This window comes from Vigna unguiculata, chromosome 1 (assembly GCF_004118075.2).
Source record: "Vigna unguiculata cultivar IT97K-499-35 chromosome 1, ASM411807v1, whole genome shotgun sequence".
Taxonomy (NCBI): domain Eukaryota; kingdom Viridiplantae; phylum Streptophyta; class Magnoliopsida; order Fabales; family Fabaceae; genus Vigna; species Vigna unguiculata.
The window spans coordinates 8,311,138-8,365,152 of record NC_040279.1 but is presented as its reverse complement, the minus strand read 5'-3'; the positions used below and the strand labels follow the sequence as shown (position 1 = coordinate 8,365,152).

Genomic DNA, 54,015 nt, shown 5'->3' with positions numbered 1-54,015 from the left:
TAAGAACAAATTTAAGGAATCAATTTCAGCAAAAAATTCAACACATATTGAACACCAGAGATGCAAAAACACAATCAATCAGGAAGAAGACGGAAGGAAATAGTGAAGAAGAAAATGAATAGAGATACTCATCTTTGAAGACCTCTTCGCTCCAAGCTCGAAACCTGGCTCTGATACCACTTGATGAGGCTCCTCCGTCGCGATACTCGCCGAAAAATATCTTCAAATGGCGTTCCACAAATTGAATCTCGTGGAAGGCGACAGAAGACACATCGCAAGACTCAGTTATAGTGTTTATGCTCAGTTCTCTTTGGCTTCTCACTAGCTTGAGAAACCCTAAGAGGTAAAAACCTAATCTAGTGTTAGGGTTTGAGTAGAGATGAAAGGGGAGTGTTCTCAACCATGTTTTAACATTCATCTCAGGTACCATTACAATGAAACGACTTGCCCTTTATAGAAGAGAAGCAACCAGAAAACAAAAAGAAGAAAGGAATGTCATCTAACAAGTTCCTAACGGCGAGAGAGAAGAAAGAGAACCCTAGGCTAAGGTTTTGGTATTGACGGTGTTATAGAACCCTGGCCTAAGCTATGAAACGCGTAATTTGTGATGTAAACGTGGTCGCTAACACTATGCCGTGAAGCTGATGGCATAAACTGCGTCAAGCAAGTAATGGCAAGAAACCCTAGCACAGGTTGGGTTTCAGCAATGAAGGGAAAACATCCCTGGGTTGAACGCGTGTGGTATATGGACTTCAGAATGACCAGGCTAAGTCTTCACTATGAAGGAGATTGGGCTTTTCGGCCCATTAGAGAAATGTTGGAAAGAATAATGGCACATTGCTGAACGAAAGCCAAATTCTGCATTACGCTTGCAACTTTCACTCTCCATGCCACATGGGCTGATGATGGGTTGGTGTGGATAAAATTTGGCCGCAGGCCCAATGTTAATTGGCAGCTTGAAAAATGGCCCTCTGCACCTCTCCCTCTACCTGTCTCCCCCATTCGTCTCCCTCCGCTCGTTTCTGAGTCTTGGGTTCTTTCTTCGCTTTAAATCAATAAGCCATTCATTATTCACGATTTTCTATTCCATATTCCATCTTCCACTCATTCACATTATGTTTTGATTTTGATAGTTGAAGATGGATTCAAGCAATAGTTGTCACAGTTACTCCAAGCACAAGAGGGATGGCGAGGATTGGGTCTTTAACGAGTAGAGGAAGGGTCGGGAAAGTTGGAAAAGAGGTTGAAAGAGAAAAACAAGGAGTGTGCTTTTGATGACAATAGAGATTGTGAGTTACCTAGACATGGTTATGAGAGGATGGACAAAATTCAAGCGTACTTAGTCAATGTTGGTTATATTGTTTGAAGAGAAGTGATAGAGGTCGTACCCCACAAAATTAAAACAGATTAAATGCAGTATGTTAAAGTTGAACCAATTCGTCTCGCAATGACCAATGTTCTTATTCAAAGCTTCAATTTCCAGATTCAAACACAACACTATAACACAAGGGGGGTTGGCAGATTCAATTTCAACACAACACAAAATTTAATTCACAAAATTGCAGAGAAATTTAACAGTGATATGAGAATGCAATGAACCCTAAGTAATTAACATGGATTCATTATGTCATTAAGCACAACAAGTTTCAGGCAGTTAACACCCACAGATTGAAGCAAGTTATGATAGAACCATAAACATTAAGCATGAATACGAGCCATTAATGTGCACACATGAATTTGAGATTAAGCATGCATCAAAAACGTGTTTATCATCAAAACGCAACTTGAAAACATATGCAATTCCGAATACAACCCAAAAATGACCAACAATCCCGTGGTCTCATTTCAATTTTGTCAAGGAATCAATGCAAAAAGCTTAGCTAGACGTGGAAATGGATCACACAAGTCCTTCAAAACGGGATTCACAAAAATAGGGCATCAAACCCTAACTTACAAATTCTGCAAACACGATTTCAACATCAAAAGACAAATTTTAGAGCATCAATTGAATGAAAAACGCTGTTATGCTATAAAAACCGAAAACCCTATCAATGGGTGTTTTTCCAAGTCAATACAATCCACAAAATGAGATGCCTAAGCTACCAAATGAATTCAAAATGTAAATACCACATTGGGTACATAAAGGCTAGTGGAATGAAGGAAAATAATGACTCATCAAGAAGTGAGGCTCCAACACCAAATCTTGCTTACTTTGACTGGACTGGTTAGGGCTTTGACTATCTTCATACTCTAAACTTTCAAATCTCCACAATTTAATTTACTCAAGATGTTGTGTTCATTATAAGTAATGCTATTTCACAATTTTTCATTTCGAAATCCTTGTGATTTTGATAGTATTTTTAGGTTGTGAAAGGGATATTTGATTGAATAGAGAAAATTGTGGAGATAGTAGAATGTAGAAGTTGTAGTTGTAGTAGTGAGTGGTGTGTTAGATGTGGTCTTAGTTCTTGTCATTCATTATTAGTAATGCTATTTCACAATTTTCATTTCGAAGGCCTTGTGATTTTAATAGTATTTTGAGGTTGGGAAAGGGATATTTGATTGAATAGAGAAAATTGTGGAGATAGTAGAATGTGGAAGTTGTAGTTGTAGTAGTGAGTATTGTGTTAGATGTGGTCTTAGTTCTTGTCATTCATTATTAGTAATGCTATTTCACAATTTGTCATTTCGAAGGCCTTGTGATTTTGATAGTATTTTGAGGTTGTGAAAGGGATATTTGATTGAATAGAGAAAATTGTGGAGATAGTAGAATGTGGAAGTTGTAGTTGTAGTAGCGAGTATTGTGTTAGATGTGGTCTTAGTTCTTGTCATTCATTATTTGTAATGCTATTTCACAATTTGTCATTTCGAAGGCCTTGTGATTTTGATAGTATTTTGAGGTTGTGAAAGGGATATTTAATTGAATAGAGAAAATTGTGGAGATAGTAGAATGTAGAAGTTGTAGTTGTAGTAGTGAGTGGTGTGTTAGATGTGGTCTTAGTTCTTGTCATTCATTATTAGTAATGCTATTTCACAATTTTCATTTTGAAGGCCTTGTGATTTTAATAGTATTTTGAGGTTGGGAAAGGGATATTTGATTGAATAGAGAAAATTGTGGAGATAGTAGAATGTGGAAGTTGTAGTTGTAGTAGCGAGTATTGTGTTAGATGTGGTCTTAGTTCTTGTCATTCATTATTAGTAATGCTATTTCACAATTTGTCATTTCGAAGGCCTTGTGATTTTGATAGTATTTTGAGGTTGTGAAAGGATATTTGATTGAATAGAGAAAATTGTGGAGATAGTAGAATGTGGAAGTTGTAGTTGTAGTAGCGAGTGGTGTGTTAGATATGGTCTTAGTTCTTGTCATTCATCAAATGGTAGAGTACATAGGTATTTATAGACCTATAGACTATTCTTGAAAGTGCTAGCCACAACTTGTGTGGAATGTTCTAGATTTTTGCCTATGTAGAATGTTCTTGATATTTTCTTCCTATCTTAGGCTTTTCTACTTTGTTTTAGAACTTTCATTACATTTCAATACTTTTATCTTAGGATTTTCTAGAATTTTCATTACACTTAATAATTGTTGATTGTACTTCTTCGTTTCAATAATTGATCCCAATAGTTGTCTGCAGTATACACTATTAAGGTGCGTAATTTTAAAATACATGTGACTCATTGGTTTAAGTATAATTTAGAATTTTTGTTTTTTTTTTCGTAAAACATTCTTTTACATATTTGCAGGCAAGTTGAAGTTGCATATTTATTACCATTATTTGATTATTCTCTTAGGTGAGGGATAACATGCACATTGTTGAAGTAGTCTTGGTAGAATCAGATAAGCAAGTTGTTGCATTTGCATATGCATATTCTATGGGACCTGATTTTGCTAATGTTTTTCTTTATCAATCTTCTATATCTCTAGGTGTCTTACCGAGTTCATTTTCCATGTAAGCAATATCTCTAGCGTCAGGTTTATTTCTTCTAGATAAACAGGCTTCAACAATTTCTTTTGTTGTTATTTGTGTTATACTTGGCTGGCGATTCTCAATCTTGGCTTTCCCTCAAGTAATAATATATTCTCTGTCTAGAAAATTCAAAGTGGTACTTATTGCCACGACGATCACATCAGTTGTTCTTCTTGTAAGTTGGAATCCTCCCCTAACCTATAAATTTGTTTATACCATATAATGTTGTATAAAATATATAACTTTTCTTACATCATATGAAGTATGAGGTTGTTAAATTTCATATGTCGTGTCCTTCACAATTACAACATATTTTAATTTATTTTTCGTATAGGTATTGTCATTAGTTACAGACTTTTACTACTATGGAAAATGGACTTCATCTGTCTTGAATGTTTTAATATACAACGTAGCTGGAGGTGGTGAAAGCCATTTGTACGGGATTGAATGTAACTTCCCAAATCTTTTTCGTAGAAAATAATACATACCAATGTTTTATAATAGTGACAGTAAGATACCAAATTACTTGAGATGTGGATAGATCTCTATATTTCTGATATGTGAGTAGAAAACATCTTCTGGATTTCTCCTTTGCTAATTGTAGGTTGCCAAAGTTATGAGACCAGTGGCTCTTTGTCTTATACTATATGCCTCCTATGCCCGTACATTTTCTTTGATTCATAGTTACTAATGGCATACCCCCTAGTATGACCAAGAACTTTCATGAAGAGATAGAGTCATCTTTGTAAGGTGAAGCAAAGCTATTTTCTTTCAAGCCACAATGGAGTATCTTTAGTAGATTAGGAATATTGAGGCCTTGTATTAAGGGTCAATTAGTGTAGGGTTTTAAAAACAATCTTGCTTATGTAGGGAGTATCATATGCATCTAGCTTAAGCAATCCTTTGATGTTTAGTTAAGTTAACCCTAGCTTAAGGTAGAGGACGTCCCACACATACCACATTGTAAAACCTTTAATGGAGAGTTCTCTTACATAGGTAGTTAAGAAGTGCCAAAAATCAGTAATTTTCATACGGAATTCTGGCACATCTTCTTGTAATTTGTGTTTATATGATATTTTATTTTCCTTGATCTAGGAAAAATGAACTTCAATCACATGTTTCCAAGTTTCTACTTAAAAAAAATCATTTGATCCCTATTTTGTGTATTTTTCAGGTAAATTAGGGTAGGGGAGGAAAGAACTTAAGAAGAGTAAAGGAGAAATCAAGAAATAGAGAAAAAAGGAAGAACTTGTGCTGTAGTTTGCTCAAGTCAAAGCATTCTCACTCAAGCAAAAGGAATCTCGCTCAAGCTAAAGTAATCTTGCCCAAGCGATACACTTGTTGCCATTCTCGCCTAAGCGATAAGAACTCTCGCCCAAGCGAGAGCTCGAGCATAGGACAGTGAACCTTACCATCATTCTCGCTTAAGCGAGAGTATTTTAGCTTAAGTGAGAATACCTTTATTCCGCATGAAGTACATTCTCCCTCAAATGAGACTCAAGCTTAAGCAAGAGCTCGTGCAATATATATTCCCTGAGTTCAGAAAGTGATGAGGCGGGAATTAAACTCAAATCAAGTTGTGGAGGAGGACGAAAGGCAAAAGATCCACACTTTCTTGGGTTTTCTTCCTAGCTATTAGGATTTTAATGGCTACCATGCGTGGCTAATCTCTTCTCTTGGGATTGAATGTAATTGATTCAAACTTGGATGTAATTTGGTGATATTTGTATATAACATTTCTATTTCTACCCAAATTTGGTATTATATATTGTTATGTTCTTAATGCTTGATTCCATCTGATCAATAGATTCTTGATTGTGATTTTTAGATTTGACTGAAAAGTGTTTTTGAAAATCTGATTTGAACAATGATATTTGATATATTACGATGCTAGGAATAGATTAGAATATATTAATTGCTTATAAAACTTGAACATAATGCTATATAAATTTGTTGAATATGTGTAGAATCAATATTCAGGGGATTAATCTTACGAATTTTATACGTGAAGAATCATCATAAACGATTTTTGGGTTGTACATCAATATTGGTATTTTTAGATGTTATATATTTATACTTATTCAGATTACAGACAAGTTAGAAAGATGAAATTCAATCAAAGTTTCTTTTACTGAACTTTTTCTAAACTTTCTGCTTTTATTGTATTATTTTTACGCAAAATTAGTACAACAATCCATATACTCATCTTTCTACATTCTATGAATTGATAGGAACCACGAGTTTTGAAAAAGGAGATCTTGACCATGTATATATGCGTTTGTTTCCTTTTTCATTGGTAGGAAAAGCGAAGGAATGGCTTAAGCACATCCAAATCAAAGTTTGCACAACTAGAAGATGTAGAGGAGAAAGTCATGAATATATTTTTTCCACCTTCTCATTACATCAAAGCAAAAACTGATATTTCAACTTTTAGGAAAGGACCAAATAAGTCATTCTGTGAAGTTTGGCAACGATTTAATTCTTTATTAAGGATGCCCAAATCATGGATTTGAAGATATTGCTCAATTAAATATTTTATGCATTTATCTGAGGCCTGATACCAAGATGATATTTGATGCAGCAATTGGTGGAATAATGATTAATGTAGATGTAGAGCAGCCAACAAGAATCATTGAGGCATTAACATCTACAAACCATCAAGCTTAACATAATAGGCAAAGTGTCCAGAGGAAAGGAGTGCTTGATCTCAGTACCACAAATGCAATCTTAGCTGACAATAAAATTCTGACTCAACAAATTGAAGCATTAAGCAGATGTCTAAATTACCTAAGCAGTTACAAGTTGTACAATCTTCTCCTAGTCATTAAAATCCCAAGAGATGTGACTTTTGTGGGGGCGATAATCCAAATTGTTATTGTTCTTATCAGAGTAGCTCACAAGCAGAAGTTCAGTACGTAAGTTATCAAGGAAGACCAACTAATTTCTCAAACAATAATAACTTTTTACACGGGTGAAGAAATAAACAAAATCAGAATTTTGGATGGAAACAAGATGATGGTCCTTCAAACAGATAACTTCCTTATCAACAACAACAACAAAATTATCCTTTTGTGCATGACAGAACAATCAAATTGGAGGATACTCTAGAAAAGTTTATGCAAGATACTATGACCAATCAGAAAAATACATAAGCTTTAATTAGAAATCTTGAAACACAAGTGAGACAGTTGGCTACACAACTATCAAATTAGGAGGTAAGTCATTTTTCAGCCAACACTCAGTCTAATCCCAAGAAGCAATGTAAATCAATTACTACCAGGAGTGGTAAAATTGTTGGAAGAGTGATAGGAGACAACCTAGTTGTGGAGGAGGAAGTATTGGTGGAATAGAAAATGAAAGAAAAAAAATGAGTGTGAGGAAGAGGAAGAAAAAAAATTAAAGTGAGTATGTACATAAAACAGTGAAAGAAAAAGGAAAACAAAAATAAGAATGAGGAGAAAAACAAGGAAAAAGGTGAGAAACAGGTACCACAGTTGAAGAACCTATTGTACTCTCATAATTCTTCCTAAAAGGACAAGGAAAGGTAGATTGCAAGGTTCATGGACAATTTCAAGTGATTTTAGATTAATATTCCTTTTTTGGAGGCTGTGGAGCAGATGCTAACTTATGCAAAATTTATCAAAGAGATCCTAATAAAGAAAAAAAAAGATTTTCTGAAGAAATAGTGGAGCTTGAAGCAGGGTATAGTGCTGTAATTCAAAATTCATTACGTTAGAAATCCAAGGACCTTGGGAGCTTCACCATTCCAGTCACAATGGGAACATTGCTAGTGGGTAAATCATTGGTTGACTTGCCTACAAGTATAAATTTGAAGCCTTTCTCTATGCTATGAAGAATAGGAGATCTGCAAGTAAGGTCTACAACGATGACATTATAGTTTGCTGACAAATCTATGAAAATCCATATGGTGTGGCAGAGGATGTATTAGTTAAGGTTGACCAATTCATGTTCCTAGTTGATTTTGTGGTGATGGATATTGAGGAAGATATTGAAGTTCCTCTGATACTGGGGAGACCTTTCATGAAGACAGTTAAGGTCATTATTGACGTTGATAATGGCAAATTAAAGGTCAAAGTGCAAGATGATGAAGTCAACTTTAATGTATTTAAAGCAATGCAACACCCTAAAGACAAGTACGCTCTACTTCAAAATGGATGTGATAGATGAAATTTTTCTATCAGTGAGGAAGGAATTGACAAAGGCTAGCCCATTGGAAAAATCCTTAATTGTTGTATGTGATGATTTGGAGGAAGAAGATGAAAGGAAAGTTAATGAATACTTAAAAAATCTGAACTCAATAAAAGAAATTGCATAAAATGAAATAGAAAATGAGAAGTTGCAGTAAGAGAATAAAATTGAAAGTCAGAAGCTAGAGTTAAAGGTGTTGCCTCCTCATTTAAAATATGTTTTTCTTGCAAATGGAGGTAACAAACCAGTGGTGACCAGTAATGCTTTAAAGGGTTCTAAAGAAGAAAAGATGATCTTAGTTCTTAAAGTCAATGAGGGTGCAGTAGGTTGGACTTTATCTGATCCCAAAGGAATAAGTCCATTCTATTGTATGCACAAAATTCACCTAGAGCAAGATTATTGTTGGCAAAAGCAATATAAGTCTAAATGCTGAAGCAAGATTTTGATGATGATAAAAGAAGCCATGAAAGCCATCTGGAAGCAAATATGAAGACCATGTGTTATAGTGTTTAAAGCTATCTTGTAAAATGTAATTAGATTAGTTAGAATCAGTATTGTACAAGAAAATTCTGGTGTTTCTCGAAAAATCAAAGTGATACTCGATTAGCACTGGAATAATCGATTATCTGCTCAAAAATTTGTTTTTCATAAACCACATTAGAATAATCGATTATCCTGGTCAGTTGAGCGCTACTGTTCAACTTTTTGACCTAATTTCTGGAACCCCTATTTAAGGGACATGAGAGTTACTTCTCAATTACCTTTTTGAGAAGCTAGAGTACTAGTGCTGTGAATGCAAGAGAGTTCTCTGAGTGTTCTCAATAGAAGCTTTCAAAAACCTAGTGTGGGTAGAGCGATAACTTTTCCTGAGAGGTGTTCTAGGAGATTGAGTGCTGCTGCTGTTGCTAGAAAAGCTAAGGTCAAAGTTCTCTGTGTGATTCAGAGAAAGGTGTTCATCTCTTGTGTGATTCAAGAGAGGTTTTTTCTTTCCTTACACTCTTAATATCTGATTGTAAATCTGTTACTTGTTAGTGATTTAGTTAATCTCGTTTTTGAGAGATTAACAACTGGATGTAGGGTCTTTTGATCCGAACCAGTATAAATACTTGTGTTCAATCTTCTTCTCTATCTCTTTATTTCATCTATTATTGTGTTCAAAGAAATTAATTATTGATTTAATTGATAAATTTTGGAAAAATTTTAAAGTATTAATTTTATTACTTAAAACCAATTCACCCCCCTCTTGGTTTTTTGTCCACACGCTCAAACATTCCGCTGCGCGATACCAACAATTGGTATCAGAGCTTGCTTTGATAGTTATTCAAAATTTTCGAAAATGGTTGGACAAAATCAAACTTTTGCTGAGGGTCTCCTTTATTTACTGGTGAAAATTATCCTTTCTGGAAAGTCAGGATGCAAAATTTTCTAGAATCTGTTGATAGAGGTATTTGGGATGCTGTTCTAAATGGTCCATTTGTTCCTGTTAATATTGTAAATGATGTGCAGGAACCAAAGCCATTTTCGCAATGGACAACAGACGAAAATAGAAGAGCCTAATATGATGTAAAAGCTAGAAATATAATTTCATCTGCCTTAACCCTAGATGAGTTTTATAGGATCTCAGTCTGCACCAGTGCACAAGAAATGTGGGAAATATTGCGTGTAACCCATGAAGGAACAGACGATGTGAAAAGAGCACGCAAGAACTCCTTGATCCAAGAATACGAAATGTTTCGGATGCAACAAGGAGAAACTATATACGATGTGCAAAAACGATTCACACATATCGTTAATCATCTCACAGGTTTAGGTAAAACTTTTGACACTGATTAATTAAATATAAAAGTTCTTAAATCCTTGAACAGGACTTGGCAGCCGAAGGTGACACCCATCACGGAGTCACAAAATCTTGCGACAATGACAATGGAGGCTTTATTTGGAAAGCTGAGAGAACATGAGCTTGAACTGGGTAGATTAAATGAAGAAGAAGATATAGGAAGAAAGAAGAACATAGCCTTTAAAACTGAAGTGGTTAAAGGCAAAAGGCAAAAGGAAGAAGAAGATTCGGATGACGATGAAAATCTTAGTCTTATGACTAAGAAGTTTACAAAATTCATGAAGGCCAAAGGTAAAAATCAATTCAAGAGCAACAAGAAGGATAATCAAGGATCATCCTCACATTTCAAATGCTACGGATGTGGAGAATCTGGACGTGTCAAAGCTGGTTGCCCAAATTCAAAGAAAAGTGAAGAAAAGAAGGGCAAAAAATTCTTTAAAAAGAAGGCATACATAGCATGGGAAGACAATGCCTCAAGCTCATCAAATTCTAGCGATTTTGAAAATGAAGAGGCAAATCTATGTTTGATGGCTAATCATGATGATTCTAACAGTGAGGTAAATTCTACTTGCCACGAAAATGACTATGATGATCTGTATGATACCTTTCAACAATTACTCATTAAATCTAGTAAATTGGATACTGCTCATAAAAAGTTAAAATCTGATTTTAAAGATTTGCAAAGTAAATTTGAAAAATCTCTTGAAGAAGAAGAATTTTTGAAAAGTAAAATTTCAATTTTAGAAAATAAAGAAAAAGAAACTGTTGAATGTGCTTCATGCAAAAGTTATATGTTTGATATATGTATTTTGGAAAAACATCTTCAAAATGCCTTAGAAAATAAAAATTGTGAAAAGTATAATATCAAGAAAAACCCAAATAAGACCAAGCATGCTCATAATCATAGTTTTAAAAATAAAACTAAAAGAACTCATAGAGTTTGGGTAGAAAAAGGAACATATAATTCTATGAATACATATACATGTACTGCTACATGTTTTTATTGCATGAAAAAGGGTCATACTTCAAACAAATGCAATGTCAAACATTTTGGTGTTCCTAATAAGAAATATCATTAGGTTCCTGTTCATAAGTAGATATTTTTATTCTAACCCCAAGGACCCAAACAAGTTGTTGGGGACCTAAATAAATTGTTTCCTTATTTTGCAGATGATTTCTAAATCCAGAAGATCAATGTGGTATCTCGACAATGGTTGTTCAAGACACATGACTGGAGATAAAAAGAAGTTTAAGAACTTTAAAAAGAAGGAACAAGGATTGTCACTTATGGGGATAACAACAAAGGAAAAATACTTGGAACAGGTGATGTAGGTGGAGGAAATACATTGGAGATCAAGGATGTACTGTATGTAGAAGGACTAAAGCACAGTCTTCTCAGTATAAGCCAATTATGTTATAAAGGACTCAAAGTAATATTTGAGAGTGATTACTGCACTATTCATCAAAAGGACTCCAAAGAAATAACCTTAAAAGGTATGAGACACAATAACATTTACTTAATTGATCTTGATACTGCATCATTTAGTGATATAACTTGTTTGGTTGTTAAAGAAGAAAATCCTTGGTTATGGCATAAACCAGCTGCTCATATTAACATGCAACAATTAAACAAACTGATTTCTAAAGAATTAGTAATTGGATTGCCAAAAATAAAGTTTGAAAAAGATAAACTATGTGATGCATGTCAAAAAGCAAAACAAGTAAAATCTTCATTTCATTCAAAAAATGTGATTTCTACATCAAAACCTTTAGAACTTTTGCATATGGATTTGTTTGGTCCTTCAAGGACAAAAAGCTTTGGAGGAAATTATTATGCTCTTGTTATTGTTGATGATTACTCACGATATACATGGACTTTCTTTCTCACACTAAAAAGTGAGGCATTTAAAGCTTTTAAAAAGTTTGCAAAAGCAGTTCAAAATGAAAAAGATTTGAAAATTAAAGTTTTAAGAAGTGATCACGGTGGAGAATTTCAAAATGAATTATTTGAAAACTTTTGTGAAGAAAACGAAATTATGCATAATTTTTCTGCACCTAGAACTCCTCAACAAAATTGAGTTGTAGAAAGGAAAAATAGATCTTTAGAAGAATTAGCTCGCACATTGTTGAACGAATATAATATGCCTAAATATTTTTGGGCTGATGCTGTGAGCACAACATGTTATGTATTAAATAGAATGCTCATTAGACCAATTTTAAAAATTACTCCCTATGAATTGTTTAAAGGAAGAAAGCCTAATGTAGCACATTTAAAAATATTTGGATGCAAATGCTTTGTTCTAAACAACCGAAAAGAAAATTTGGATAAATTTGATTCTAAAGCTGATGAAGCTATTTTCTTAGGATATTCATTAACTAGTAAAGCCTATAGAATTTTTAATAGAAGAACCTTGAATATGGAAGAATCTGTACATGTTGTTTTTGATGAAATTGTGGACCTTGAGGAGAACCCTCTTGAGTCAAGTAAAACAAATGCAGGTGATGAAGAATATTTTAAAGAAGTTCTTGATGAGATGTACCTAAATGAGAACCCATTGACTGAACCTGAAGATCTTTCCAAAAGTTGGAAATCACCTAGAGGATTGTCTGTGGAAAATGTCATTGGAGATATATCAAAGGGAGTAGTTACTAGAAATATGTCAAATTTCTGTATGACTGTTGCCTTTGTTTCACAGATAGAACCCAAAAATGTAGAAGAAGCTCTTCAAGATGATCAATGGTGTATAGCAATGCAAGAAGAGCTTAATCAATTTGAAAGAAATGAAGTTTGGGAACTCATTCCTAAGGAAGATTCACACCAAGTCATTGGAACAAAATGGGTGTTCAGAAACAAGCTGGATGAAGATGGAAACATCACTAAAAACAAAGCTACACTTGTAGCAAAGGGGTACAGACAAGAAGAAGGTATAGACTATGATGAGACTTATGCTTCAGTTGCCAGGTTAGAAGCTATACGTCTACTTCTTGCCTATGCTTCTCTCATGAAATTTAAACTATATCAGATGGATGTCAAAAGTGCTTTCCTAAATGGATTTATAAAAGAAAATGTGTATGTTGAACAACCACCTGGATTTGAAGACTATAATTTTCCTAATAACATTTATAAATTAAAGAAAGCATTGTATGGATTAAAACAGCACCTAGATCTTGGTATGAACGATTAAGTACATTTTTGTTAGAAAATGATTTTGAAAGAGGTAAAATTGATTTAACCTTGTTTATTAAAAGAGTAAATGAGCACATTTTAGTAGTTCAGATTTATGTAGATGACATAATATTTGGGTCTACTGATAGTTCACTATGTAAAGGCTTTGCAAGCATAATGCAGGGAGTATTTGAAATGCCAATGATGGGAGACTTGACATTCTTTTTGGGTCTTCAAATTAAGCAAATGGAAAATGGACCTTTCATTTCTCAATCTAAGTACTATAAAGAAGTACTTAAGAAATTTGGAATGGATACTGCTAAGGAAGCAAGTACTCCTATGGGAACCTCCTGCTATTTAGACAAAGATGAATCAGGAATAGAGGTAAATCAAACTATGTTTAGAGGCGTGATAGGATCTTTGTTGTATCTTACTGCTAGTAGGCCTGACATTATGCAATTTGTATGTGTGTGTGCTTGTTTTCAAGCCAATCCAAAAGAATCACATCTTACTACAGTAAAAAGAATTTTAAAATACTTAAAAGGAACTGCATGTTTTGGACTTTGGTATCCTTCAGGAGCATCTCCTAATTTGATAGGCTATTCAGATGCTGATTATGGTGGTTGTAAAATAGATAGAAAAAGTACCAGTGGTACTTGTCACCTCTTAGGTAGTTCATTAGTCTCTTGGCACTCTAAGAAACAAGCTTGTGTGGCTTTGTCAACTACAGAGGCTGAATACATAGCAGCTGAAAACTGTTGTGCTCAAATTCTTTGGATGAAACAACAACTAGAAGACTATAATATCTTTCTAAATCACATACCTCTGAAATGTGATAATACCAGTGCTATTAATTTAACCAAAAATCCCATAATGCACTCTAGGACAAAGCACATTGAAATAAGGCATCATTTCCTAAGAGATCACATTAATAAAGGAAATTGTGAGATAGAATACGTAGATACAAAGCACCAATTAGCTGATATCTTTACCAAACCTTTAGTTAAAGATAGATTTTATGAACTAAGAAGAGACTTAGGCATATTAGAGATCTCTTAAATTGCCAAAAACTCAAATTCCTTAAAAATCCGAAAAATAACGTCAATAATCGATTATAAGTGTCAATAATCGATTATCAGACACTCTTCAAAAATCCCAAAACATACTGGAATAATCAATTATTTTGGGTAATAATCGATTATCCTAAAATTCTCAACCTTAAAATTCAAAAACATTTTGTAATAATCGATTATTTGGGGCCATAATCGATTATCCTTAATTTTGAGCCAAAAATCAAAAAACTCACTGGAATAATCGATTATCACTTAGGATAATCGATTATCAGCTCGTCAGACTTCATATTTTGCCCAGTTCATGAACCAATAATCGATTATCACCTTAGGATAATCGATTATTACACGTCGTTGGACCAACAAATTTCAAAAACTAGTCGTTGCAACGGCTAGATTTGCATCAAATTGCGTGTATATGGCCGTTGGAGTCTTCTCTCTATAAATATTAGCCATTTTTGTCACCAGAACACTCTTTTCTCTCCATCAACACTCAAGACCCTCTCCTTTTCTCATTTTCTCACAAACTCTCAAAGGCTTCCCTCTCTTTTACCTCAACCATGGCTGAATCCTCTCGTAGAAAGATTCCTACACGCAGAAGGACTGCATCTCGTGCCTCTCAACCCTCAATTGCACCTAGAACAGCCTCCATTGAAGGATGGATTTCGGATGAAGAAAGAAGATCTGAATTCATCACATTGTGGAAAGACAAACCCCTCATCACTCCAAAATTCATCCAGTTTCAATGGTTTGTAAATCGCTGTCAACACCCAATTTCGTCCGGATTATTATTATTATTATTATTATTATTATTATTATATATATATATTTCTTTTTCTTTTTTTCTTATTTTACTTTGTTTTATTTCATCTTTTTATTTTATTTTATTTTATTTTATTTTTCATTTTTTTAAGAAAAAGAAAAAAAAACATATTTGAAAAAAAGAGCAAAAAGTAAAAGAAAAACAAAGAAAAAAAAAAACACATCACAAAAAAAAAATCAACATTAATTTGGATGTACATATATACTCCTTTTCTTTTATTTATTTATTTGTTTTTATTTTCAATTTTAATTTTAATTTTGTCTTGCTTTTTATTTATCTATTTTATTTATTTTATCTTGTTTTATTTTATTTTATGTTATTTTATTTTATTTTATTTTATTTTATTTTATTTTTATTTATTTATTTATTTTTTTACTTCACTTTATCTTATTTTATTTTATCTTTTTTAATTTCAATTTTCATTTTATTTTTATTTTCACACCATTTTGCCTAAACTCTTAAAAAGGAAAAAGTAAAGAAAAAATATATAAAATATAAAAAAAATAATAATAAAGAAAGTGATTTGACTTGACTCGGCCATGCAAAATATGGCCAGAGTTGTTGGGGGGTTTTGGACAGAAGAGGAAGAAAGGTTGGGGATTAGTGTGTCATGGTGGCAGCAACCAGAGGAGACAGTCTGAGCATAGCAGTGCAGCCATGACTAAAGGGCAACTCCACACATAAGTAGGAAGAAAAGGACGAATTTGAAGGGGAGACAGTTTCACAAGGGGACGGGGAGAAAAAAGCAAAATTGGGAACAGAAGCAAGGAGAACAGAGAGAATAGAAGGAAGAGAAGGAAGCGTGCCGAGGTTGGGAGAAGAAGAGAGTGGAGTCGTGATTGTACAGTATCTTCAAGGTAAGTGCCCCTAGTTGCTTAACTCCTATCAGGATTGTTGAATAAGGATGTCTACTATGCTTGTGAATTGTGAAAGTATACGTTGAGCTTGGTTTGAATTGCTATCCCCGCTTATCTTGTTTACACTTTCACGCTCATCATGCTCATAGTTATACACGTTCATGACATGGAGGTTACTTGCATAAGAAACATGGCATTAATTCTCACCCGCACCAAACCAACCTAAAACACACTTCCTCCTCCATTGTCGTCCGCATGTGCACACATAACAGCCAAACCAATTTCATCCGCCACCCCCATCACCCTAAATCTCCGTCGTCATTATCAACCTCAGCCCCGCACCACTACTCAGGCCACTTTCCATCCTCATTATCCTCTCCTTCTTCATAGTCAACCTTCATCTTCATCCTTTCACCTGCATAAAAATCAGAGAAAACCAAAACCTATCCCACACGGTCACCAACAATTATCACCACCTCCTCGCAACACTTCCGTTCATACTCATCATCACCTTCCCCCAGCAGGAGGCTGCCAAACCAAACCAGAACCAAAACGCAGAATACCAGAAACAAACCAGAATCACATTCATTCATCATCATCACTGTCACACACTCAAATTCACCATAACAACCCAATACAAATCAGAAAAAAAAAAACAAGAGAAGGGAAACCCTCGCCGGCGGCAACTCTGAACGGGAGTGGTCGCTTGCGGTCTCGCGAACGAGGGAGTGGGGTCGCGTGATGGTTGCAAACCCAGACACGGTGGTCGGCACGGCAGTGACGAGCTGCAGAGTCCGCGCGCACCTTTCTCTCGTGCGGAAGAGGATAGGTGGCGAGTGGTCGGTAGCGTGGAGAGAAGAAGCTTTTTTTTTAATTAGGGTTAGTTAGGATGGAAATTGGGGCTGAACACTCTCCGTGCACCCCCCCTTTTTTCAGCTTCACCCCTCCATGTTTTGGATCTATTAGGATTTACCACATACACCCCTCTTTTACTTCAACCACACCCTCCTCCTTTCTTTTCGCGCACCCCCATTTTTAATTCCTGCACCTCCATTTCGTGTTTCTTTAGCACACCCCTTTATTTACTGCACGCACCCCATCTGTTACCACATGCACCTCCCACATGTGATACTCCTGCACCCCATGCCTTTGTCTATTATTTTTGGGCTTGTTGTTGTATCTGCTTTACACCTCCCACTAATCACTCACACACCCCCATATTTTGTTTCCCACTCTCACCCTTCTTCATTAAATTATTTCTTTTTATTTATTCATTTATTTTTTTCTTTTATTTTTTTATTATTATTATTTGTTTATTTTCGTTCATTTATTTATTTATTTTTATTATTTTTATTTATTTTTTATTTATTTATTATTTTATTTTATTTATTTTTATTTATTATTTATTTTTTTTATTATTCCTAAGAAACCAAATATTTGAAAATTATTAAAAATTACAAAAAAAAAAGAAAATCTAAAAAATATTCTCTTTCATTTTATTGTGTCTGTCCGGTCGCTCGCACCGTGTGACACTTATTTTCTAAAAATACCAAAATAGTTTCTTTTCTCTTTTAGTGTCTGTCCGACCGTTCGCGTCGTGTGACACATATTTTCAGGTAATTCAAAAATACCAAAAAAATACAAAATTTTCAAAATACAAAAATCTCAACATTTTCAAACTAACAAGTTTTTTTTAAAAGAACTACGTAACCCTGATTTCTCATTTTTAATGAGAATACGTAGGACCAAGGTCAAATCCTTGTCGGGCCCAAAAAAATAAAAAAAATATTTTGTTTCTTTTTAGCATCGTTGTCTTATTATTTTTGGGGAAAATTAACATTTTGAAAATCACATCGACTTTGCATTTTTAATTAAAGGTACCGCCCTTGGGCGGGCGTTGTAGGGTGCTAACACCTTCCCTACGCGTAACCGACTCCCAGATCCAAAATCTGGTTTTCCGCAGACTTGTTTTATCTTTATGGTTTTCCATAGTTTTCCAGAATAACTATGGTGGCGACTCCCAAATCTCTTTTAAACTCGTTTCTTTTTTCGGTTCGCCTTTCCCGTCGCGATTCCGGTTGCGACAATCGCCATTTCACAATTCAAAATTTTCTGGCTGAACAAGGTGTGAAATTCTTCACAGAGATGCAAGGCACCTACTACCCATATTTGGTACGAGCCTTCTACTTCAATTACAAATTCAGAGATGGAATTGGGTTCACAAAAGTGAAAGGTGTCGACATTATTTTAGATGATGATATTTGGGAAAATGTTGCACAATTTACCATTCATGATGGCACATCTCCAATCCTCACGGCTGGCATTGAAGGGTTCAACAGAATTTTTGCATATAGATCCTTTATGCGACGCCCAAATCAAGAAATCGACTGCCAATTGCGGGCCGGACCTCTCAAAATCGATGAGCGTCTACTTCACTATCTCATTGTTTGGATTTTATGTCCACGTGGTACAAACCACGCATAGTGCAGTGAAGCAGATCTTATGATCATATATGCCATGCTCAACCACATCCCCATCTATTAGCCAAGCATCATTCTTGACACCATGCTAGGCCAAGAGATTGCCTCAATATCCTCTCTCATATTCCTTGCTCATCTCTCGTATTTGTGAGTAAAAAAGGGTAAATATCTCTGATGAACAGTCTCATAAGACAACTGCAGCAAACAAAATTGCGGAAAACTCCTTGAAGCATATGAAATTTATTCCTTTTGGGAATACCTACATTCACAAGGATGATATGCCTCCCTCGGACAATGAAGAAGAAGAAAATCTTCCCACTGCTCTTATTCCTTCTGTTGACACAAATATTGGATCATCTAGTGGAGTTGATGGCTCATCCTCTTTAGAGGATCACATTTTAAATCTCAACCAGAGATTTGAAGAATTCTTTCTTCTCTCCACTCACAGACATGAAGAAGTCACTGGCTTAATTAGAGGATTAGATTCTAGGATCTCTAACTTAGAACATAAATTTGATAAATATGAGGAAGATGATGACATGAGTCAAGACTTTTAAAAGTCACCATCATAGTCTATTTTCTAATTGTAATATGTTTTCCAGTTTTATTATTTTTTCAATAAAAGTATATTTGTCTTATTATTCTTTACCATTGCCTAATTGAGGGGGAGCTTATTTATTAAAGTTTTTTTTCATATGATCAAAACAGGGGGAGAAAAAGTTTAAACGTTTAAATCCAACAATGCTACTAACAAATCTACTTGTAAGATATTTTGATTGCAAATACTTTAAACATATTGTTTTGATCATCATCAAAAAGGGGGAGATTTTTGGCAAAAGCAATATAAGTCTAAATGCTGAAGCAAGATTTTGATGATGATAAAAGAAGCCATGAAAGCCATCTGGAAGCAAATATGAAGACCATGTGTTGTAGTGTTTAAAGCTATCTTGTAAAATGTAATTAGATTAGTTAGAATCAGTATTGTACAAGAAATTATGGTGTTTCTCGAAAAATCAAAGTGATAATCGATTATCACTTAGAATAATCGATTATCCTGAGCTGAACCAACTTTTCCAAAGAAAGCACTGGAATAATCGATTATCACCTCTGATAATCGATTATCTGCTCAAAAATTTGTTTTTCATAAACCACACTGGAATAATCGATTATCACTAGTGATAATCGATTATCCTGGCCAGTTGAGCGCGACTGTTCAGCTTTTTGACCTAATTTCTGGAACCCTTATTTAAGGGACCTGAGAGTTACTTCTCAATTACCTTTTTGAGAAGCTAGAGTACTAGTGTTGTGACTGCAAGAGAGTTGTCTGAGTGTTCTCAATAGAAGCTTTGAAAAACCTAGTGTGGGTAAAGCGATAACTTTTCCTTAGAGGTGTTCTAGGAGATTGAGTGCTGCTGTTGTTGCTAGGAAAGCTAAGGTCAAAGTTCTCTGTGTGATTCAAAGAAAGGTGTTCATCTCTTGTGTGATTCAAGAGAGGTGTTTTCTTTCCTTACAGTCTTAATATCTGATTGTAAATCTGTTACTTGTTAGTGATTTAGTTAATCTTGTTTTTGAGAGATTAACAACTGGACGTAGGGTCTTTTGATCCGAACCAGTATAAATACTTGTGTTTAATCTTCTTCTCTATCTCTTGATTTCATCTATTATTGTGTTCAAAGAAATTAATTATTGATTTAATTGATAAATTTTGGAAAATTTTTGAAGTATTAATTCCTCTTGGTTTTTTGTCCACACGCTCAAACATTCCGCTGCGCGATACCAACAATTACAAGTTGGTAGCACAACCTCAATGACGACTGAATTCAACCACGAAAGAGATGGTAAAAAAAGAAGTAATAAATTACTTGATTCGGGTATCAATCTCCAATAATGCATGTGTCAGCCCGATCTAGGTAGTTCCAAAAAAAGGAGGTATGATTGTAATTTATAATGAGAAAAATGAATTAATTCCTACTAGAATAGTCAAACGCTAGAGAATGTGCATAGATTATATAAAAGGAAATCAAGCCACTAGGAAAGATCATTTTCATTTACCTTTCATGGACCAAATGTTAGAAAGGTTAGTAGGACAAACTTTCTATTATTTTCATTTAAATCGATATTTTGGTTATAATCAAATAGTAGTAGATCTAGAAGACAAGGACAAAACTGCTTTTACTTGTCCTTTTGTTGTGTTTGCTTAGAAGAAAATGCCCTCCAGATTATGTAACGCACTAGCAACCTTTCAAGGGTGCATGCTTACAGTCTTCACTGACCTAATGTAAAAATGTATAGAATTCTTTATGGATAAATTTTATGTATTTGGTGCTTCATTATATCAATGCTTGAAGAACTTAAACAATGTACTGAAGCGGTGTGTTGATGCAAATCTAGTCTTGAACTACGAAAAGTTCCATTTTATGGTGACTAAAGGTATGGTGCTAGGCCACAAATTCTTTACTAAGTGTATTGAAGTTGATAAAGCTACGGTGGAGATCATAGAAAAGTTGCCACCACCCATAAATGTGAAGGGTGTCAATAGTTTTCTAGGCCATGCTGGATTTTACAGAAGATTCATCAAAGATTTCTCTAGAATTGCTAAACCACTCAGCAATCTGCTTAACAAGGATACACCTTTTAAATTTGATGTCGAATGTTTGCATGCTTTTGAATTGTTAAAACATAAATTAATTTCAACTCCTATGATAATTGCTCCTGATTGGGATTTAGGCTTTGCATTAATGCGATGCAAGTGACTATGCCATAGGAGTAATTTTAGGATAGAGAAAATCTAAAGTTTTTCATGGTATACATTATGCTAGCAAAGTCCTTAATGAAGCTCAAATTAATTATGCAATAACCGAAAATGAATTGTTAGATATAGTGTATTCATTGAGAAATATAGAGCATATTTGATTAGATCATTTGTCATTGTATATATTGATCATGCTGCAAAAGATTACTTGTTAACGAAATATGATCCAAAGCCAAAACTAATAAGATGGGTTTTATTGCTGCAGGAATTTGAGTTTGATTATGTGAAACCTTTTGGATTGATAGAGAATAGGTTGAAGAATAATTTGATATGTGTTTTTGGTTTATTTGGACTGAAATGATCATGACTTGAGTAAGTAAAAGTTGATCTCAATTTTGAAAAGTGGAAAAATCTATGTTCTCTAAAATTGACAAAATTTTCGCCCAAGCGAAACCTATCGCGCTTCGCTTGGGTGAGCTATGTAGAAAACAATGCTAGAATTTTTTCTTCTAATCTCGCTTAAGCGAGAAATGGTTCGCCTAGGCGAGAATTCCCTGTAACAAATGTTTGACCTTTGGAGCTTTTAGCTTGGGCGACACCTATCTCGCATGGGCGAGAATTTTAAGTGTTTCTGCCACAATTACTCTCTCTGTAACACCCTGATTCACAATCACTTTCTACACCAAACACTCACTCTGTAACACCCTTATTTTGGATATCACGGGCATTTTTAAAACATACACTTCGTACAAAAACAACATAGATAAAATTTTAATATTATCTTCAAATGCATAAGTGAAACAAATTAAATTTCCAATTTTCAAATAACAATAGTAACTTAAAATAAATTACATTGTCATTGATATTTATTTGAAATAAATCTTAGTAAACAAAAACCCCGTGTTCATCTCATCCTCTCGTCAATCTACACCACGTCTAACACACATGTATTATCACCTACTCCCGTATAACACACACGTTATACGATCATCGCATAAACACACAAAATAAATAAACAAGGGTAAGCTAACAAGACAAAATATATATAAGAACTTAACAGAAGAATACTTTACAAATAATGTGAATTATCATATCAAACCAAGAAGATATTGAACATGGTAATCACTACCACCCTCTCGTTTTCCCATCACGGAATGCAACATGATAATCACTACCACTCTCCAGTTTTCTCGTCACCTGCCTCCAACCACAAGAACTAGTTCCTTAGAACCATCTAGTTCAAGTCATCCACCATCGCGACGAGAACTTGTCTTCCTGTTCCTCAAGGACTTACGACTGAAACCTTTGGTGAATCGCTTACCGAGCACTATACTCAACAACAAGTCAGAACTAAGGGCGAAACATCTTTCCCTTCTTTCCGCTGGCTCACGTAGGCGAAAAAGTCATTAATGGCCTCTTCCACTTTCTCACATAGGCAAAGAGAACCTCTTTCTACTGTCTCACGCAGGCGAAAGAGTTACCACTAGCTTCTAGGGGAGACGGAAAACCCACAACAACTTAACTCCACCACGAGTCTTTGAGCAAGGGAAAGACTCACACTATGCAAATCATAAGAGTGAAAGGCTATCCACAAACCACGACTAAGTCTAAACACCCTTCGAGGCCCAAAATTTAATCCTCAATTTCCTAATGTTCACAGATTTTTCATCAACGAGTTACATCCATGTTATTATATAAACCATACTCGCACACACCACACACCTGTTTTCACTCCAAGGTCATACGACAATCAAAGACGAATAGCAAACACATGAACCATCCAGCAAAGGGTATTCCAAATTAAAAGCAAGAGGCTAAGGTGGGTCCCCCAAGAGTCTTCAACCAATGAAAAATACTCCCAACATAATATAGCAAAGGAACCATGCACGTGATTTACACTTCAAACACAAAAATAAACACAAATTGATATGCACAAAAGCAAAGGAAAAATACTGATACATTGGTTAACTAAAGAAGCGAGAGGAAATAAGGTTGCGACGAGAACAAGACTGCCCCATATGATTCAATGTTCCATCAGAGGCCACTTGATTTTATCACATAAAAGTATTAAAAGATGAAGTTAGGAAGAAAGGAAAAGAGAACTGTACTACAATGTGACCTAGTGGAATTCCTTACCCCGGGCCCCACGAAGCAAAAGTCAGAAACATGAATCTCTTCTCACCAAAATACTACGCTAGTCCTATGATTTGATAAGGAACAAAAATTAAACGAAGGCTACCACTCGTAGGCCCTACAAGGATGGATAAGTGTTTGAATGGGTTTCTTCCAAAAGGATAATGATCAATTGACTACAAGTTTATGACTCCAACGTGACTCCCTGACTTGGCAAGCATAAGTGGAATTTTGGACGTGGCTTATATTTCTAACTTGAATTTGATGAAACTATTAAAGTGTAATGCAAATTCTAGAAGAATCTAGAAAATCCTAAGATAAAATTATTAAAATGTAATGAAAGTCCTAGAACAAAGTAGAAAAGCCTAAGATAGGAAGAGAATATCAAGAACATTCTACATAGAGAAAAATCTAGAACATTCCACACAAGTTGTGGCTAGCACTTTCTAGAATACTCTATAAGTCTATAAATACCCATGTACTCAATCATTTGATGAATGCCAAGAACTAAGATCACATCTAACACACAACTCTCACTACTACAACTACATACTCCTTCCAACTACAACTTCCACATTCTACTATCTCCATAATTTTCTTTATCCCATCAACTATTCCTTTCACAACCTCAAAATACTATCAGTGGTACCAGAGCTACGTTCGATCATCTACTGGGCGTAGATAAATTTTTCAACTACTTCGTAAAAAATTAGAACTTCATTCTATACTACTTCCAAAATATTTTCTCAACCTATGGCCACTACCAATCAAACATCATCAATTCCAGTACCTATTTTCACAAGCAAAAATTATAATTTTTGGAGTGTCAAAATGAAGACATTCTTTTGCTCCCAAGACTTGTGGGACATTATAGAAGAGGGATTCACTATTCTAGAAGACACTTCCACTCTTACTACAACTCAGAAGAAGGAGTTGAAGGAAAACAAACAGAAGGATTCAAAGGTTTTATTTTCTCTTCAACAAGCAGTTGATGACACAATCTTTCCGAGAATAATAGGTGCCACAAGTGCAAAGCAAGCTTGGAACACAATACAAGAAGAGTTTCAAGGAAGTGATGAGGTACGCAATGTTAAACTTCATTCTCTAAAACGAGAGTTTGAATTAATAAGAATGAAAGAATCTGAGACCATTAAAGACTACTATTCTAGAATAAAGGAAATAGTTAGACAGATGAGAGGTTATGGGGAAACTATTCTTGACAAAAAAATCGTTGAGAAAATTTTAATTTCTATTCCCAAAAATATGATGCAATCGCAACCGCGATTGAACAAACAAAAGATTTGGCCACATTGTCAGTAACACAACTAATGGGCTCTCTTGAAGTTTATGAACAAAGATTGAAAAGGCATGAAGAAGACTCAGTCGAAAATGCCTTTCAATCAAAACTAAAATTACTGTCTCAGAATAAACAATATGAAGGAAATAAAAGTAGAGGAGAAATTTCTAGAAATAAAGAAAATTCTAGAAGCCTCCCTATGACTCGTCAAGGAAAATATCCCCCATGTGGCATATGTAAAAAGACAAGTCACATGGAAAAAAATTGTTGGCATCATGGAAAACCTCAATGTTAGTACTGCAAGAAATTTGGCCACGTAGAGAAGTATTGTCGTAATAAAAATAAGCATCAAGCAAACTTTGCTGAAGAACATAATCAGGAGCAACACTTATTTTATGCCAATCAAGAATCTCCTAGAGGAAAAGAAAGTTGGTACTTGGATAGTGGATGCAGCAATCACATGGCCAAAGATCAAAGCATCTTCAAAGACATTGATAAATCAGTCAATGTCAAAGTTCAACTAGGAAACGGTGCCACAGTGGAGTCTCAAGGCACAGGAACTGTCATGGTGGAGACAAAGAAAGGTACAAAATTCATCAAGGATGTTTTACTAGTTCCCAATCTTAAAGAGAATCCTTTAAGTATTGGCCAAATGATGGAGAATGGATATTCTCTCGACTTTGAGAAAGATACATGCAAAATTTATGACAGTAGAAAGATAGAAATTGGCCAAGTAAAAATGGAGAAGAGAAATAGAAGCTTTCCCATAAGCTTCAAACCTGGAACTAATATTGCCATGAAGGCAGAAGTTGATGACTCGTGGCTTTGGCATAGGAGATTTGGCCACTTCAACACACATGCCTTAAAGCTTCTATATCTGAAAACATGATGAGAGATCTTCCATGCTTAAAGGAGAATAATGAATCATGCGATGGATGTCTCCTTGGTAAACAACATCGATTACCATTCTCGACGGACAAAGCATGGAGAGCAAAAGACTTGCTAGAGTTGATCCATACTGATGTTTGCGGACCAATGAGGACGCCTTCACATCACAACAATAGGTATTTCATCCTCTTCATTGATGACTTCTCTAGAATGACATGGGTTTATTTCTTAAAGGCAAAGTTAGAAGTCTTTGGAATATTCAAGAAATTCAAGGCCCTTGTCGAGAAGCAAAGTGGAAAACAGATAAAAGTACTAAGAAGTGATCGTGGAAAGGAATACACATCTCGCGAGTTTGACAAATTCTGCGAAGATGAAGGCATAGAGAAACAACTCACAGTCGCATATACTCCACAACAAAATGGTGTGTCAGAAAGAAAAAATCGCACAGTCATGGAGATGGCAAGATCAATGCTAAAAGAGAAAGGTATGCCTAAAATTTTTTGGGCTGAAGCAGTCTACATTGTAGTTTACATTTTAAACAGATGTCCAACTAAGGCAGTCAAAGATAAGACTCCCATTGAAGCTTGGAGTGTAAGAAAGCCATCAGCCAAACACCTACGAGTATTTGGATCTATCTGCTACATACATGTTCCTGATCAAAGGAGGCACAAGCTTGAAGATAAGACTATACGAGGAATATTCTTGGGATATAGCACACAATCAAAAGGCTATCGAGTTTACAACCTACAAACAAAAGAGCTCGTCATTAGTCGAGATGTTGAAACTGATGAAAATGCTTCTTGGAATTGGGAAGAAGAAAAAGTTGTTAAAAGCAACACTTTAGTCCCAGTGCAACAATATCAATAAGAAATTCAAGAAGAGGCAGAAGCTTCAGGTACGCCTTCTCCACCTCCATTAGAAGATTCTTCACTAGAGTCCACTCCAAGACGAGTAAGATATTTGGTAGACATATACAAAACCTACAATATGGCCATGATTGAGCCTAATTGCTTTGAGGAAGCATCAAAGCAAGAAATATGGGTCAAGGTTATGGAAGAAGAGGTTAAAATGATGGAGAAGAATAACACTTGGGAGCTCGTAAATTGTCCTCAAGGAAAAGACATCATTGGAGTGAAATGGGTATATAAAACAAAGTTCAATCCTGATGGAACTATACAAAAGCACAAGGCCAGATTGGTCGCAAAAAGTACTACACAACAGAAGACCAAATTGCAGATATTTTTACAACAGCACTACCAAGACCAAGGTTTGAACTACTACGCACTATGCTTGGAGTTACCGAATTTGCATCAAGGAGGAGTATTAAAGTGTAATGCAAATTCTAGAAGAATCTAGAAAATCCTAAGATAAAAGTATTAAAATGTAATGAAAGTCCTAGAACAAAGTAGAAAAGCCTAAGATAGGAAGAGAATATCAAGAACATTCTATAGAGAGAAAAATCTAGAACATTCCACACAAGTTGTGGCTAGCACTTTCTAGAATACTCTATAGGTCTATAAATACCCATATACTCAACCATTTGATGAATGCCAAGAACTAAGATCACATCTAGCACACCACTCTCACTACTACAACTACATACTCCTTCCAACTACAACTTCCACATTCTACTATCTCTATAATTTTCTTTATCCCATCAACTACTCCTTTCCAAACCTCAAAATACTATCAGAAATTAAAAAACTGTCTTGGGCGAATAACCTATAGGAAGTGCAGTGCGGTTTCTTACACCCTGAAAGTTTGCATTTTTTTTCTCTCCCGCTTCTTCGTTTCTACATTTCTTTTTTTGTATTTCCTTGTCTTTCTCCTTCTATTATGAGGTTTGTGTTCGTGCATTGTGAGTGAAGTAAATTTAAATGTAAAGGAAATGGAAAGTATTTGTTTGTGGTGAGAAGAAGGAATAACAAAGGAACAAAGGTGTCTATGGTGAGAAGAATGAATTTCATAGGAACATAGGGTTCATCGAGCATAAAAAAGCAAAGGATTATGTGGGCATTCGGTAGTGTGGGGTTTGTTGTCATCGCCGTTGAAGTAACAAAATGGAAGAGGTGGAAAGGATTAAGGAGAAGAGTATTATGTCTATCGTTGGGGTTAGGGAGAATAGTTGGAGGTCGTTGTTGTGTGGCGTAGAGGACCAAAGCGAAAAGACGTCAACTTGAAAAGGTATTCTCTAATCGGTCAGGCGAAGTGCCTCCTCTGCCAGCATTTGGTTGTTGCCCCATTGTTTTTCGAGGTTCGAGTTCTTTATCTGGGTATTTCAAAGCGAAAAAACATTATTCTTGTTTTCTTTAAGTTTTCTAGTTTTGCATTATACTATGTGCTTGCGAGTTTGTTGTATAAAATAGATGTTTCCTTTTGTTCTGATACTATGCCAATGATGTTCCAATATTGGGTTCTTTAGCCAGAGGGTTTGTAAATATTTACGTGTTGTGTATGTGAGAAAACTGGGTGTAAATGATGAACCAGAAACAATGTCACGTCGTAATGCTTTTTGTTTAGTGTAAGGCCTATTCTTTTATGACCCTTAATAAAAAGGGCTGCCCCAAAATCTGATGGGCCGAAGAGCTGGCCCAAAGGATAAAGCTAGTCCGTAGCTGCCCTAACGCTTCCACTCTCCTAGAAAGCTCTGCTAGGGTTAGGTTCCTGCCATCTTCAAGCTAGCTCGAAGTTGTTTCCTACTCCATGTAAGTACTGTTGCTAGCCCATACTCGTCTTCGTTGTTCCTTTTCGTTTTTTTTTTCAGTTAGGGTTTCCAAGTAACCTATCTCGTGCTCTTGTTTCTCTATCCTTTCAGCTCCTCCGTTTGTTCCTTGAGTTGCTGTCTTCTCACGCTTGGCTGCCAAAGTCCTCTTAATATCTTTCCAGATAAGGGAAGCTAGAACCCTCCAAAATGTCTGAGATGTTTATGGTTGTTGGTGTTGGTCTTGCGTTTGATTGCATTTTTAGCACTGTTATGGATGTATAAGATGATTGGATCATTGTTTGGTATGTTATGTTGTCCACTGCAGGAGAAAACAATGGCGAGGACTGTTAAACTCGCCTAAGCGGGCATGCCTCGCCTAGGCGAGGTTAACAGGGGCTCACCTAGATGTTTTGCCACGAAGGGTCGCCTAGGCGACCCATTGTGATTTTTGAGCGAGCGAGCATCTCGCCCAGGCGAGAGGGGTCTTGCCTAAGCGAGATCCCGCGTGTGCTTCTGCTCCATTTTTTGAGCCCTCGCCTAGGCGAAGGGGGCTCGCCTGGGCGAGAACGTCTCGCTTGACCGAGACCCTCCAGCCTGAGCGAGGTGCTGGGCGAGGCAATGCGATGTGGGATTGTTTTTCTTGGCTTTGTATGGATAATGCTTGCTTGGTTTTGAGTATTGTGCTAAAAGTTGAGATGAATGAGTATGATTGAGTGATGCAAGTCATGAATTATGAATAATGGGTTGACATGAGTTTAGCATGAGATTGTAATGGAATGGTTGGTATTAAAGAGGCATGATAACGAGATGATTCAGAAATCCTTGGTGCATGGATGGTTTATGATGAGTTGAAATGAGTTGGGCCTGGAATATGAAAGGTGTTGGCTTTAAAGGTTGGTAAAATTAACGCATACATGCATGGTGAATATTATTTTGGCTGCGTGATTTTGTTTTGTCTGTGTCAGTGCATAATTCCTTGAGGTCTCTAGGTGAGACTTTCAGAGTCGCGTTTCAGTGGTCGGGACGTAATTCCATGGCCCTTGTTAATGGGTGTCCATAGTGGTGCCCCATCTGTATAACTAGGTAAGGATTCAAGGTAAGGTTGCATCCTGACGCTCTAAGGAGTCAGTTAGTCTCACCTAGAGCGGACTGACTCCTGTGGTGAGAGTAGTAGGAGGCCTGAAATTCATTAAGGGCTAACCTTGTGGTGAGGGAAAATTGATCCATCGTAACACTTGTAACACACAGCTCGGGGGGGAGCAGCTCGGGGGTGAGCAGAGGTATCCACCACAAGTGCAAGCATCCACTGAATCCGACCAGGTTATACGTATCTGAATGAGTTGAGTCGAGTCGTAGTGTATTGATTGAAAAGTCATAATATGCTTGGTTGTTGTATGGATATTGGACGGTGAAATTATGTTTGACTGTATGATGCAAATGTTGTTGGCTCTAGCTTATCCAATTTATTGTATGGTTATCTTGTATGTGGCTCTTCTTTCTTGCGATGATCATCAATTTAATTGATGGGAGCAGATGGGTGAGGTTCTCGTGGTCAGCAAGGAAATAGCAATTCCGGTGCTTAGCCATCGGGGCTGGAGTTTATTTTCTTCATGGTTTTCGTTAGGGCTATGGCCCGTGTATTGTTTTACGCTTTGCTACTCTATTCTCTTTTGTTAGACTTGTATCTGGTTTCCCGTTGGCATCATGGTGTGCCCAGGTTGTAGGGGTTGTGTTAAGGACCCCAAGACTACGCTACAGTACTATTTTGTGTGACGTTTCCTTTAATTTCGCTTAATAATTAAATGGGACGTTACATTTAGTATATAAGCAGTGTAGTAGATGTCTAGTTGAATGAAATTAAAAAACAAGTAAACAATACAAAACAAAATATAAACCTATCGCAAACACACAGTCTTATTGAACAGAAACAAAGTTGCAAGCAATGTTCATAGATATATAGGTTGACAAAGAAAAATAAAAAGAGATAGATATGAATTTGAGAGGTGGGAAGTGCTAAAACATTAAATTAGGCATCTAAAATTTCACAAAGTATGAAATACCCCTAATAGGAACTGACTCAATTGAAAAAAAGGTCCTAATCCCAATTCCAAAATATTGCACATTTCCCATTATAAATGGTAACAGGTAGGTTCCTATAATTTGTTTCAGTTAAAAATTATTGTCTTCAGTCTTGATGTAACGTCCCATTTTAATAGATATATCTATTCAAATAAAATATTGTACATATTATAATATCCAAGGGTACGAGACTTAAGGAATAAGGATTTCGCAGCCATCCAAGTATTCAATAAAGAGAAATTAAGGCATACCACTGTACCTTTAACAAAACGGAAAGATTCAACAGTTGACCAAAAGCTTGCTCATAAAGAAGAGATTACAATATAATAATAACTCTTCAACATGGGCTCAACAACGACCCAACACTAAACCATGGCCAACTAAGCTGCAACATCCCCATCACCACTGTGATCACCAAGAGTTCCCACATCTACGCACATCAATAAATTGATGATCATCGCAAAAGGAGAAAACCACACACGAGACACACAAGCAAACAGAAAGAGTAAGCTAGAGTAAAAAGGTTTTATCATACAATTGAGCATACCATTTAAAAGCCAAAGATACATAAATTGCCCAAACATGTGATAGCAGAAAATTTAAGATTTTAAGATTCAATTATCCGAATTCATATAATTAGTCAAATTCACTAGATGCTTGCACTTGTGGTGGCCTCTACTGCTCTGCAGAGCCATTGCCAATGGGTTTCACCCTACCACTGACAAGGTTAGCCTTCAAACATCTAAGGCCATTATCCTGCCAAAGACTAGGGCCTCTTGCTACTCCCACCACTTGAGTTAGTACGCTCTACGTAAGACTCACTGACTCTTTAGAGTTTCAGGATGCAATCCTTACTTGAATCCTTACTTGAATCCTTACTAAATTATATAATGAGGCACCACTACAAAAGCGTCGTTGAATTACATCCTAACCATGAGGCACCACCATGAGCTCCCACCAAAAAGGGTCATGGAATTACGTCCTGACTTTGAGGCACCACCACGAAACCTTCGTGGAATTACGTCCTGACCATGAGGCACCACCACGAAAGCTTCATGGAATTACATCCTAACCATGCGGCACCACCATGAGATCTCACCAAGAGATTCATGGAAGTACGTCCTGACCATGAGGCACCACCACGAGCTCTCACCAAAAAGGTCATGGATTTATGTCCTATACCATACCAAAATCATGTTCCACTAGACAAACATAAACTTATCATGCATACCAATCTCATGCCAATATTTATAACCAACCATCAAATCATCAAATCCATGACTTATTTCATACCAAGCATACCAATTTTAGTTCATAGGAATCAAATAATCATGCATATTCACATACTTGTTGCATTTTCAAGATACACAACCAATCATGGATAAATCAAGGAAATAAACATCAAACCTGCACCATTCTTGCTTAGGCTAGAAGCTAGGCATTCTCGCTTGAGCGAGGCCTGCAATAGTGGCACAGTGAGCACTTTGTAAATTCTTGCCTAAGCGGGGCCTTCTCACCTGGGCAAGATCGCTCTTCGCCTAAAACTAAAGTCCCCTGCCTAATCCACGATCCAACAGAAACACACAGGTTTTCCACGATTTCTCGCTGAGGCGAGACCCTCTCGCCTGAGCAAGATGGTTCATCGCTCAAATCGAGAGCTCTCCGCCAACCAAGGCGAGCTTCTGCTACTCTCGCCTAGGTGAGACATGCTCGCTTGGGTGAGGATATCAGTTATTGCCATTGTTCCATGCATGCAAAGCCAGAAACAGTCCCACAAAACATTATAGTTCAGTCGCACACGAGCAAAAGCATTTTCCAATCATTTTATGCATAAAACAGAAGTGAAAACAAGCAACATACTTCAAAAATAAAAAATAAAAACTAGCTTCCCTTACCTAGATAGATGCTAGTAAAAGGCACAAACAGACAACATGGAGGATTACTACAACTCCAGGAACTTATGCGAGCTGAAAATACTAACATCAGAACCAAAAACGAGATTACAAGATAACCCTAGTCGGAACTACGACACCAAGGCTGGGGAAGTGAAAGTACTAGTTGGGGATTAACTTACATGGAGTAAATGAAGCTTAGCTACCTCAAAGAAAAGCCTTGATCAAATCCTAGCAGAGCTCTCTATTAGAGAAAAGAGAAAAGGGAAAGTGAGTTGTTTTGTAAGTGTTTACAAAATGGGAAACCAAAAGACTGAAAGTGAGTCTTTGGGGGCACCCTATGGGCTGGCCCTTAGGCCCAATAGATGAGGCTAGGCCTTAAAACATTAGGGCTGAAAATAAGTGGACCTTACACTTCACATGTTACATTATTGGTATCAAATTTTAGATTTTCAAATATGTAGAAGCTGCATCAAAAGTATTGCATTTATTAAATACTTATCAACTAATAGAAAGAAAATAACAAATTTAGAAAAAAATTGTTCCAGGTCTGAATCATATAGATTATTCTGAAAGTTATACTATGAAAAGCAATAGTGTTTGGACATTCATCAATGGAAGTACAATGACCTCAATTATTAATTTGTCTAAGCCTAGTTAATGTGTAGTAATAAGATTTGCTTAATAATTAAGATATCTAATTATTCAAAACAAGTTAGGGAAATAACTTCATTTTGAAGGTTTTCTTTATAAAAACCATATGCCAGAGTTGCATTTGGTGGTAGCACTCGAATCCACCACTGCCAACTTGAGCAGGTTTTGAGTTAGCTTCTTAAAGTTCCTTGGCAACACATTCAACCATGTCAAGAACAAGAACAAAACATCTCTCGCACACTTGTTCACACCTAACGATGATATGTGGTCTAACTTGGTGGTGAAGGTACTTGAAAGTAGTAACATTTATGGATAGTAAGCTATAGCACAAGAAGTTAATAAAAAATTGGGTTTAGTTTGAATATAATTGATGCACTTTAAGAATCGTGGTAGTTTACTATGAATGAAACATACACCTTGGTATGGTCATAACTTCTCTCTTAGTTTTGGCTATGTAGTTGTTCATAAGAACCTTATGTAACCATTCATTTTGATTGTTCTTACTTAAGATGAGTCAAGATTGCAGAATTAGAAATATGTAACATTTTATTTAAGTTTGACTTAGTTGAAATTCCTTTTCTCATGAAACTAGTTATTTGATAAGTGATTGAATATGTGATATGTAGGGTCATTCCAATTGTTTAATTTTATGTGATGATGTATGTGCACGTAATGGATGGTCGGTGGTGCATTATCTCGTAGCACGTGGGATAACTCCATTTAAGGAACATTCATGTTATAGTGGTAAGCAGTTGTGATTGTGGTCAATAATTTTTGTGCATGTGTTCAGATTACAATGTTGTGTGTTTTTTATAGATATCGTATTTATGAATTTGTTGATACCCGTTATTTCAATAAATGAAGGATAGAGGACTAAAGCGAATACCTATGGATTAGTTTTTTAAGAACCAATTTATGAGTACTTATAATTAATGTATGATAGTGTCATTTAGTTGAATTGTTACTTACTAAATATTCAGAATTGTGTTGAGTTTTACTGAATTAAGTGATGATCCGTGGAATATATTTTGTGACGCTGTTGTAGGAGTAATTATTTTGTCATTTAAGTTGCGGATTAAGTTTAATATTATTCATAAATTGTCAAAGTTAATATTACAGGGCAATATTTGTGCATGGTCGTAATTTTTGTTGTGTGGTGTGGTTTGTAGAATTATTGATTTGCTTCATTTTTGTGATGGCTTGTAAACGGCATGGAAAATATCTTCTACAAGCATGCAGTGAAAGCAAGACAAAGATGGAAGAGAAGGATCAACAGGTTATTTTTCAAGCCTTGAGTACCTTTCAATTGAATTGTTCTTTTCAAAGTTAATATTACAGGGCAATATTTGTGCATGGTCATAATTTTTTTTGTGTGGTGTGGTTTGTAGAATTATTGATTTGCTTCATTTTTTTTATGCCTTGTAAACGGCAAGGAAAATATCTTCTACAAGCATGCAGTGAAAGCAAGACAAGGATGGAAGAGAAGGATCAACAGGTTATTTTTCAAGCTTGAGTACCTTTCAATTGAATTGTTCTTTTGAAAATTTGACTTAAATTGTTTTGTTGTGAAAATATAGGTAAGAATTGTGCATAAGTGTGAGACGAAGTACATTGTTGAAGCCAACAATTTACTCAAACCAAGTCATCGTAAAAGAATAAAAGTTACACCTTTTAGATGGTGTTTGGAGTTGGGGAAGGTGGTGGAAATAAACCACCCATTGATTAGGGAAGTTTTTGTATCAATGGGTTTCTAATGGGGACTTCATTCGTGTTGGGCAGCAATTGGTTTGCTTATCAGTGTATAATGTTTGTATTTGCTTAGGTGTTAGTATGGTTAGTAAATCTGTTAAGTTTGATAGTGATGTAAGTGGGTTAGTAGGTTCACTATTTCACAACAAACCAATTACAGTAGGAGACATACATGAGAAGATTAAGATCTGTATGGGTAGGGATGATGACGATGTGGATAGTGTGTGTAGGCTTTATTTATTACTCTATTTTTGTGTCTTTTATTTCCCTAGGACCTCTAAGACTGTCTCAAATATGCCTTCCAAATTTTAGACAATTTGGACAACTTGAGTGACTTTAATTGGGCGAATTATGTACATACGTTTTTGATCGGTGCTTTGAATCGTGGATGTAAGGTTGTACGAGAAAATCAAAATTCTTTTACCCTTAATATAGGCGGTTGTGTTGCAGTTGTACATGTAATTAATAATTTCAAAACTTGTTTATTTCTGTTTGTTAATAATTTGTATATGATATCCTATTTTCCATTGACATAACTATGGGTTGCTCGTCAACTTGGGTTAGAAGATGTACATGGGAAAAATCATTTTACACAAATTTTGCAGTATCCATTTGTAAAGATTTGGACTTTAACATTGAGTCGATTTTTTAAAAGAAAACAGTAAACAAACACCATTCTTTAATATTTTGATATTTTTCAGTGCGTATGAGTTCTTAGAAAGTGATTTGGAAATGTTTTTTATTTATCCCAAGCTGTGTGTGAGTGGTCTCTAAGCGAGGATGATAAGAAGAATCCAATTGTTGCAAGTGCAATCCATATTTAGGATGAAGTCACTGCTAAATTTTCTTGCAATGGCTATGAAGGGTGTTTTACAAAAAGTGTTGCTTTACAAGAGAAATTTGAAAAGCAAGAGAGGCTTATTATGGAGATGAAGGCTAAAATCAAGAACTTGCAGGCTAAGTACTTTGGAAGGGGTGATGCTGACCCTCCTAGTCATTAAGGAAATTATCTTAATGAAGTTGGGGATTCTCCTTCTGAACAAAAGCAGTGTGACCAGGCACAAGAAAATAACCTCCATGGTGATTTCACAACAGTAGCTGAATCTAACCCTTGTGATGGTGAAGAAAAAAAATTTAAATTTAGGTATGGGTTCTTTTTCATAGTAGAATGAGTGTGAGGAAGGTCACAATTCTCCTACAGTCACTTGGTCATGAAGGAAATAATTTGAATGAAGTTTGAGGTTCTCCTTCTGAACAAAAGCAGTGTGAACAAGAACAAGAAAAGAACCTTCATGGTGATTTCACAACAACAACTGAACTTGAGCCTTGTTATGGTGAAGAAAAAATTTTTAATTCAGGTCTGGGTTCTTCTTTGCAGTAGAAGGAGTGTGATGAAGGTCACAATTCTCCTTCACAACCACATGGCTTAGCCCAACCTGAACAGTGTGTACAACTTGATGATTCTATTGAAATTGAGGAAAACACACTTGACAGTAAAGAATGCTCAAAATCTGAGTGCTTGGCCATTGTCCCTTACATTGAAGGCCAAACCAGTACAATGGTTATAGATATGGGTATATTGAATAGGGATGTCACTACTGCTGAATAAGGGAGGGTATGTTATCTAACCTTTTCATACCAAACCAGTTATGCAGTTTTTAGAGATATCATTAATTGGAGTGTAATAATTGAAATGTTTTTAATTTCATTTTTAGGTTTGTATTTGTTGAACACAATGGCCAATTATTGAGAATCGTCGAGTGTCATGGATTTCATCCTCGTGCCTGGATTGATAACATGGTAACTTCTGCATATTAAAACAATTCACTTTTTATCTTAATTTGAAAGTCATGGAATAAAGTAATCATTCCTTCTCTGTTTAGTCTATTTTGTTTGAAGCCAGCAATTACATGTACAAAGAGAAAAGACTAATTGGCCGAGTAAATAGAGTAATATTTAGTCTTTGTTTACGATAAGTGGAATCATTTACCCTTTTTGTTGGAATTCCAAGTATAGATATGATATGTGTTTTTTGGTAGAATGATGTGATCCTCGATTGTAATAAAAGAAAATTAATTAGAAATGTATGGAATTTGGACTAGGCATTTACTAATAAGTATAGATAACCAAATAATATCATAGCATTATTTAATATTATCATACATCAAGGCATTTACTACAAAAAGCCAATGAAAACAAGACACCAACTCAATGCATCCACACAAAATGCATATGTTCCATCATACACCCATGAACCAATTAACACATGAAATATAGCTAGAAATCCACGCATGTGATGCACTACTCTAAGCTAGAAATCCACACACGTGAATGAGAAAAACAAAAGACTTGAATGAAGTGTAATATTAAAAAGGAGTGACTACACCACAATTACACATTACCGCTGCAATCCTTAAGGAAAAAAACCTGCGACCCCAAGTAAATTCACTTGTAGCACACATATTGAAACTCACGTAAACAAATCCACCACTATAGCACATGAATAACCAAAAGAATAGAGCAAAAGCTAATGAAAAAGGAAAGTTAACTTCCCACGTGCCCCATGGTTTTCACTCATCACAACACCAATGCACAAATCAACACCATAATATATCATCACACTTCGTAAACATGATCCCATTCACTTCATGGCTAAACAAAAGAAGTTAACTTTACATGTGACTACACTTTAAACACGAATAAGAAAGACCAATTGCATATGGGCCCTACCAATCAACTAACATAAGATATGAATTTTATTTAAATGATAAAAGCTACATCACCAAGTCTACACCCAAAGGCTAAAGAAAGAGAAAAAGAATTTGTATGTGGTTTAATGTTTTCTACCAACCAATTAACCATGTTATAAGAAACAAGAAAGAACCAAGCTACCTCTAACATAGAACGCATCATGCTGCAACCTAAAACGACCCCTACACTCACGAAATTACCCAAACCATTTCAAACTCTACAACCCATCTTAAAGAAAAGCCAATACAATCAAGAAAAGCACTCATGCATTTACATAGCATAGCATACTTCACATAAACTGTGGCCATGAAAAGATTTCAAGCACTAAGCATCTAAAGCACTAAGCATCATTTGGTTTCTATACCTATGCAAACCTATACAAACCCTACGTAAAACACATGCAAATTTTGCACCCAAAACCTTACATGAAAGAAAAATTTCCCACCACTATGAGTTTCGAAAACCATTAAAGGATCATGCATATAGTAAACCAAATCGTGAGAATGCACTACAAAAAAATGTGTGAAACAACCTGCACGTATATGCTAGCCAAAGCAAAGAAAGAGTGCACCCACAAACCATACTACTACTCTAACATTGCAACAAGATTAAAAATAGGTTTCAAACCCAAAAAAACTAACCACACTCGATATGTGAAATCCAAATCACACCCCATGAAAGCTTTCACAACATACAAAGCTATGGGAACGAGGCTAATACACCTAGACGAAAGATTTTAACATAAAAAAGTTTGTCATCTAAACACGACAGAAACAAAACAAAACCATGCATACTATCCAAAGCCCCAACCAACATCCAACAACAATAAAAAGAAAAATAACAAGATCTAGCTTTAGTCATAAAGCAACAAAAATAGAAGGAAAATGAAAACAAGATGTTGCTTCCCCTACCTTGTTTACCTGTTCTTCTTTCTTTAGTTTGCTCCCTTGCTTTCCACTCCCAACCCTTCAAGGTGTCTCGATTTCTTATCCTCACATATTTACACACATTATAGAAACCCTAAAAACTATTTTATCTCCTTATTTAAAACCCTACCTTTTAATCTATAATTATTTTATCCCTAATCTTTTTTTATTAATTTTCTAGAGGATAAATCTAATATTCTTAGCCATTTATTTTATGGCAGCAAAGATTTTCAAAAGATACGGGTTTTGTGCTTACAGATTTTCAAAAAGAAAAAGAATAACAACCATATATATACTATATCAAACGTGAATGGATAGAGAATGGCTTTTAATAGCCATGCACATGACCAAATTTAATGAAATGGATGAGAGAGAAAATCAAATGATACAAAGGAAATAAAACATATACCTTTTAATCCCGCCAAAGATCGATCCACACACAACCTCATTCCAAACACAAACATTAACCACTAAGCTAGATACTTAATCAATAGATAAAGCGCACTACAAGATTTATAAACAATTTTACTTCATAGTTCATAATTTAATATCATCACTAAAATAAAAGAAAATATCACTTAAATAGTTATTCCATATTTCAAAATTCAATTAAATAATTAATTTTAAAAAAATCAACAATCTTAATCAAGCCATTAATTTTTCCCATGGTTTCTCTTTATCCTAATTTTTCTCGAGTCTTACATTATTTACAAAAATCTTCGTAGGTAAGATACCTACGAAAATCTTCGTAGATAATTCAAAATTTTTCTCACGAGTTATTTTTGTAGATAATTTCTAACATCGCGATTTTGTAGATAAAGTTTGTAGGTAAGTTATCTACGAACAAATATTTCGTAGATAAAGTTATCTACCACCAAATTACGTACGAAATTTTCTTCATAGGTAATTCGTATATAACATCAAATTACCTACAAATTATTGGCATAGAAAATAACTATATTTCTTGTGTGATATCAGATGATTTTATTTTAATTATATTTACTGTACCAAGTAATATCTACCTAGGGTGTTACATTTGGTTTGAAAAGATTTTTGGGTTTTGGGGAGTGAGCTTGTCACATTTTAGTTGCAAAACTCTTTATGTCTTGACTGGATTGTGGAGTCTCTTTAAATGAGTCTCTCATATTGTGTTATTGTTAAGCACATAAACCATAGAAAACCAAGAACAATTAAAGGAAGAAGAAAACATAAAATGGAAAGGAAAGAAATGGTAAAAATGTTAGAAGCACGCCACTATAAGGCTTGGCTAGAAGCCATGATAACCTTGAAGATGAGTGGATGTGTGCCGCCACTTGCTATCTAAGATAAGACTTAAAAGTATTCAGTCCCCAAGGAGGAAACTCTCACAAATGGTTGAGACACAAGATTATTTTTACTTCAAAATGTTCAACCCTTTTACATGTCTAGGAGCACCCCTTATGTAGAAGAGTTTAGGGGCCTCTAAGCAAATAAAAGATACATAAGAATGTCTCTACAAAAACCTAACCCTAGCTTCGGTCAAATAAGGTTACAAAAATGAGACAAAAGTGCTAAATATGGTGTGTGCAAGGCTAATTTCGTTCTAGCATAAAAGGAGACAAAGAATGTGTCTCATATGTCTCCAAAAAGTGGCCAAAGTGTGCTAAAAACAAAGGAGACCAAAGGTACATAGGTACACTTGCTTTATGTCTTTTACTTTATGCTTTATGCCTTTGCTTTACTCTCTCCTCCACATCATTTATGCTCCCCAATCACCATGTGCCACCTAGCATTGCTTTCTTACTCCTAATTAACCTACAAAGCAAATAAACATAGATTAACATGTTGGCTTAAGTCAAGTCAACTATAGTCAAGAAGTCAAACCTGGTCAAAGGTTAACAAGTCAACTAAAGTTGATTCAACTAAGTCAACTTAGGGAATCAAAAATAACAAACACAAATGAATGGGATGAAGGATTAGTGAACTTCTTTTCTAAACATGCTTAGTCTTCTTAAGCATGTGCCTCCATCCTTGGTTGGGGTCAATCCTTTGTCAGCGTTAGGCTCCATATTATCTTAGAGGATAACACGACCTCTGCTAAATTAATTTCAATATCGCGACAGACAAATGTTTTTGTCAACTCTATAAGACAAGCTTCAGGTCTCTTAAGTCCTAACGTTGAACCCGATCCCAACAGTTCAACCCTAACTCTCTTAATATCTTTCCCAATTCCCTTTTGAAAGGGAATTTTCTGTTTCTTTTTAAGCCACCATGAACTTGAACTTCCACTAATGGCTATTGCATATTGGGAACTTCAGTATTCCCCGCGTTCTTGGACTTCTCGACCTGTTCTTTACACAAAGTCCTGAAAAGATTCAAGTTCTTTTTTCCAAACTTAGCCATATGACCTACAACACAAACACATACTTGGTTATCTTTCTTACTCTAGAGAGACGATATCTGGAGATGTATCCTTCTAAAAAACAGGGATACAACTCAACCATGAATTAAGTAACCAGGACCATTTGAATAACGAGTATTGAGTCCTCACATCCAGAGTCACCCACTTGTACCTATTTTTTGTCAATAAATTGTTTTCAGCTACCTCCTCAAGGGGATCCTCTATAACATCAAGAATAACCTCCATATGGACCCCTGACTCACCTAACACGAAACTGCTAGACCACCTCACCGAATCATTTTCCCTACTACCCGAACTCGGAATAACCTCCATATGGACCCCTCCCTCACTGGACACAGAACCACTAGACCCACTCAGCGAATAATTATCCCTATTACCCGAACTCGATACAGAAGAACTACCACTATCACTAGACATACCTTAAATGTAGAAAGTTGATGTCACAAAGAGAATATATGAGACATTCATAATTGAAGTTACTCTCTAGCTTCTCTTGAGGTAACCCCTAACATCCCATGTCTCATCACCTCCCCTTTCTTATCTCTAACATAGCCTCAACATCATTACCTCTCCTCAAGGCTAGGGGACTACTATAGGGACATACCAAGAAAAAAGGATTTTTTTTTTCTTGCAAAGACTACAACATAGCAAGAGAAAAACATTTAGCACAACATCTCGCCAAAGGTTGGGGGACTGATGTACTATACTAGGCAGATATGACCGATATGAACAAATACCCCGCCATAGCCGCCAACCTATAGTTCTATTTTGAATAGATCATTTATGAACTATATAGAAAGACGATGCATACATGGTGACTAAGGTTACATACGAGAAACGGCCGCCTACTCCAAACTTAGTAAATAACAATTAAACTTCCATAATCAAGTCATAAGCCAGATGCTTGGGCCTTGATCAGGCCTTTACAAGCCCAAAAGAGGCCTAACGAGTCGAATAGAGGTCTAGCCCATGAGCCAGATAAATTTTGATTAATGTTCTATAAATACATGTGGAATCCAACAATTAAAGGTATGCAATTCATTAATACTAAAAATTAAGATTTGACTTTGAAAGCTCTTGCTGATTTGATCGTTGGAGTTCTTTCTGCAGGTAATCTCCAAAATGCTTTACCCGACAAGAAAATGCAAAGACAAGCCGAATAAAGTAGAAGAATACTCATCCAAGAGATTCCCAGGTTTAGGTAAGATAAGATTTGAGTCTCATGATATCATATTATTGTTTCTGAAGGAACAATTTTAGTGTTTGGGCATGCGTTTGGGGTTTTGGGTCCATGCATATATTTTTTCCAAGGGTTGAAAATATAAGCAATTATTATATTATATTATATCTAATATTCTAATCCGTGTGGCGTCAATCTCTTTATATTATGTGTTTTATATGTATAGAAAAATACAATTATGTATATTTGAAGCCATTTAATAAAACTAATTTGGTTAACATAGTTATATATATATATATATATATATATATATATATATATATATATATATATATATATATATATATGATATTTGAATGGTGTTGATATGGATGAAGATTTGAAAAAAATGGTAAATGGGTAAGATGTAGACAATAATATTTTATATTATTGTTAGGATATGATATATCTTATTGATTATAATAATTTAGGTTAAATACCTTTTTTGTTCCAATTTTCGTCAAGTTTCTTCAAATAACTTCTAATTTTGGCTGTGTTCAAATAGGTCCCAATTTTCGTCAATTTTGTTCAATTGGATCCTTTTTTGCTAACATCGTTTAAATCATTAACGATCATGAACAGTGACTGCCACGTGTCATTTCGTGCGTGGTTTTTTTGAATTTTTTTAAATGTACATGTATAAACCCAGTAGCGCGCCACGTGTCACTTCGTGGTTTTTTTGAATTTTTTATTTTATATTATTTTTATTATTTTAAAAAAAAATTAAATGTCCACGTGTCAACACAGTAGTGTGCCACGTGTCAAAGTCAATGATCTATATTCAATTTGGTCCCTATATTTGTTATTTTTGTTCAATTTAGTCCCAATTGAATATAGAGACCAAATTGAATAAAGAACATTGACTTTGACACGTGGCACCCTACTAGTTGACACTTTGACATTTAAATTTAAAAAAAAAACTAAAAAAAAAGAAAAAAAAACCACAAAGTAACACGTGGCACACTAGTGGGTTGACATGTGTACATTTTAAAAAAAATTACAAAATATTAAAAAAAATTAAAAAAATTCAAAAACACCACGAAGTGACACGTGGAAGTCATTGTTCATGGTCGTTAATGATTTAAACGGTGTTAGCCAAAAAGGACCCAATTGAACAAAATTGACGAAAATTGGAACCTATTTGAACACAAAACTAAAATTAGGACTTATTTGAAAAAACTTGATGAAAATTGGGACCAAAAAAGTATTTTAACCAATAATTTATATTGTATGGATGGAGAAAGTGTTATACTATATTTTATATATTTGTAGAATTTTAATTCACATAAATGTATAATTATGTATAAATACTTTTTTAATTATGTAAATGAATTTATTTATTTTTTGGTTAAGAATATGTAATTATATTTCGCAATAACGGGTGGGAAATTGCTTTATTTACATGGTTGCAAGTTTGCTGAAGTTTCGTTTTTTATTAATCAATTGCTTTGTTACGTGGTGAACACATTTTATGTTTAGTGGTATTGGTACCTTAACTTTTATTGTGAGGTATGTTGTTTTTTTATGAACATTGTAAGTGTTAATTATTAAGTGTTAGGTGGGGGTTAAATTGAAGGGTTGTATTTCTTTTGGAATGTTTTTTTTTTTTTATGCTACTATTTTTTTTTTGTGCTATTGTTGTTGTAGCTTTTTTAATGTTGCTACTACTGTTGCTTTTTAATGCTGCTACTGTTCTTTTTTTTCTTTATGCTGTTGTTGTTGTTGTTTTCTTTGTTGTCGCTGCTGCTTTTTCTTTCTGTTGTGGTTGTTGTTTATATTGCAATGCTATTGTATGTATTATATGAAGAGTTGAGGTATGTTTGATCTTGCGATGAGATGATATGTATATGTGTATATACGTGATGTGATAATATGAATTCTCTGAATACCGTAAAGTTAGGATGGTTCTTTTACCTAGAGGGCTTTGTTGAGTCAGGGAAAAAGGGGTTCTTTCAGCCATGAGTCTTTGGCATGAGCTTAGCAAGAGTTCTCTTACCTAAGGTTTTGTTGAGCGGATATAGTTGTTGCTTGTAAGTCTATGCAAAGCAAGGGAAAGGACCTTTCCAAGGGGGCGTTGTTGCTAGGAAAGGTAGAGTGGTTGGTTATAAGAAAATGACATACCGTTTGATATTACTTGATGGTAATATGTCGATGACTACATGTTTTAGTTTTGAGAACATGTGATGGCTTGTTATCTTTGTCAAGTTATGCATATGTTGGGATAATTCGAGGTGAGATTAACGTGGGGAATACACTTTTATATGATATTATTTTTTTAGCTCACATTTGCTTTTATGTGTGTTTGGTTTATTTTTTATTAGTCAATTGTAATAGTTTGACTAGTTTTGAAAGCAAAATATATTAAAAGGGATTCACTCAACTCATTATTTTTATAGCACTACAATTAAAATGTTTATCTATTTCAAAAAATATTATTTTAAAGATATTAATTGAAAATTATAATGTCAATATACATAACAAATAAATTAAATATCTAAATTATTTAAATATTACTAAACAATATTCTAGTCTTAAAAGAAATCAAGTTTTCAACACAAAATTAATATATAAGTATAATAAAAACATATAAAAATAGAAGAAGTAATAAAGGAATGTTGTTGGTAGGTTACATGGTTAACTCACATTTAACTCTACTCAAATTTGTTTAACCCGCATGTTAAGTAAGTTGAGTTTAATTCAATCCACATTTAAAAAAATTGATATTTTTTCATCTTAACCAAATTTGAATTTATGATGAGTCTGGTTTAGGGATGACAAATAAAATTTCCCCCATGGGTATTATCCGAACTTGTCCTCATGGGTATTGTTCAAACTCACCTCCATTTTGAGGAGGAATCCTTGTATTGACTAATTAAGGATACGGGTATGGGGAATACCCTACTTTTTCAATTGGGTATGGTGATGGGGATGTACATATTCATCACATCATCGTCCTCATACCCACAAAAATACCAATCCTCGTTCCCGTTATTATATTATTACAATGTTCATATATATATATATATATATATATATATATATATATATATATACACACACACACAAATACTTTCTATCTTTTATTTCTTCTAATTGTTTTGGTTTATCATGAAATTCATTCACATATCTAAAATATTTTTTCTCTTCTCACAATATTTATGAAATTATGGTTAAATGATGTATGCTAATTAAATATCTTTTATCTCAATTTGAATATTTATACTTTTATTTATTTATTTTTTTAATTAAATATTTTTATTTATTGTACATCTTCTTTTCACATAAGAATATTTAGTAGTATCAATTTAAATGTTCAAATTTTTGTTTCATAATTGATTTTTTCAATTGAAAGAACGTAGTGTTCTAACCATGGTTCTACATTGCAAATATAATTAGAGTTACTGCAATATTATTAGTGTTGTAATGTGAATGACTATATTTACTTGTTGCAATTATATATTTTTTTCTTAATAAATAATATAAAAAGTTATAATTATTCTAATTATATGTTATATATTTTTTTGTAATTATGTATTATGATATCGAATCTCTCTGCATGCACCACTATCAAAACGACAACAATAAAGCAATAATCTCTCAACGTAGACGTATTATCACTATCACTAGACATACCTTATATAAATGAAAGATGACGACATAAAGAAGGAATATATCAGATGATGACAAACACAAAATGGTGCGGATTTCTCATAATTATGCAAATGACACAGAATGCGCAGATCCTATTCTCCACCACTATTTATAAGACGAGCCACGCTTCCAATAAGATTGTCCCACCCAAATGTTGAGAATACGAAGCATCACAATTGATGGTGACTAAGCAACTCCATTTGATGTGACTCTTGACAACATAAGTTCCTTCACCTACTCCCATCACCTCTAAGACAGTCTTAACGACGTTACCACTTCTCGAGACTGGGGGACTACCATACCACAAGAATACCAAGAAAAGAGAAATTTTTCTTGCAACTAGAACAACACGAAAACCTTTGACATGACCTATCCTACTAAAGGTTGGGGGACTGATATACTATACGTACCTGACCCCAACTGCCAACTTATAGTCTGAGACTAAAATGAATATAGGCTAACTATATAAAAAGATCATGTATACATAATGACCAAGGCAACATATGAGCAAGTACTGCCTACTCTTAACTTAGTAAATAATGGTTAAACTCCTAGTGTCAAATCACAAGTTTGGTACTAGATCTTAGTCAGGCCCACGCAGGCCCTGTAAGACCCGTGAAAATTAAATAATTAAATAATTAATTAATTAATAAATGCGGGTAGGAAGAACATTTATGGTATTTAATTCTGGTTTGTATGACGTGGAAAAGTACTAGCTTAAGTGGTTGAGAGTACTTTAATTATATGTGAGGACTTGGGTTCAAGTCCTATGTATGCTATTTATGTATTAATTAATTATTATTATTTTAATAATATGTGTAATTATATTTTGGAATAATATAATATGTGAATTATATTAGTTAGCAAGAAACATGAATTGGCTTGATGGTTTAGCATTGATTTGGTATTGGCATGGTTGTGGGTTCAAGTCTTGCCAAACTTAGTTTTGGATTGAATATGAAAGGGTAGAGGAAAACCCTAGCAGCTAAGGAGGGTTGGAAAACCATCATAAGACAACCAATTAAAGGACATTAACCATAATTTAATTGGATTTTCGTTTTAGACCATTAAACCACATTAAAAGCACTTTTAAAAGGCTAATTAGAGGTAAGGAAGAGGGTTTTGTTGGGCTGTTATTGTGGTTGCAGAAGGGAGAACGAAAATTGAGTGTTTGTGAGGATTGAGAGTGTTGAGGGGAGCTTTGGGCTGATCAAGGGAGAATTTTCAAATTTCTAAGCAAAGGAGACCAGGTTAGGGGAGCTTTACGTGTTAACTTTAATTTTAATTTGAATGGCATGCTAAATAGGGAAATTTCATGCGTCGATTAATTTAATTCTGATTGGTATGCTGAATTTGGCATGTTATGATGGATATGTTATTTCCTTTTAATTTATTGTTTCTGGAAATTTCCAGAAATAGTTTGGTCGGCGATGAACAACCGCCAGATGATTCTTTCTAGTCTAGGTCTTTTAGGGTTCTTGCAAAGGAACAACCTGCCAGATATAGCGTAAAATAGGCAATTGACCCCTGTTGACCAAAATTTCATGCCACATGTCAGGGTAGTCTCTATTCCTCCATTAGGGTTTGACTGCGATGAGTGGTTGCACGAAGATTACAGGGTTGTCGCGGTGGCGACGGAAATGCCGAAGGGGCTACTTTTAAGGCTGTTGCGGAAAAATGGGGATGGGTTGCGTTCCAGAGCTGTAGTGGTGTTGCAGGAATGACTCGAGGTTACAATTGAAGGTGATGCTGCCCTGAACATGTTGAGTGTGGTGTTGTGCCAATGGTAGCGAACGGAGAGGCTTCGCCTAGTGCTGATGAAGGGATGGTGAATGCGTGGGAGTTGCCGGCATGACGGTTTTGCGGGAGCAGACTGCTGCGGACGAGTTCTAGGCGCGGGACTACGGTGGACGAGTTGCAGACGCAGAGCTTTCGTAGATGAGTTCGTCATGGAGCAACGAAGGTGCAGCCATGGTGTTTCAGGTGGAAGAATGACGGTGGTGGCAGTTGATGCAGGTGCTGCCATAGTTTTTGGGGCGGTTCCGGCAAGTACAAAATGCGGAGGTGGTGCTTTTGGGTGGCACCAGTTTGGAAACGATGGTTCTTGCGAGAAATGGAGGCTGGCGCAGAGGTGTTGCCGAAGGCTCGTGCCGGAGACGTAACGCGAGAAGACGGAGGCCGCTGTGCTTGTGAGTGCCGTCTCGGCGTGGTGGTAGCGGCGGGACGCGCGGAGAAGATGAAGATGTCGCGGACTCCGATTGCAGCAACGTGGGGGGGGCGTGTTACCGGCAATGGAGCGACGGGGCTGCGTCTGGCGAGCTGTAACGGCAGTCGGACGTGGTAGGGCGGCCATGGACGACGGCTGCAGAGTGGGTTGGTGCGGAAGAGAGAGAAAGAGAGACTAGGGTTAGGGTTTGTGTTGGGAAGGAGACGATGACGTGGCAAACACTGATTGGTGATTTGAGTTAGTGGAGGATTGATGATGTGGTAATCTGTCATTGGTTAACTTAGTAAGTGGAGGATTGTCATGTGGCGAAATCTAGTGGTGTAAACCTGAAAACAGTGGTGCAACTAGCTCCAGAAATGTTTTATTTTAAAAATAGATATTCCAATTGGAAAAAAGGGGTGTAAACATGAGAATTGGAGGTGTATTTAGTACCTGAACTATTTCTCTCTAAAATTCCTATTTTGGGACTTAATATATGAATTAAAATATTCATTATTTACACTCTTAAGGACCTAAATTAGATTATTGTTACAATAGTAAACTCAATAATATCTAATAATATAGTATGCAACTAAATACAATTTTTAAGCACGAAAATAATATTAAATTCCCAAAATTTAAGTATTGAATGTGAGCGAAGGTTCGACTCATCATAACTTCCAAGCGGTTTGGAAGTGGGCAGCGCTTGGCGGTACGTGTCCCTCGCCAGACGATTTTACTGCAGCAGTATTGGTGTGATTGTGTAATATATATAACTATGCAATATTTATATATATGTGTAATTTGTTAGCTCACCCTATCTGCTTGTGTTTGGCGATGATCGTGTATGCGGTACATCTTATTGCAGGTGGATCTGGTGAGGCCTAGAGACGGAGCAGGGTTAGTTTTGGGAGAAGATTTTATCAGAATTTTTATGAAGTTTTTATGCTTTCAAATAATTTGTAATTATGAATATTTTGGACTTTTGGATAATTACAATCTTATTTATACTTATGAAATTTTGGTTTATTGTGAAAGTAATAAAAGTTTTTAATTTTCCCGCGTTTTGGGAATATCATTTATAATAAATGAATTTTTATTATTTACTTCATTATTTTATTATTTAAATCCGTAATATCCGATCGGGATGTTACAGGCCCAAAATACAAAATTCATTAATTCCCTAATATGTGAGTAACGTTTTTGAACAGTACATGCCACGTGTCAGCTCTTGGTTTTTTTTTTTATTTTTTTAATCTTTTTTTTTTAATTTTTTAAATTTTTTTTAAAATTATTTTAATTTCAAAAAAATTTTCCACGTGTCAAATCACAATTGTACCACGTGTCAATGTTAGTGCCATGTGTCAGTTTGTGATTGTATTATTTCTTTTTGTTCAATTTAGTCATGATATTCATTATTTTTGTTCTTTTTGTTCACATGTGGCATAATTGTGAGTTGACACGTGGACAATTTTTTTAAAATTAAAAAATTTAAAAAATAATTAAAAAAATTAAAAAAATTAAAAAAAATTAAAAAAACTAAAGGCTGACATGTGGCATGTACTGTTTAAAAACGTTAACTATTTAAACATCGTTAGTGAAAGGACCAAATTCACCACAATTTGACGAAAATGAGGATCTAATTGAACACAAAACGAAAATAGGGACCAAATTAAATAAAAACAACAAAAATAGGGACCAAATGTATATTTAAGCCTATATATAATTATTCTTGCTATTCTTTGTTTTTTTTTTGGTATTGGAATCTATACTGGTGTGTGGTGTTGTGCTTATGATTCTATGCAGGATCCATATTGGCATTAAGAGTGGTAGATCAAGTTCATGTTCTAGTCTCCTTTTTTATTATACTTTTTCTTGTAATTTGGTGGGCAACAATTATGGGAGAGAAAGATGTATGGTTTAGATTTGTTCTTGTTGTTTTTTTCCTTTTCTTTTTTTTCGTACTTTGTTTTTTTTATTTGGATTGAGACAAGCCTATTGCCCCTATTAATATATTTGTTATTGTTAATAATATATATATATATATATATATATATATATATATATATATATATATATATATATATATATATATATATATATATATATATATATATATATCACCCACTCATGGTAACCAAGTGGAAAAAGAGGAAGAATACACCTACGTGAAAACACGTGAAGGAGGAAAGAATAATTCAATGATGAAGAAATACGAATGTGAAAATGGTTCCATTAGAATTCTTTGGATTGGGTTAGTTACGAGTTAGGTTAATCTAGTTTATAATTTAATACAAAAATTTTGTAATTGGTTTGATCCAGCATGGATGATTGAGTTTGTGGATTAACTATTATTTTTTATTTTTTTATTTTTTTTGATATATGTATTATATTATAATTAAAATTGATTGATTCAACTCATTTTTCTTACAATAATCAAAGTGTTCATCTATTTCGTCAAATATTATTTTAAATACATTAGACGAAAATTATAATATCAATATATATAATTTAACAAATAAATAAATTAAATATTTTAATTATTTTAATATTGTAGATCAACATTCTAATCTTTTAGAAAAATCAAGTTGTTAGATGTGTTGATAGTCTTTCCAATATTGGATTAATTCTCAAGCTTTGTTTATATGTTTCCCTCGTTGCCTCCGATTAGAAATGGATTTGGATTGCCAGATTATAGATTTTCTTAACGGGTTAGATTGTTTCACTTTGGTGTTACATGGTCTTTGGCCTAGTTCTCCCATGATTTCTTTTTTCTCTTTATTTATATATATATATATATATATATATATATATATATATATATATATATATATATATATATATTGTCCAAAGAAAGGTAAAATAAAATTAATAAATTATTGTTATTGATAGGTTATAGACTTAACTCAAATTCAACTCAACTCAAATTTATTTAACTCGCTTAATGAGTTGGGTTCAATTCAATACACATTTAGAAAACAATTTTAATTTCAACTTAACCCAATTTAAATTTATAATAAGTGCGATTGATTCATGATTTCAAATTCATTTTAACATATTTTAACATTTCTAATAGTAAAGAGAAGGGGGAATAAATAATAACAACACACAGCATAGACAAAAAAAGAGTGGACAAAACATTGCCATGAAATGTTTTCCTTATTACTTATGAATAACTTGACAAATTATTGCATTTACTATATACTTTTATCTAAAATCTACTAAACTTAATGAGTAACATTAAAAGTCAAAATGATCCCATATAGAAAACTTGTATCTAATTAAAGGCTGTCACCTATTGAAATTTCCTATTGCATTTACTATTGCATAAGAAGTTTTTTTTTTTTTTTAATAATGAGTAGTCTCAAATTACTTTAAGTTTGCGAAAATTTCATTTTAATAATTCCTTAAAATGAGTACTCTAAAAAATTATTTTAAGTTGACTTCAAATTTTAATTTGATTATTATTGCTTTATTATTGTCGTTTTGAAAGTGGTGCAAGCAGAGACATAGTTTGATATATATCATAATACATAATTAATATATATATATATATATATATAATTGATAATTATAATAATTATAATTTTCTTATATTATTTATTAACATGAAATATATAATTGCACCATGTAAATATACAATACTAATAATAATACCATCGCAGTAACTGTAATATTTGTAAAACGTAGAACCATGGTTAGAACGCTATGTTTAATTCAATTGAAAAGATCAATTTTGATCTTTAATGCCCATCGATGAATTTGCAATTACTTTTGTACGGGGTAATCCTAATATTATGACTGTCTTAGAGATATTTTAGAAGTGTTAGTTCTAATTAACTTTTTGTGGTACAACCCTAATTTTATTACACTGAAAATAACACCTTCTAGTTAGTTGTAGCAAACAGTACAGTAATATTATCTCACTTATCTACGTGATAAATAATTTTTGGAGAGTTAAATAGTAATTTTTATTTATACATAGTGTGAGTTTTTTTTTTCTTTTAATCATGTTCTGGTATATTTAATAAGTTCCATGTCACTTCGAAGTCGACGTTAAACGCTATTTAAAGATTCTTTCTCCTTTACCTTTCAAACGTCTTTTCTCCTTTACCTTTGAGATGTCTTTTTAAGACAAAATCGTAACGGAACTCCACGCTTCACCAATGCAATAAGGACTTTTGGCCCCAGTTCTTTTCGATATTCTGCTCCGATTCCAAAACCGAGACATATTAGGTAAGGTCAAAAGGGGATGAATTTTGGCCTCGGGTGTAAATCGAAGCCCAAACACCACTTTCTACCTCGGTTCTCTGATGACCCGAAGCCATAAAACCACTTTTATGCCTCAGTTTGGGTTTGAACTGAAGCCATAGAGTAAAAAAAAAATTAACTAATTCAAAAATTCGAAGTGCTTTTGGTTAGCGGTGGTTGTAACATCTTAGACGGATTTATTTAAATCAGTAATATCCGGGCGGGATGTTATAATGGTTGTTCCTAACGATGGCTATCGAACGAACTTGGGTCAGATCGGAACATTGGCGGTAGGTTGGGAACATGGAGGAATAGGGGAGCCGAGTATAGCTCGACCCATTTCAATATTTGAGGTGCATGTGTGGTTGAGAGGTGTACAAAGGAGCATGGTTCTAAGTTCAATCATCCCTTAGATATCATCACCAAGGGAGCAGTTTAGAGGCGAGAAGCGAGGAGAGAAAGTTAAGGAGATGAGACTCTTGAGATCGCTTGGTTCCATACAAGAACATTTTGGTGCTCACCGTTGGGCCCAACAACTTTAAGGCCTCTTTTAAGGAAAAAACTATGACGAAGCTCCACGCTCCAAAGCGGACAATATGTTGGGAACACGATGGTTGTTCCTAACGATGACTGCCAGACAGAATTGGGTTGGATCGGAACATAGGCGTCCACCATGGGGCCAAGCTTATCTCAAGAGACATGGTGTCAACGAGAATGATGGTGATTTATAACATGAGACTGGCTGAAATGCAAAGGAGATGCAGGAAGAGTTGTAGAGGGAAATGCAGCCAATTGGAGGAAGTACGACGCAAGAGTAAAGAAGAGATCAATGCCCTAAGGGCAGAAAACCAAATAATTTGTAGACAGACGAAGCAGCCCTCTCAAAGGGGAGAAGGATCATGTGAGGAAGAGGAGTGGGAGGAAACATCAAGAAAGAAAAGGTCTACATTTCAAGAAAATACTTAATTAGTAATCAATTTTAGTGACTAAAGTCACTATAGTGACCAATTTAGATACAAATTTACAAAGTAAAAATTTATTGGTTACTAAAATAGTTACTATAATGAATAAAAAATTACAATTGGTCATTAATTAATTAGAGACCAATTTAGAAACTAAGTCATTTTGGTAGACAAAACCTAGGTAGCAAATTTTTAGTGACCAATTTTCTTTGGGTTCGCCCTTAGTTTGTTTATGAGGCTTCCACCTAACTCAATTGACTCTTTTATAACGTTGACAACAAGTTTTGGCATCCAATTCACCATTATTGTAAGCCTCATCGGCTTACCTCCCCAACCCTCGTGAATATATGTCAAGAAAAGGAGGAACCCTTGAGGGAGTTCATGGAGCGGTTTGCGAAGATCTTGTTGAATATCAGTAACCTGAATCCAAAGGTGGCGATGCATCACCTCATTAAAGCCCTAAGGCCATGCCTATTTGTCGATAACTTATGCAAAAATCCTGTAGCAGATCTTGATGAGCTAAGGATAAGAGTGACTAAGTTCATGCAGATGAAGGAGATGAAAGAGTTCCGTAACACCACTAAGGTAGAGAATGTTGACCGGAGGAACCCAGAGAAAGAAAGGATGGCAATTGTACGACCAGGAAGTAGGTTAAGGGAACACAAACAGCCAAAGTATAACCAATACACGCCCCTCATGTAACATCCCTACTGGAAATTACTTAATTTAAATAAATAAATAAGAATTGAAATTCAAACGTCATAATTTTTTTATTCTCAAACGCGGGGAAATTTAAAATATCATCTAGTGCGCCAAAACTTAAATAAAACTAGAGTAATAAAGTTATACAAGTTCCAAATTATCCATTACTCGAGAATAAAACCTAAAGAAAGAAAGCTCTACTAAAAGATCCCCTACTATCCCTCCCTCCGCAGCTACGCATCAACAACATCACCTGGAATATCATCTGCTCTCGTATGATAAATCACACAATCATCGCCAAACATAAAATAAAAGGGTGAGCTCATGCAATATTCCAGTATTTCACCCACGACCCAATAGTTCACAAATATTTCACTTTCTGATGTGT

General features: G+C 34.9%; 1 long non-coding RNA gene across 2 annotated transcripts; it reads left to right on the top strand.

Moving 5' to 3' along the window:
• The first annotated feature begins 15,526 nt into the window (after positions 1-15,526).
• On the top strand, positions 15,527-34,957 carry LOC114181638. Of its 2 annotated transcripts, XR_003603877.1 has the most exons (5): positions 15,527-15,930; positions 33,436-33,553; positions 33,979-34,085; positions 34,198-34,304; positions 34,387-34,957. It is a non-coding gene; the product is annotated as an uncharacterized LOC114181638 (long non-coding RNA). The 2 variants fall into 2 exon arrangements; XR_003603881.1 differs by lacking the exon at positions 33,436-33,553.
• The last annotated feature ends 19,058 nt before the right edge of the window (positions 34,958-54,015 follow it).